The sequence below is a fragment of the Zingiber officinale genome, chromosome 6B (assembly GCF_018446385.1).
Source record: "Zingiber officinale cultivar Zhangliang chromosome 6B, Zo_v1.1, whole genome shotgun sequence".
NCBI classification, from domain to species: domain Eukaryota; kingdom Viridiplantae; phylum Streptophyta; class Magnoliopsida; order Zingiberales; family Zingiberaceae; genus Zingiber; species Zingiber officinale.
In genome coordinates, this window is record NC_055996.1 from 89,546,229 (window position 1) to 89,618,317 (window position 72,089).

A 72,089-nucleotide genomic window follows, 5' to 3' on the forward strand; every position below is an offset into this window, starting at 1 on the left:
GGTCAGGATATTTTGTGGTTAGTGTCATGCACCATTTGCATGATTGCATGCTGTGCGATAGTTTGCTCCATTATTGTTGAGCACATCGCCAGTTACATGGATCTGCACACACCACCACTCATGGGTTAGTGGTCGATTCTGGCAGAGTGTGTTGCAGCAGGGACTCTGTTAGGCACCGTTGGTCCGCTCATGGGTAGTGTGACACAACGTGTTATCCGGCAGGGATTCCTCCCCGTCATCGTGTACCGGGAGTTGAGAGCATTGCACTCCCCCATTTATGATTTGGGGTAGGAGGATAGGTGTACTCCGACAGCATCCCGTCCACTCGGTCACTCATCAGGAGTAGTGACGACAGAGTGCACGGTTGTCACAACCCTACCCACTCGGCCTCACTTTTGAGTGAGATGGTTGACTGGCGTCAGGGGTGACCAGGACGCATCATTGGCATCATATGCATGATGCATTTATTGCTTGTGTTTGTGTTTGATGCATTTATATGCTGCATATTGTTTGGATACCTATGTTTGACATGCATACAGGATTTCTATATCACTCGGACTGTTGTCCTTATACCCAGGTCCTGGTTAGTACAGTTTCTCTCCTGTTTACTTCAGATGCATTTTTATCCTTCTTATATCAGGAGACTGTACGCATGATTAGTGCTAGGTGTTATTTCCTTACTTTGTATATCAGTTGTACCTGCTGAGTATTGGACTCACCCCGCCTCCATTGTTGTTATTTTTCAGGTTGATGCTGTCAGGAGAGAGTTCTAGTTGCTAGTCCCCTGCAGACCACGAGGACTTATTGATCTTTTGGTTTTATTCTTTATTAGACTATGTTTTAAACTTGTTATGTTTTGGATTGTTTTACTTATGGATCTTGTATGGATTCTTATCGTTGATGGACTTTGTTGTGGGTTGGATATGTTTTACTCCATGCCTACCTGGACGGCAGAAGAGGTGAGTTTGTCGGATTTGAGCTTTACGAGTGTAGTGGAGTAGGGTTGATTTCGAGTCAGAGTATTATTCTTCCGTTTACTTGTTATATAAACTACGTGGAATGTTTGTGTATTGTATTTTATTTCTGCTATTATTCCAGCCGCATGTGGCTGAGGTATGTGGATATGTAGAAAGTTTCAGATTGTCCGCCGTACAGGGGAGATGCTGCCGAAATTTCTTCGGACATGAACTCCTCCGGGGCGTGACAAATTTAAAGTTATATAAGCAAATTTTGTATTTATTATCAAAATTTAATAATTTTGTCCCCAATTATTTGTGTATTCAAGAACATGAACTAGCCCACCAGCCCACTTGTATGGAGGTCTTTCTCAGGGCCCGCAAGAAGAAGGATGATACATTTGTCAATCCTCGATTCCATGTCATACACTAAAATTATTAACTTTATTATATTTAATTATTTTATCTTGATTAATTTTAGTAATTGTGATCATATTAAATATTAATCATATTATATTTTTCCACATATGATCAAATAACAAATAGAGTGACTTAAGCATATCTTAGCCACAGCAGGGGGAAGTCATAGCCTTTATATATATCCACTGAGACGCTTAATGAGATTTATTATAATGTTGTCGGTGGAAGGATAAAAAACTCCACCCTCTACGGTCTTGGCTCCCAGGTCAAAGTTACATTTGATCATTTGAGAACTCCTAGGGGTCATGATAGTTTCTCTTCTTCTATTGAGGTGTAGTATTTAAGATGGGAACAAAATCAAGAACTGCGCACTCAAATTGCCTCAATGGATGAAAGGATGAATCAGTGGATGACTACTGAGGAATAGAGGAGGGCTGCTAATGAGCAGAGGAGAGTCGAGGATGATCAGAGGAGAGTCGATCATGAGGCTCTCATGGTCCATATGCGAGCGGTCATGACTAATTTCATTCAGACCTAGACATCACATAATTTTAAGTCACAGGATACTCAAAACCCATCAAACCATGGTGAATAGTTATTTTTGAGATTTGTTTAACTAAAACTTAGTTTTTTATTTATCCCGGTAATATATATATATTTTGTTTTGTTTTGATATTCTAATATACTTATTTCTAACTCTTGTATTATTATACATTTCAGGAGTCCTAGCCTATTGACATATTGATGATGATGATCATCATCTGTTTATTTTTATCCCGGTATCAAAATTAGTTATATATGAACGCAAAATTTTTAATTATTCATAAATTTGATATAAATCTTCGTATTTGACTTTCTGGTTTTCTATTGCTATCTTATATATGGATGTATTCATGGATATTTGGATAGTTTAGTTTTTTTTATTATTGTGATTTATTTAGATTTTATTTGTTTTAAATGCCTATGATTGTTGGATATTTAGATATTTTCATAGTGTTTTCATAATTTAGTATGTTTGTTTATATAAATTTTAGTTTATTTGTGTTTGTGATACTAAATATGGATAGTAAGAAATGTATGTATGGATTATGAAGATGTATGAAATGTATTTTTATGTGTGGATTGTGTAAAATTTGATTGTATAGATGTAAATATATAAAATAGCGTTTATGATAGTTTCTTTTTATATATGGAAATTATAAATAAGGTAGATACTGAATATAAATGGTTTCTTAAATTTTTTCTTTTATCGATGAAATACCGATTACGTCGATATTTCGTCGGTAAATATCAAAACTTTTTACTGACATAAAACATATTTTCTGTCGGTAAAATTGATATTTACCGATGGAAAATATGTTTTCCGTTAGTAATATCAAATGGTATTATCAACGGAAACAGAGTTTCTATCGGTAAACTTTACTACGGAAATTTATTTTCCGTAGTAATTTTTATCGACAGAATGCTATATCCATCAGTAATCACCAATGGACCTTATATTCTGTCGGTAAAATTATTTCCGATGAATCAACTACTGACAAACTATTTTTCATCGTAATTCTATCTCTAAACTTCTTCATCGACGGAATTACAACGGAATATTCTGTCGGTAATGTTGATTTTTTTTGTACTGTCGGACATTTGCTGGTCGACTATAAGCTAATCTTATAATTTATCTCCCTTCACATAATTCGAAAACAGACGGAGGGACATCTGGAATAAGCATAATCACCTTTTATTCAACAAAGACAAGAATCAGAGATAATTTTTAGATTTAGACAGATTCAGTTTGAAGACAAACAACAGCAATAATAACATAAAAGGAGATTATTTCGCTGTTATTTCCTACTTCGGGAGGTGTAACTACTGTCACAGCATAATTATAGTTATTGGAGGTGGCAGTATCTCCAAGGAGTCGGATACTTCTTCCTCTTCTTTCTCTTCCTCCTCCTCGTCTGCGACAAAGTTATCGATGTAGGAAGCCCAATTGCTGCTCTCCCGAGAGGTAGTGCCTGAGCAAACCGAGCTGGCCTCCGACTGCTCAACTTCTGCAAGCTTCTCCATTAACTGATGGAAGGAGTTTGCTGTCTAGCTTCTCTCTACATATAGAGAGAGACGGCCGGCAATCCTAATTATATAAATACCATGAGTGTGCCTTTTCAACGACCATCAATTGGAACTTCTCAAACGGTAGAAGAAGAACAGCAATGAACAGGATGTCATATGATCAAATAAGAAGGAAGGGCATATATCTTGTATTTGTAGTCGTACGCACGTATAGAATTCTAATGAGTCAAACTCGTACATCGATCGTACAATTATACTGTATTTATATTTAAAGGCAAAAAAAATTTATATTGTCAAATGAGTATTATCTTTGTATAAATTGATTGAACTTATTAAAAAACACAAACTTAATTATTATTTTATATATATAATCTGTCATTGAGTCTCCTTTATATCCTTTGATTTTAATTTGTAGGACTTGTTCATCTACTTAGCTGTCGGTCCTTCCTTCATCGTAAATAACTACTATCTTGTTACTAGTAGACATTCATAGGAAAAACAAACTATATGCATTTAGAACTATCTTGTGCAATTTGTAGAGATAATGTTATGTCTAAGAACAACTTATTTGTCCATGCTCTCCCCTCATTAAACCATCATCATGATTGAATTGAATTCTCAAACTAAACCTCATTTATTCCATGACAATATTTATATAGTTTAAGTTGACTTAGAGTGATTTTGTCAAAGATTTCCCAATTTAATCCACTCCAAGTCAACTAGTTGAATGGTCATCCTCTTCCATTAATTGTCAGGTATTTAATTCTTGTTTGGCATTCAAACAAAATGGTGGCATTAACTTCGGAAAGGAAGAAAAAAACAACAAATATTTATCATCTCTAATAAAAGATACAAGTTAATCCTTTTTAGTGCTTAATTGTAACTAATTCCTTATGAGGAGAGGAACCCTATAGAAATATTATTCATGAATTATATCAAAAGAAAGAGAGAAAAATTTGTCTGTTACCACTAATTGATGAATCCTCATATCTCTTTTAATTAAAAGACAACAATAAATAGATGCTCACAAACCCTGATTTAAATCAAAGTTGTCTCATTAATTACTTTTTGTCAGTTCCCTTAAATACTCCAACAGGCCTCTTCTCATAAATTTAAGCCAAATTAAAGCTACAGACAAAAAAAATCCTTGATTAATTGCTACAAGCCACAAAAAACTATTTCACAACTTAATTAGTTGAATATATCAAATTGACTAAACATTTTGGTTAAAACTTAATCGAACTAGACCAAGTAGATTGAACCAAGGGACCCTGCACAATGTTGCCACCACCGCACGATCAAAGTGGAATCGAGAAGACAAGGTGACCATGTCATGATAGATGATGAATAGATTGATAAATTATCTCCTAGCTACGAACTAGTCAACTATCTTTAAGGACTCGAGTCCAACATCAAGTTTCGATCGAGGAACTAATATCAAAGTGAGAATCTTATGGTATATACACATGAAGTTTGAATACGGTGTATTTAATTTGTATGTGCAAATATTATGTATTTTTTCCATAAAAAATAAATAAATTCAAACAAATTACATGCATTGGGCTCCTCTCATTTAATGAGAAGTCAGGGACTCATTTAATGAGGGAGTTGGGAGACTCTCAATAGGAAAGTGAGCATGGCAACTCTACATCATGAGGGTTGGAGACTTTGAATTTTCTAGGGTTTGGACCAAATGTTGTCTGTCACACACACTGCCAAATAGATAAATAGATTATTCTACCTTAATTTAATTTTAACACTACAAATTTATCACCTAATTAAAATATTAATAAATGATAAAATTTTCAAAAAATTATTATTATATGCTAGTTATTAAATTCTATATGATAATTCATTTTGTTGTTTTGTGTATGTTATGCAAAGCTTGGAGTAGTTTAACTTACCTACTCTAAACTATTACATGTACTCTCTCCGACTACGACTACGCTAAGCAACTTTCAGGAACTCTCGACTCAAATTTGGGCACGAGGGATGGTCGAGGAGGGACAGAGTGGTGCACTAACTTGTTAGAGGATCTAGGAGGGGAGGAATTTGAAGTAGGATTCAAGGATCTCACTCATCTTTGATTTTAGACACATAAAATTATTTTCTATCTTACAAAATTCCAATGTCTCAATTCCATTTACCTCAACTAGAATAACAACAAAAAAGTTAATATCGCAAAATGATGAAGTATAGATGGATAAGAGATTAAATTCAAACAAAGTTTAAACAAAAAGGAGTTTTAAAATATAATTCCATGTGATAAACTGGATGAATAATTACGTGAAAAATGTAATTACCCTTTTTCACCATATACCTGGAATAATTTAAATGAGAAAAATGGACGCCCACAAAGGAGACCTCTCTTCTCTCTCCATCACTCTCTCTCAACCCTAATTACGCCACCCTCTCAATAAATGCAATTGCACCCTCTCAATACGCTGTGCAATAACTCCTCACCCCTCTTCCTCTCCTACCTTCCTCCATCTATCTTCTCCCTTTCCCCTCCTCCTTCTTCTTCTTCAGATCCCTCTCTCATGGCTTCTCTTCTACTGTTCTCTCCCTTTCTCTGAAACTTAACTGAGGAAGTTGGAGTAGAATCATCAGAAGAGCAACCAGTGGTGACTCTTATATAGACGTGTATTTCATCAGCTACGGGGTTTCCTCTTCTTCTTCTTTTTCTTCTTCTCCATGTGTATCTTCTTTAAGTTATTCTCTTGTAGTTAAGAGCTGTTGCACCTGTATATCTTTCTATCTCTGTTTCCTTGTTGAGATTTCTAGCTAGTAATTAGGGTTTAGTTGAGAGAAATATGCCTGTGGGGATCATGATACCTGCAAGACAGCAATCAGCAGCTTCCATGATGGGGAGGAACACAGGCACCAGTTTTGGCTCTTCCTCAGTCCTGTCCCTCAGCCAGGTATTTGGTTAATCAGTAACTTACTTTTTTTTTTATCTTAAAATTTTTGTTTCTTGATTATTGTAATTCAGTCATGATTTGCTTGTTTGCACTTTAATCTCAAAGAAGAAGGATATGATTGTTTGTGATTCATAGTGTTGTTTGATTTTTTTTTTTTTTTTTTTTTTCTGAAGCCGAACTTGCTGGAGGGAGGCCAGCAGATCCCTCTGCAGTACCAGCACGGTAGCAACCACCAGCTGTTGGAGATGGCGGCGGTGACCACCGCGGAGAGCGAGATGGCCCGGGCGGCCCGTGAGGACGTCGACTTCGAGAGCAAATCCGCCGGCAGCGAGAACATAGAGGGCGCCTCCGGCGACGACCAGGACCAGAACCAGCGGCCGCGGAAGAAACGCTACCACCGCCACACTCAGCATCAGATCCAAGAAATGGAGTCGTAATATTTATAAAATTAATCTCGTCTCTGTTGCTGTTTAATTTATTTCTAGGATTCATCAGATCTCTCTTAATCTGTTCTTCGGATCTCGATCTCTAATCTCAAAGAATTATCCTTGGACAATTAATTTCCTGATCTGGTTTCAGATTTTTCAAGGAATGCCCTCATCCAGACGACAAACAGAGAAAGGAGCTGAGCAGAGAACTTGGACTGGAGCCTCTTCAAATCAAATTCTGGTTCCAAAACAAGCGCACCCAAATGAAGGTATATAATTAATTAATTAATTTGTTTGTTTGAAGATTAATCTTTGATATATAATTAATTATTGTCTCGTCGATAGTTTAATCGTGGTTAATTTATGGATTTATAGAATCAACACGAGCGACATGAGAACAGCGAGCTGCGCGCCGAGAACGAGAAGTTGCGCGCCGAGAACATGAGGTACAAAGAAGCCCTCAGCAACGCCGCCTGCCCGAACTGCGGCGGCCCCGCCTCCCTCGGCGAGATGTCGCTCGACGAGCACCATCTCCGCATCGAAAACGCCCGCCTTCGCGAAGAAGTATATATATATTCGTAATTGGTCGAATCATTCATTGCATGGGTTGGGGAATCTATATAGATTTATATTCTTGAATGTTTGTGTGTTGGCAGATCGATAGAATATCCGGAATAGCGGCGAAATATGTAGGGAAGCCAATGGCGGCGACGGGGCCGTCGTACCCGCTGCTGTCTCCGACGTCGTCGCGGTCGCCGTTGGATTTGGGTTTCGGCGCCGGAGGCGGCGGCGGCAGTGAGGAAGTGTACGGAGGGGATCTGCTTCGGGGCGTGGCGGGGCAAGGCGAGATGGAGAAGCCGGTGGTGGTGGAGCTGGCCGTGGCGGCCATGGAGGAGCTCATCCGGATGGCACAGCTCAACGAGCCTCTGTGGGTGCCTCATGAAGATACCATCAACTCCGCCGGCGTCGGTGCTTCCGGGGAGACGCTGAACGAGGACGAGTACATGCGAGCGTTCCCCAGAGGCTTCGGCCCGAAGCAGTTCGGGCTCAAGACGGAGGCCTCGAGGGAGACGGCGGTGGTCATCATGAACCAGATGAACGTTGTGGAGATGCTCATGGATGTGGTAATCAATCAATCAACAACTCAATTATTAATTCATTATTCATATGAAATTTCAATCGATTTTTGTGAATATATTAATTTGGAGCAGAATCAATGGTCGAATGTGTTTCCGGGGATCGTGTCGAGAGCCTTCACGCTGGAAGTGTTATCCACTGGAGTTGCAGGCAATTACAATGGAGCTCTGCAATTGGTATGGCCATCAATATTGGCTTTGTGCGTCGTCCCAATTCGTCACTTATCTCTCCGATCCCTATAAATATGTTTCAGATGTCGGCGGAATTCCAAGTTCCTTCTCCACTCGTTCCGACGAGGGAGTTCCTCTTCGTTAGGTACTGCAAGCAGCATCCGGACGGGACTTGGGCCGTCGTGGACGTTTCCCTCGATAGCCTCCGGCCAGGCCCTGTGTTGAGGTGCCGGAGAAGACCCTCCGGCTGCTTGATCCAGGAAATGCCCAACGGCTACTCAAAGGTCACGTGGGTGGAGCATGTCGAGGTAGATGACCGGTCGGTGCACAACATCTACAAGCCGCTGGTCAACTCCGGCTTAGCTTTCGGCGCCAAGAGGTGGGTCTGCACTCTGGATCGCCAATGCGAGCGGCTTGCCAGCGTGATGGCCAGCAACATCCCCTCTGCCGATATCGGTGGTAATTATAATTATAATTAGAATTAGAATTAAATTGCTTGTTGAAGCTTCGTTAATGGCGCTAGCTAAATCGTTGCAAATTGCATGGCGGCCGGTGATCGCGTATTCGCGGATGAATATATATATATGCAGTGATAACGAGCGCAGAGGGACGAAAGAGCATGTTGAAGCTGGCGGAGAGGATGGTGATGAGTTTCTGCGGCGGCGTGAGCGCGTCGACGACGCATCAGTGGACGACGCTGTCGGGAAGCGGGGCGGAGGACGTGCGCGTGATGACGAGGAAGAGCGTGGACGATCCCGGCCGGCCGCCGGGCATCGTCCTCAACGCCGCTACCTCCTTCTGGCTCCCCGTCTCGCCCAAGCGCGTCTTCGACTTCCTTCGCGACGAAACCACTCGCAGCGAGGTGCGCAATCGGTCAACGCTGTGTATTAATGTTCCTTATTCTTCATGCGTCGATCGCTCATCGTACTCGTTGTGACCGGACTTGCAGTGGGATATACTCTCCAATGGCGGAGTCGTTCAGGAAATGGCTCACATCGCCAATGGCCAAGATCAAGGCAACTGCGTCTCTCTTCTCCGTGTCAATGTAATTCGCCTCACGATGCGCATCATATATCGATCGATCCAATTTAACCTACTCATTTTGTTTTTTGAATTGTTAAATGTCGATGAAGCAGAGCACGAACTCGAATCAGAGCAACATGCTGATACTTCAAGAGAGCTGCACCGACGCGACGGGCTCCTACGTCATCTACGCGCCCGTGGACGTCATGGCCATGAACGTGGTGTTGAACGGCGGCGACCCGGACTACGTGGCGCTCCTCCCCTCCGGCTTCGCCATCCTCCCCGACGGGCCTTCGTCGGCATCGCAAGCCGTGTCGGCCGGCGGCTCCCTTCTCACCGTCGCCTTCCAGATCCTCGTCGACTCCGTCCCGACCGCGAAGCTCTCCCTCGGCTCCGTGGCCACTGTCAACAGCCTCATCGCCTGCACCGTCGAGCGCATCAAGGCGTCCGTCGCAGGCGAAACCATTCCCCATTAACAACATCATCTGTGGCATGTACGTGCACATACAAACTTCACTTCGATCCAGCTCTCTATCTCTTATAGTTCATGCATGCGGATTTAGTGTTCGACGAAATGTGCAGCAGAAGGGGTGGTAGTGGAGATTGGGATGGAACTTGTGGGAGTCAAGAACGCACCTCATGCTTCCCTTGCCGTGTGGTACTGGTGGAATTAAGCATACAAAAATACGACGTCCGTTCGTTCATGCACCACTGTGCAAGGAGAGTTGGTTCGGGTATTGACTTTCCAATACATATCTTAATTATTCATTACCTCCTCTTGATTTTGCACTACTTCTACTTCTACTTCGACTTATTATCTTAATGTTTTCAATGTGTTTTGTAATGTTAATTTGCTTTGGATTCGAAGTGTACTCTGGCACCATGGAACAATGGAACAGGCATATGTACTTGCTCCTACTCTCTTTCCGGCATTTATTGTGTTAATTTGATTTCTCACTAGCCAAAATGTCAGCTACATATGTCTGTAACTGGTTTTATATATTCCATTCTGAAGAGTATTTTAGCTTCATGCATGTTTTTACGAAGTCTACTCCATTATTAATTCAAATGAAACTTTGGGAAAGCATGTAGATTTACAAAGCCTAACTATTTCGCTAGCTCTTCTTAACCCAATCTTCCAGCAGCACTGAAACCCAATCTTCAAATTTGTTATCACATGACTTTAACATCCCGAGTCATGAAAATAAGAAATGTAAAGTAAATGGTGTATAACCGTCGTTCAGCTGCTAATGACTATCTCCAATGGTTTTATAGTCATCGCCCGATTTTATCATACGCAACACTTAGCTAATTTTTGAATTTATTGCTGATCTCTATTTTGACCGTAATGCCTTTTAATTATTATTGATGTCACTGTAATTTCTCAAGAGTCATTCAAATCTTCACCTATTAATGCTAAGCACGCTTGGCCATACCTCGTAATGATGTTTTCTGTCTCATCATTAATGTCACCTGTAACAGAATGTCACGTGTCGCCTCTGCATGCCGCCGTCTATGTGATGTGATAGACGGTTGTTTGTGCTTAATGTGATGACTGTCTTTTTTGAATTCAGTGGTCATGATGAATCCTCATTTTCTAAAGCCCTCGATTGGACGGCTCAAAGCGATCATTATCCAAGTTTTTAAGCCCCCAACCTTTTCTTTTGATCCTATCGTCTTCTTCGTGTTCACCATCGTCTTCCTCTCTTCGTCCCTAGCCTTTGCTGGCGATTTCTTTTACAGTAAGCTCTTTCTTCTTATTGAATCCTTATTTTCCTTCCCTATCTTTGCTTTATGGTTGAATTTCCTCGTCCTCCACCGGCCGTCCCCGGGCTCTGGTATATCTCCACCAAGTATAAATTTAACGGCGATGAGGTCGACTAGATGCAGCTAACATATCGTTTCCCTGAGGGTTATAAGATTGTCATCCCATCCGCTTATGACCGTCCTCATATACCTTTTGATGGGGTTTTGTCCTTTTTTAAGGATTAGTTTCTAGTCGACCTGCGTTTTCCCATTCACCATTGTTTCTCCGAAGTTTATAAATATTTCCATATTTCTTTGCATCAACTAGTATCTAATTCTATTAGACTGCTGTGCGGGGTAGTCATACTATTCCGCCTACACAGTATCCCTTTTGGTATACCATATGTTTCACTATTTCTATTACCCTAAACTGTGAGAGTCGAACACCTTTCTATTTCAAGCCCGAGTGGGTGCCGTCTACTTCGATAAAATGTCTTCCTCAAATAAGTACTAGAGGGAGCATTATTTCTACGTCTTTTCGTTCGTCCAGAATTCCCGATCGACTGGCAGATAGAGTTGGTGAAGTCTCCTCCAGTCTGCTGGTATTGGGGCCGGTTGGACTACCTTCAAGTAGTCACAAGTCTGGTAGTCACGAGCTTGACTAGTTAGAAATACCACATACATCGGTTGTTATTAGAGGGGGGGTCCTGTATGTGTTTGGGCTAAGCCCTATTCGAACGTGGCTGCCCCTCCCCCTAGGTATATCCTTTTTCTTCCTGCAGTCTTTGAATCTAATTGATTTTCATCTTTTCTTGCAACCCAAATCATGTTGAAGGCACAGCTGAGCGGCAAGAGCAAGCTTGCCGACACAAAACTCAATGCCAAAGGCGTCGCCAAACTGGAGAGTCAAGGCTTGTTGTTGGTCGAGCACTCAAAAGAGTTGATCGGCGAAGTAGGCAGAAGCCAAGTGGCAGCTAATAACACCACGACCACAATTGGTGAGCTAGCCCCTAGTGGCAATCTATGGCGTCGATCACAGTGCCTTCAAAGTCGGCCACTTCAGGTGAGCCGCTAATCCAACGCCGCAAGAGGCACCAGGCAGAGGCTTCTTCCTGCTCAGCTACTTTAGCTATCCAGCCCTTTGTTCCTTCTAGTCAACCGTCCGAGCGGGGCGAAACTTCCTCTTCGGTAGTCCCTGAGAGGGAGACTACCTTACCTACCCCTCCATCCTCTAATCAGACATCCTCGTTGTTCGTTCTGCCAGCTGTGGCGATATGTGCATCTATGGTTGCCTTCTTGCCACCTCCGCCTACTAGCTCTTCCAACGAAGTATCCATAATTCGCTCCTCCCTTATGTCCAAGTCCAAGGGCCCGACCACTTCAGAGCCATTAGCCTTGAGCGGCTGACGAAGCATTAAGGCCGTCCTTCGCTTGCCTACTGACGAATGGCATCAGCCGAACGGTGCTAAGCCGCGCCCCCTAGACACCAAATAACCATCCAAGGTCCCTTTGCCCAAACGTGGGAAGATGTCAGGGCTAGAGCGGCGACCCTTCCGCCCAGGGAGCTAGCCGATGACTTTTCTTAGAAATTCAATGGGGTAAATTTTAATTAAGTCTTTTATTCGTGTTCCCTAATCATCACTAATTAGCTTTTCGGTCTTGTAGTTCTGGGTAGAGAGTTTGACTATCTATCAGTGGCTAGCATTTTTGGAGCATGAGAACCAACAGTTGCAAGCCCCGTCCGACCAATCAGAAACCTCCCGAGCTCTCCTTGAACAACTGACTAAAAAGGTGGCCCAACTGAAGAGAGACTTGGACCAGAGTTCCGAGCCATTGTTGGACTCCGAACGGGCGCTTGCCATAATGAAGAATAAGAATCACAAGCAAGACCTTCAACTTGACCAGCTAACAAAGTGGGCTCATAACTTTGAGTCGAAGATAAACTCTGCCAATGCCTTAAAAGCCGAGCAGGCTAGCCGAACGGCTGAGCAGGCGGCAAGCAAGCTCCAGCTCGAGGAGAAAGATGCTGAGCTTGCTACTCTAAAAGCTGAGTTGGGGGCGTCCTGGGTGACTTTCAATAGGTATCAAGAGGAGGAACCTGGTCGGTTGGAGTCTTTCAGAGTAAATTAAACTATCTCTGCTCTGACGCTTTCAATGAAATGTTTACCAACCGGACTCTCCGCCTTTTAGACTATGGCATCGACGACACTCTCCACTAGCTGAAGGACATCGACTACCGCTCACCCGATCTACCTAGTAAAATTATAAAGAGGGAGAAGTTCACCGAGTCACTTCTGGATGACGTGCTTGATTATCTGGCCTAGCTTCCTTTTCTACCTTATCATCAACTTTTTGTACACTCTTATCTATTTCTTGTAAAAATTTATAAGTATCAATGAAGACCTACCCGTTCAGCGCTTTATATTTCTCTGTTCTACCGTCTTGTAGTTTTTTAAACCATCCTTAGTGTAGGAGCCTTGGCCTTTTATATTCATTCACACAACAGGTAGAATGTGGGTCAGGCTTGCTTCTAGCATGATTGGATGGCCTATGATTCTCTGATACTCATCGTGAGAGCTTCACTCGCTTATAACACAGCCTAACGACTTGTGAGTATTCGACACTTAGCACGAGTGCTACGCTCACTTACAACATGGTCGAATTGCTCGTGAGTCTTTGACACGCCCGGTCTGAACCCCGTGACTACTAATCTTGAGGCGTAAGAGCATGCTCGCTTATAACTCGCTTGATCGAGTCGAGAGTCTTTGATAATTTGGCGTGAGTGGATACTCACTTATAACATGGCCGAGCGGCTCGTGAGTCTTTGATACTTTGTCGTGAGTGCATGCTCACTTATAACTCACCAGATCGGGTCGAGAGTCTTTAACACTTTAGCGCGAGTGCGTACTTGCTTATAATATGGCCAAGCAGCTCGTGAGTCTTTGACACGCTCAGTCTGAAATCCGTGGCTATTAATCTTGAGGCGCGACAACACGCTCGCTTATAACTCGGCCAATCTGGTCGAGAGTCTTTAACACTTTTACGTGAGTGTATGCTCACTTATAATATGGTCGAGTGGCTCATGAGTCTTTGACATGCTCAGTCTGAAACTCGTGGCTATTAATCTTGAGGCGCAAGAGCATGCTCGCTTATAACTTGCTTGATTGGGTTGAGAGTCTTTACACTTTGGCGCGAGTGCATGCTCACTTATAACATGGTCGAGAGGCTCGTGAGTCTTTGACACTGAGCGAATCTTGGTTTTAAACCTTCATGCATTCATAGAATAAATGGTTTTATAATTTGCACCAATTCTACTACACGCTTACTATCCTGCTCTGTTGGGGTTGCAAACATAGTCCCACATTGAAAACACATATGAAAGATCATGGGTTTATAAGAGAAAATATATCTCCATTGGAATGAGGCTTTTGGGTAGAGCTCAAGAGCAAAATCATGTGGGCTTAGGCCCAAAGTGGACAATATCATACCATTATGGAGATATCTAAATTCTTTTCGATCCTACAATTGGTATCAGAGCTTGGACTGCAGAAGGTTTAATCGCCGACTGTGCACAAGTGCTATGGTCTGATTGAACCATGTGGGCACAATATTGACTTCGAACAAAGAAAGTGGGGGCTCCTATGTTCAGATCAAGAGGACCAGACACCAGGCAGGAGGTCCTAGTTGCGGCTAGGCAAGGAAGTCCTAGTAGGTTGAGTGGATCGAGAGGCAGGAAGACCTGGTGGGTCGAGGATTGGACGTGGGAAGCCTGTGGTCCTTTATTTGAGGGGGGGATTATTGGGGTTGCAAGGTTGCAAACATAGTGTAACAACCCAAATTTCCTCATTTCGAGTTCTAATAGTGCTTGAAAATATTTAGAAATACTTTAAAAATATTCTAGAGAATTTTAAAAAATTTTAGAGTATTTTTATGTAATTTTCGGAGTTCGTTTGATATTTTTACCAAAAGAAACAAGTTGCAAAAAAATAAAGAGGTTGAGCCAAGGTTTGAACTGAAGACCTCTGGTTAAACAAAGCCTTAAGTGGTTTCGGATGACCAGGAACCCAGCAGGGCCGTGCTGATAAAATAGATAGCGGAAAATACTTTAAGAAGTAGTAGATAACAGAAATATCTAGGTATTAAAAGGGATAAGTTAAGGGAGGAATTGGGGTTTTATTTCCGTGACCTAAAGTTCCTCTCCTCTCTAACGTGCGACGTCGTTCACTGCTCGGGCGAAACCGGGAAAGAGGAATCTAGGGCTTCTCTCCGATGACCGGTCCAGGGTGATCTCCGAGGGCCTTCTCCACCATCGCGATCACCTTGTCGAGGAGAACACGTAGACGTGAAGAAGCTGCCGAGATTTCGAGTTTTCTCCGAAGCCCTAGAAGCGATTTCGGTTGTAAGTCCAAGAACAAGGTAAGTGCTTCTCACCTGCAGTAGGAGTAGCTCACGGATCCTTGTTCTTCTTGTTTCTTTGAAGCATGTTGTAAGGAGTAGTGTTTTGATGTTTGCTGCCGTGAGTCTCAAGGAAAGGAAATGTATGGTGTAGGTTAAGCATGTAGGTTGTTTTCTTCAGGCTTTGTAATTAGAAATTCATATTTCTGATGTAGATTTTTCTACTTGGGATCTTAACAGGTAGGATCGGTTCATGTAAGAGCCTTGTAGGTTTCGGATGCTACTACTAGGCAATGAACATAAGATAGCTTGGATAAATTTCGAGCATGTAGTTAATTTTCTTCCTTACTGCTAGCTTTCGGTTTTGTGTTATGAAATGAAGATGAACAACCTTTGGTTTTGGGAGCATTCAGTTAGATCCCTTAGTAGTGTAGTTAGACCTGCAGTCTTGATTTCTGTTGCTCTATAAAAGTATAAGCTTGAACAAGTTTTATATGGGTTTTGTTTAAAATTCCAGCAAGCTTCACATAGGCTTTAATTCCAACAAGTTTCAATTTTGTTTTGTGCTGTAAAAGGGGCACGAACAGCCCCTTTAGAGCTTATAGTGCAGATTTTGTTGAGCTTATAGTGCAGATTTTGTTAAGCTTACAGTGCAGATTTTGTTAAGTATTATAGTGCAGATTTTGTTAAGCTTAAAGTGCAGATTTTTGTTAAGTATTATGGTGCAGATTTTTGTTAAGTATCATAGTGCAGATTTTGTTCAGTATTACAGTTTCAGAATTGTTTAAGCGTGGCAGTTTTAGAATTTGTTTAAGTATTGCAGTTTCGTATAAGGCAGTCTTTTATTATAAGTATTAACAAGTAATAAGTATTTTATTTGAGAAGGCTAGTACCCGACTTCCGAGGTTGTCGTTAAACAAATCCAGGTGACCGGTTCCGAGGTCTCGGCCCTGGTAAGACCAAGGTCTTTACCCTTGTAGGACTGGTGGCTTGCTACCTCAGTTTCTATTAGGGAGCGCGCAATAGTACTAAGTCTGGGCCTAAGAGATTATTATTTTGAAGTATAAAAGTATAAGTTTTGGAACAAATGGAATAAGCTTCCCATAAGTTTAAAAATCAGCAAGCTTAGCTCTTTTATTCTTACATGTTCAGACTTTTTTATTGCTGTTAGATGAGCATGAGCAGCTTTACATGTTTAGCATTTCAGTCTGTTTTGATTTCCTTGCTATTAGATGAGCATGAGTAGTATTCCTTTTAAAGCAATCAGTTCTTAGATTTCTTCCTGTTCAGATGCATATTCGAGTTTTGTGAGTTAGATAGCGCTTACTAAGTATTCTGCTTATAGTTGCATTTTCCTCTTACTGCAGATAAAGGGAAAGGAAAGCTATAGTGAAAGAAGGCGACAAGGAGGTGTGGATGGATGTGTGATGTCTGGACTATGGAAGCCTTGAGATTTTGCTTAAGAATTCATTAAGATTTTGTATTTAGACTGTTGGGATTATTCTTTCATGTTGCTGGATTTGTTCATTGAATATTTTAAGTTTTAGAATTCTTCCTTTTATTTGCTATGCATATTAGTTTCGCTATCTGAGTTGTATTATTGTTGCATACATGTTCAGATTAATATATAGTTTTAGCATGTTCAGATTAACATATATAGTTTTAGTTGAGAACAAATAATTGAGTAGAATGTATTATATGAGTTATTTATATTTCCAGCTGTTACTTATTGTATCCTTTGAGTTTTTAAGAGTTTTAAGTATTGATATTTACATATGAGCAACACTAGTTAAGAAAATTTAATAGTATAGTAACGTCCCACCTTCACAGACTAGTAGAGAGGAGGGTGGGGTGTTACACATAGTCCCACATTGAAAATACATGGGAAAGATCATGAGTTTATAAAAGAAAAGATATCTCCATTGGAATGAAGCCTTTTGGGTAGATCCCAAGAGCAAAACCATGAGGGCTTAGGCCTAAAGTGGATAATATCATACCATTGTGGAGATATCTAAATTCTTTTCGATCCTATATACTCGACATGACTGTAGCTAGTTTGCGCTCCATGGCTGGTAAAGCTTCCTTCCGATCTAGTCTTATAGATAGTATGATCCCGAGTTGAACTTGTGTATCACTGTGTAAGGCCTCCCTATGGCACCTCTAGTTTGGTCACATCATTGACCAGCGTCACTCTTTTCCATACTAAGTTGCGACCTAGAACGATCTAGGAATAACTCATCTATTGTAGTTTTACTTCATCCTCTGTTGATACACCATCAACCGGACAACAGCTTTATCTCTGACTTTGTCTATCATATCTAGCTCCATAAGTCGTCGATCGGGATTATCCTAGTCGTATAGCCTTCGCCGATTAGATTCTATTTTATTCTCGACTGGGACCACTGCTTCTCCTCATTACACCAAGTGGAATGAAGTAATGCTGGTGCATGTCCTCTCGAGGAGTGGTGTGATAAGACTATAGTACGCTCGGTAGCTCATCCACTTAACTTCCTCCCATGTGGTCGAGTTGGGTCCTATGTCCTCTGAGGATTTCTCAGTTAGTGACTTTCATTTGGCTATTGCTTTGGGATAAGCTACTAAAGTGAAGGCATGTGTAATACCATAGCCGACACACTACTCTTTAAGTCTATGTCCTTGAAACTATCTGTTGGTGCGGTTAGCACTAACGGTCTAACCCAGGTTTTGATGAATGATAAAATAGGTTAAGTTAGTTGTGTTGTTGATCTAACACTCTGACCGAGTGTGCAGGAGAAGCCCAGACAGGTCGACGAGCTGACTGGATGTCTGGCACGAAGCCCATCTAGGTCAACGGGTCGACCTGATAGCTGGCACAAAGTCCAAACGGGTCGACGGGCTGACTGGACATTTGGCACGAAGTCCAGCTAGGTCGACGGGTTGACCGGATAGCTAGCACGAAGTCCAGACGGGTTGAAGGGCTGACCGGACGTCTGGCAGGTAAGTGAAGGTAAGTCACTGGAGGGGAGTGACTGTGAGGACGCGTTCCCCGGAAGGGAACTTAGGCGCCATCCGACTTAGAACCATTTCAGAACTCTAAGTTGAGATCGTGACTAGACTCCGGTCTCGGAAAGACGGAATCTAAGTCATACTCTTTCTATTTAAATTATGAACTATGCTAATAATCTGTTTTGCAGGAGATATGAGTGCCTCGGACTAACGTTTTTTTTTTGCAGGAAGGAAACTGCTGGAAAACAGGGTCCGGGCGCCCAGGAGGTACCCAGGCGCCTGGAGGTCCGAGCGCCCGGAGGCGAACTTTTATCATCTTCGCGTCATCGCCACATGGATGTTAGGATCGATGGTCGCGGCTAGAGAGGGGGGTGTGAATAGCCGACCCCAAATCTTCGTTTCTTTCTACAAGTTGATGTTAGCGCAGCGGAAAATAAAACAAAGAAACAAAGACAAGAAGATCAAACCTCAACACGCGTCGATGTAACGAGGTTCGAAGATATACTCCTACTCCTCGGCGTGTCCGTAAGGTGGACGAAGCCTATCAATCCGTCGGTGGATGAGTCCCCGGAGAACCGGCTAATATATATACTCCTTCTGGGTGGAGAAACCTCGCCACAATCTTTCTTGCACCAGCAAGAATAGGAGTACAAGAATACACAAGAAGAAGCAACAATATGAATGTAAAAACAAACAATCGTGCCTTCTCATCGGCTGTTGATGAAGCAGCAACTTCATGGGCCAAATACAGCAGCAACTGTTGGAGACCCCAGCCGAGGAAGCTCACGCGAAGCTTCAGCTAAGAAGAGCTCAGCAAAGCTCAGCAACAGCAAGCTCTTACAGAAGCAAGAGGTAGCAGCTGAGGAGAGGAAGAAGAAGAAGTATTGCTGTAGAAGCCCTCGATCTCCTTTTATAACCTGCACTGCAAAGAAGACAGCGAAGAAGACGGAGATAGTCGTTGTCACTCATAACGACTATACCTGGACCGATCAGGCTCCACCCTGATCGGTCCGAGGCCTCCCTAATCGGTCTTGGGGACCTATCAGGACCTATGCTGATCGGTCCTCAGACCGATCAGCACTCTTCACAGAGAACTCGCCCAACTCTCTGATCGTCTCCTGATCGGTCTGTGGACCGATCAGGGTGCATGTGGATCGGTCCACATACCGATCCCCTCCTTTTCTCTTTGCCTTCTGTTCGCTTTCTGATCGGTCTGCAGACCGATCAGATAACGTACAGTAGCATACTGTTTGGTTACTGATCGGTCACCAGACCGATCAGATAACCCAGTGTATCACTGGATCGATCCACTGATCGATCCAGCTCTTGGTTTTTGCCCAAACCAAGTCCCACGCCTTCCAAACCAATATCCGGTCAAACTTGACCTATTGGTATCTCATGCTTAGCATCTGGTCACTCCCTTGACCTGCTAAGACTCCCTACCAAGTGTCCGGTCAATCCCTTTGACCCACTTAGACTTTTCTCTTCGTGCCAAGTATCCGGTCACTCCCTTGACCTACTTGACCTTCACAACACCAGATGTCCGATCAGCCTTGATTCATCTGGATTTTTCCTTGCCCGGCTTCACTCACCAGGTCTTCCCAACTGCCTAGCTTCACTCACCAGGACTTTCTCCAACTGCCTGGCTTCACTCACCAGGACTTTCACTTTCACCTAGCTTCACTCACTAGGACTTTCACTTTCACCTAGCTTCACTCACTAGGATTTTCACCTGCCTTCACTCACCAGGACTTTCCGAACTGCCTGGCTTCACTCACCAGGACTTTTCCAATTGCCTTCACTAGGACTTTCACCTGGCTTCACTCACCAGGATTTTCCATCTGCCTTCCTGATCTAGAGAACGAGCTACCGAGCCCTCTTTGACCTAGTCCGAAGAACGAGCTACCGAGCCCTCTCCGTCTTTCACTTCCGGTCCAGAGAACGAGCTACCGAGCCCTCTCTGACCTAGTCCGGAGAACGAGCTACCGAGCCCTCTCCGTCTTTCACTTCCGGTCCAGAGAACGAGCTACCGAGCCCTCTCTGACCTAGTCCGAGCTATCGAGCCCTCTCCGACTTCCACTTGCCAAGTTCCCATACTTGGACTTCTCCGTGCCAAGTCTCCATACTTGGACTTTCTCCCGTGCCAAGCTCCCTGCTTGGACTTTTCCCGTGCCAAGTCAACTCACCTCGGGTCAACCAGGTCAACCTTGACCAAGGGTTGCACCCACAACCTCCCAAGTTTATGTTCTTGTCAAATATCAAGATACAACTTGAGTCAGGTCAACTCGAGTCAGGTCAACCAGGTCAACCTTGACCTAAGGTTGCACCAACAATCTCCCATCAAAATACAACTCTTCTGTTCTCGTCAAACATCAAAATACAACTCGAGTCAGGTCAACTCGAGTCGGGTCAACCAGGTCAACCTTGACCTAAGGTTGCACCAACAATGGTGTCTCCTGGTTGGGTCAGCTACGTCACACCAGGGCGCCCTGAAGGTTCCAGGCTCCCCAAACCTCCTATATGAGGAGGGTCAAGGCTAAAGCTCCAACAACAACTGACAATCAGATCTTCAGTGCTCCTGCGACGTTGCCAAAAGCTCACCGACAAGTTTCTTTTTCTTTCTATCTTAGTTTTCATAATTGTCGGCATTTTTTTTCTAATAATTCCTGTACTTTCGTTGTAATTCTCATTTCAAATTATTAGTGATTGCCCACCGAAAGCACCCTTGTGTGCGGGCCTTGGAGTAGGATGTTGGAGTGTATACTAAAATTCTAGCTTTTGTAAATATTTATTTTTAAAATAAAAGAATCACATTGGTCAATATCTGCATTTATTTGTTAAATGTAATTGTTCAATTAATTTATATAGTAGATAACATGGAGTGTGGTGTCACACTCAGAAGATCATGTTGTCAGTTCTTTATAAATTATAAATAGTTGCTCACGGCTAAGATGGAAAGGAACAAACCATCGGAATAGTCGTAGTGTAATTAAGTATTAGTTTATCTTGATTAATAAATTACACTGATACACTCTAAGTGTATTGAGTAGGACCTTTTAGGTAAGTTCTTTTTGTACTGACTTAATAAAAGAACTAGACCTTAGTTATTATGGAAGTGTGTGCTCTTAATCCTAATATAATAACAAGCACATATATTTAATATTTATTTCTTTGACTTATCAAAGGGTGAGGTTTAGCTCGATCAATCAATATGCCCGATAAGTTGGGAAATGATATTACTTATAGTGTGTGTTGTTGATTATAGAAGGAATCTGTGTCCTAGTTATCTAGGTTGAGAATGTCCCCAAGAGGAGCTCATAAGGATTGTCATGTTAAACCCTGCAGGTGGACTTAGTCCGACATGACAATGAAGTTGAGTGGTACTACTCTTGGAGCTAGATATTAATTAAGTAAGTTGTTAGTAACATACTTAATTAGTGGACATTCGTTATCTTAAACACAGAGAGACTAACACACTCATGATAAGGAGCCCATAATGTAATTTGGGATTGGTGCGGTAGTGCAGTAATAACTCTCTAGTGGAATGAGTTATTATCGATGAACTTGAGTTGTGTGTTCAGGGCGAACACGGGATACTCAAGCTCATCGGAAGGCCAAAACCAATTTCTCCTCTAGGTCCCTGTCGTAGCCTCATTAAAGCCTCAAGTCCATCCAAAGAAAGGTCTATCTTGGTGTCCAAGAAGGGGGCCGACCCAATGCTTGGTGACCAAGCAAGGGTCGACCACATCCACTTCTATAGGGGCCGACCCTATTGCTTGGTGACCAAGCATGTAGGGGCCAGCCAAGATTAATTCAAATAGAAGGGTTGTTTTGAATTTTTAAAATCTTCTCTTTGTAGAAAATTATAAGTTTTAAAAGAGAGATTTTAATTTTTAAAAACTTTCCTTATTTGAATTAGGCCACATGTTTTAATAAAGAGTTTTAAAAGTTTTAAAACTTTCCTTTTTTAACAATCCTCATGGTTTAAGAAAAAAAAGGAAGATAAGTTTTAAAATTTAAATTTTCTATCATCATGTTAAAAAAGGAAATTTTATAAGAGAAATTTAAATTTTAAAACATGGTTTTAATTTTTAGAACTTTCCTTTTTTTAACTCCTACTTTAGGAATGAGAGCTTGTAAAATTTTATAAGAGTTTTTTTTCTTATAAAATTTTATAAAAAAATAAAATTCCTTTCCTCTTATGGGGGTCGGCCACCCTTGCTTAGTGCCCAAGCAAGGTGGACGACCATGTTTAAATTATAAAATCATCAAATTTATTTTTGGTGATTGATTCAATCAAGAGGAAAGAAAAGGAAAATTAAAAGGGAAAAGGAAAAGCTAGAGGAAGATTTTAATTTTTGTAAAAATTCTTGCTTTATTTGCCTTGGGCAAGTATTATAAAAAAAGGAGTGAGGAGACTTCACGAGATATAATTCTTATTCTCTTGCTTGGAGAACCTCAAGTGGCCGACCCTCCCTCTCCCTTCTTTTTTCCCTTTTGCTCTCTTCTCCTTGATGGTGGTGGTGGCCGAATTTTTGAAGAAGAGGAAGAAGCTTTTGGGTGGTGTTCATCTTGGAGGATCGTCGCCCACACGACGTCCAAGGCGAGGCGAGGAATACGGCAGAAGATCTCGAGGTCATTAGCTTACAAAGAGAAGGTATAACTAGTAATTTTCTTCCGCATCATACTAGTTATTTTCTTTGTAAAAATTCTAAATACAAGAGGCAATTAGATCTAGTTTTTCGAATTAGTTTTTCGAGTTTGTGTTTTCTTCTTTTTCGAATTTGTGATTCGATTATTCTTTTTGATTAACCTAGAGTTATTTAAGGAAATTAAATATTAGTTTTCCTTAAAAGGCTTTGTCTAGGCGGTGGTGGTTGCTCCCATATCCAAGAAGGCCACGTGCCTCGCCATGCAGTCCTGGAAGCCAATTTTGGAAATTAATATTTAATGGAATTAATAACATAGGTGGATTTGAATCAATAGTGTTAAGTTCCGCTTGCGATTCAAATCTAAACCATTAAGAACAGATAAGTTAAATTTGGAATCAATGATGTTAAGTTTCGTCTGTGATTCCTAATTTAACTTCTAAAGAACACAATAAGTTATTTAAGGAAAGGTTCGACACTTGTACAAAAAAATTTTTATACAGAGGAACCGGCACGTTTTCCTAGGATTCACCAACATAGGAGTCGACACAGGCTCCGAACCAAGTAAAAATTACTTGTGTCATCTCTCTTTACTTTACTTTTTCCGCTGCGTACTCTCATTAATTTTTAAATCGATATTCACCCCCCCTCTATCGACTTTCATGATCCAATAAGTGATATTAGAGCAGGTACCGCTCTGATTTGGTGCAACCACCAATCATGCAAAGGGGGTGTTTTTTAAGAAAATTAGACATCGTTTGTCTTTAAAACTGCCTTTCATTTTTTTCCTCCAAAATTGTTTTTGAAAAATACATCATCATCTTTTCACCATTGTTTAGTATTAACAAAATATTATATTTTCAAAAATTCAAAATAATTTTTTTAATATTTTAATAATATTTTATTATTTTTTTCAAAAATAGTGAAATATTATATTTTTTCTCCAACACTACTAATCCAAGACCAAGTCTTGGGACTTTTTCTTTGTTTCTTTGTGTGCAAGACCAATGTCTCTTCAAGAAAGATGGAACCCCCACGAACCACCACCATATGATCAAGATTTCAACTACTAGAGGTGATTAATGGAATGCTTCTTAGGAAGCTTAGATTTCGATAATGTGCTAATATTGAGAAAACCTTCTCAGGACTCGGAACTGAACAAAAATGTAAGTAAAATGATTTGTGATGTTTTACCTAATAATATTTTATGCAGACTAGAAAAGTACAAGAATGCATATGAGCTTTGGACCCAGTTAATCAAACTTCACGAGGAGCCGTTGGAGTTAGACGATCAAGTCGAAATCGAATCCAAACTTGAGTTAGATCCAACAGAAAAGCCTACTGAATTAGGGGTTGCGCTCAAGGTTTGTAATTACCAAAATACCCCTGCTAATATTAGTTTAAAGAATATGCATGTTAATTTGGATATTTCTGAAAATATCTGTGCAAATAGTGTAGCTGACAATACTTGCAAAAATACCCCTAGGATATTTTCTGATAAAACAAATCTAATTAATTTAGAAAATGTCACGCCCCGGGGGGGTCCCTGTCCGAAGAAATTTCCTCCCCTGTACGGCGGACAATATGAAACATTACTACATACAAAATATACATCAGCCACACTCGGCTGGAATATATATACCATAGAAAATAGAAACAACACAATCACGCAGTTTAATATACTCTGCCTACTCGGCTGGACAAAAAAATAAAATAAGCACAGCGGAAAGAAAACGAAGAGAAAACCCACAAATTCGCAAGGTTATCAAAACATCACAAATACCAAGTCCACACAACAAGTATCAAAACATAGTTCTCACAACACCAAATCCAACGAATACGAAATGCAAGTAAAGAGAAACAGAACCAAAATCAATTTTCGAATATGACGCGGGACCCAGGACTGGCAGCCGACATCTCTCCAAGCATCCATGACTCATCTACCTGTTACCTGGCGAAAAAAAACCATTGTGCGGAGTGGTGAGTATTGGAACTCAGCGGGTAAAGAAAAGATAGTGCATGAACATAATCAACCAATAAAGAATACCCAATAGGAATACAGTCTCATAAGAGAATAGCAGATACAAAAATAAAATCATGATAAAGGTTCATACCTGGAACGATATCCTAGGCTAGATATAGAAAGTCAGAAATTGTACTAATCTGCTACAGTACTGCTCATAACTACAGAGGTAATGGGTAAGGTATATAAACATTTCCAATTACTAAACCAAGGTTTAACCACCTACAACGTGAGCATATCTTAACATAAGACAGCAGGTCAGCATAAATGAACAACAGCAAGAAGCAACGACAACATAAATATACCACAGCAGCATAAGTAAACAATAACAACATAAGTAAACAGGAGCAGCCAAAGCATGCATAATAACAGCGTATGCATGGATGGTCACCCCGCCCACCTCTCTGCATCATGACCCCTGTATGGTCGAGAGGCTGAATCAATGACAACTGTACCACCCAAAGGCCGCCACTCCCGCGAGTGACCGGATGGACAGGTGCTGAGTAGCTAACTAGCTACACAGCGAAGGGGGTCCTTGCTGCTCGCAACTCCAGCTACCACCAACTGCAAGTGGCCGAGTGCAGCACGACAGGACAAGCGGCATCAACTCCAGCTACCACTCTCTCGAGTGGCCGAGGATGCGGCATGCATGTAATGACATGATGCGAACAATGCAACAGTCATCATATATATAAGCAGAAACAGGTATGCTACATGAAGCCAACATGCTCAATATCGTACATAAATAAGCAACAGTCAAAACATACAAACATGGTATCTAGTATCTGCTACTGATCATGGACACAACGAGACTATATGGATATAAAAATGAGTAACTCAAAGATTTTGAGTGGAAGTATCAAGCACAGAAAAGTAAGAGTGGAGTCAAGGTAAACAGTCCTTATCCAAAAAAATTCATGCACTAAGGTCAAAGTACTAAAAGAATCAAAGTAAGAAATATCCGCCTTAAATGTAGGCCGAGCTAAACAATCTTCACGTCGAAGTGCTCGTCTCGAATTACAGCCCTGTAAATCACATAAGGTACAGTTTAACTAATTTGCATAAACCACAACTAGCTAATCCCAAACCCAATTTAATAGGCTGCAGTAAAACACAATTTCTCACAGCACCTACACTCAAGTTAAAACCAACCTAACCCGATCTATTCTGCGTTTCAAAAGAAATAAAAAAAAATTACATCCTATAGTACCACCAATCCAGATCTTAGCATGAGAAACCTGTACAAATCCATTAACACCACAGGAAACAACATCACAAATCCAACTTCACTATCTTGCTATGTAACTAAAGGAAAGAAGACCAAAATCATCACAAGGAACGGAAACCACTTCGAATTCGCACCTTCCCAGAATTGTACAGCATTCCAGAAATAACAGAGAGATCCAACACAAGGAACATAACACATCAGAAATTCAATCAATATATAAAAATCGGATGCAACACTGAAGTTGCACCAAGACCATCCAAGCTGACAAAATTGACAGCATCAAGAGGGAAGCAAAGTAGCATTTGAATCCAGAATTCAACATGAAAAGAATGTTATCGAATTCGAGCTATAATCACAAATTGGTCAAGAAACCTGAAGAAGAATATCATTGGAAACTAATCTAGACTACCAAGAACCTGGATTCCAAGCTCAAATTGACAAGAAAAAAAAAACTCAATCACAACTCATTCTACCAATCATACCTCATTCAAGCATTTAAGCGAACAAGTGTCACACAGTAAACTCGAAACATCAATCTTCACGTAAGAAATGGAATCCATACTCAATAACAACCCATCGGACACCAGAAGAACCACGAGAAGAACCCTCCGGGAAAGAATCGAACTCATCAAAACAGATTACACTGGAAAGAATCCATAAGCAATGCGAACCAAGCAAGATCATCAACGAAACCTCTAGCCGAATTAAGAACAACGCGAAAAGAAATCGATCCATAAAACACTCCATCAATCGGACTTTGTTGGCAAGTTTATCAACCTACCTAGCTACCTATCCATTACCTCACCGATCCCATATCATTATAGAGGATGTACTTGCTCACCAGTTAGGGCACGACATGAAGAGAAGAGGATCGGCGACAGAAACTGAAAGAAACCAATTTCTTATTATTTCTTTTAATAACTGACAGAAACTGACAGAAACTCATATTATTTCTTTTAATAACTACATCGTTACTGAAAGAAACTGAATATCCATCTAAAAATAGTTTAGAAACTGAAATTAAATTCTTTCTAAAACTGGGTACATAAAGACAATTTCTTAAAACCAAATTTTTATTTCTACTAAAAGATAAGTAGACGTCTCCCACTGCAACAGCTGCCACCTTAGTAGCATTGCCCATGTAGACGGTAATCTCCCCTTCAGATAGTCATCGGGTTTCCTGGAACCCCTGCAAGGAATTGCAGACATGATCAGTGGCTCCCGTATCTACACACCAGGTGCTGGTAGATAACACCGCTAAACATGTTTCAACAACTAGAGCATGAGATATACCTTTGTTGTTTTCCTTCCTACGAGGACAGCCCGCCTTCCAATGTCCAGCCTGCTTGTAGATGAAGCATTTACCTTTCAGCTTCTTCACTCCTGATCTTGGTCCAGTACCATGAGGTCTATTCACTTTCTTTACCGAACCTACTTGTTTCTTCTTCTTCTTGCCTTTCAGTTTAGAAGTAGAACCATTTTCGGTAAAGTGAATTTGAGAATTGTGACGAAATAATCCTTCAGCTGCATGAAGTTCTGTCAACAATTCCACTAAAGTATATTCCCTTTTATTCATGTTATAATTTAGGCGGAATTGATCAAAACTTCTGGGTAGTGTCTGGAGAATAATATCGACCTGGGTTTCCCCATCGATTTCACCTCCAAGGATTTCTATTTCCTTTAAGTAAGCCATCATTTTGAGGATATGTTCCCTTACAGTTGTACCCTCAGACATGGTGGCTGTCATTAAATTCCTCATAGCCTCCTACCTAGCAGCCCGACTCTGATGTACAAAGAGTTCCTTGAGATTGAGCATCATTTCATAAGAAGTGGGTATAGCCTCATGCTGGTGTTGCAGTACATTCGACATGGAAGCCAAAATGTAACACCGTGCCATCTCAGCTGCCTTATCCCATTCCTTATGATTTTCAATCTCCTCTTGATTAGAATCACTATTAGGCACTGGAGGACATTCGTCATGCAGTACATACTTATAGCTTTCAGCAGTTAGGGCAATGTCCAGGTTCCTTTTCCAATCTATGTAATTAGGTCCAGAAGTCTATTTTGTTGAAGTATGATGGACAGTGGGTTGAAAGTCATCCTAAGAATCACAAATAACTTTTGGTCGAACTCTAAATTTAGAATAATATTGATTCCTCAAACAATACTATTTTAAATTAACCAATACCTCATAACACCGTGAATTTTGTATGCCACGTTAGTGTGGACGATACAAATTCAACATTTGTAAAGGAGGTTTTAACCCATTAATTTTATTATCTTGTCAACCTAACTTTTGGAAAATAAAATTAATAGTTGGTATTATTCGTCACACAAATAATAGTAGTGACTCAGTTGGGAGGATACTATTAGATGTGTCTAAGTGTATACCATTACTCGACACTAAGTCCATTAATAAGATTATGCCTTCCGTTGGGGAAATCACACGCCCTTAATTAATTTCCTATAGTCATCCAAAATGGAAGTCTGCTAGTGATCCACAAACAAGCTCATCCGTTATGAAGGAAGGCACTCAGAGCCAACGCAAGCTTGTTTGATCACTTACAAACCGAATGGAGACCGTGGGATTTATTTAAAATCCTCTCCCACTTAGTTATTTATAAATGAGGAATTTTAACTATCTACTAAACTAACACATACACATAACACAATATAAAAGCAATAAATAGAAAATTTAATTTTAACTATTATGGCTTTTATCTCTAGTTATTCTCCGTGTGTTGTCATCCCAAGCTGCTGCCATATTTGGCCACCGCCACCGGGTCTAGCTGCGCATCCATCTTGTTCTAGTTGCACCTCTGGTCCTAGAAGGTTCCACGCTTGCAAGATTCGATCCGCGACATAAATAGAATTTTACATTTTTGATCCTATATTCCATAAAAGGAATGTACATGTATCTAGATCAAAAATAAAATCCTAATAAAACTAAATACAGTTCCTGCTGTATTTTAATACAATCATGCACACACATATAAATGCCCTTGACATGTCCAAGGGTCCAATCACACACATAATAACTAAAAGCCATAATAGTTGGATCCTGCATCCACAAAGTTAGCACATCCTACTATTAACCTGCCTAAATTATGTATGACATGTGCATAATTAAACTAAATACCAAATACACAGAGGCAAAACCCTAGCTTTGATACCAATTATTGGTTGCTACTCGAAAAACCTATAGGTTCCACTGTACAAAAATTTTGTACAAAGGTCTGAACCTTTTCCTAGCTACCATGTGTTCTTTTAAATTAAATTTTGGATCACCTGCGGAACTTAACACGTTTGATCCAAAACTTAATCTATTTGTTCTTTTAGGTTTTGACTTGGATCTCCTGCGGAACTTAACACGTTCGACCCAAGTCTCCTTAAGTTATTAATTCCATTAAATATTAATTTCCATAATTGGTTCCCAGTACTGACGTGGCGAGGCACATGGCCTTCTTGGATATGGGAGCAACCACCACCGACTAGACAAAACCTTTTATAGAAAGATAATATTTAATTTCCTAAAATAACTTTAGGTTAACCAAAGAGAACAATCAAATCACAAGGAAAAGAAAAAACAAAAGAACACAACATCGAAAAACATATTCGAAATTCTAGAACGTAAGCCTCTTGTATTTGGTATTATTTCCATAAATAACTAGCATGATGCGGAAAGAAAAATTACTAGTTATACCTTGTAGAAAAACCTCTTGATCTTCTACCGTATTCCTCTTCTAACCTCGGACGTTGTGTGGGCAACGATCTTCCGAGACGAGAAACCACCAATCACCTTCTTCTCCTCCTAGCTAGGTTCGGCCAACAAAGAGAAAGCTTCACCAAGGAAGAAAATCAAAACACTAACCAAGCTCCAAGAGATGCTAGCTTTCTCTCCTTCTTCTTCTCCGAGTAGTATCCGGCCACCACAAGAGCTCCAATGGAAGATAAGGGTTCGGCCACCACAAGAGGAAGAGAGGGAGAGGATGGCCGGCCACACCAAGGAACAAAAGAGGGAGAGAAATAATTGATGTTATGTCTTGTGAAGGCACCCTCACCCCTTCTTTTATATTCCTTGGCCTAGGCAAATTAGGAAATTTAATTACAATAAAATTTCCTTAATTCCCTTGACATGATTTAATTGAGAAAAATAAAATAATATTTCCCCAATTAATCAATGGCCGGCCACATCAATGAAGGAAAAAATTAGACAAATTTTAATCAACAATTAAAACTTCCTAATTTGTTTTCAGAAATTTTAAAAATAAAATTTCTCTTTAAAAATCTCTTCATGGTTGATAAAAGGAAATTTCTATAATTTTAATTTTATCAACATGTGAATAATTTTAAAGAGAAAATAAAATATCTCACCAATCTACAAATAAGGAAAGAGATCTAATCTCTTCTTTTAATCTTTTGATCTTTTACAAGAGATATTTTAATTTTAATTCTCTTTAATAAATTATTTCTTCCACATAATAAAAATTAAAATTAAAATCCTTTTAAATCTAATTTGGCACTAGCTTGGGTTCAGCTAGCCACCACCATGGGGTATAGAAGATGGGTGGTGGGTATAGAACTCATAAATAAGAGGCTACGATAGGGACTGAGAGGAAGTTTTGGTCTCCGATAAAATTAGCATCCCGTGTTCGCCAACACACAACTTAATTTTATCAATGATAATTCATTCCACTAGAGAACTATCATCGAACTACCGCACCAATCCCAAATTACATTTTGGACTCCTTATTATGAGTGTGTTAGTCTCCTGTGTTTAAGATATCGAATGCCCACTAATTAAGTGAGTTACGACAACTCATCTAATTAATATCTAAGTCCAAGAGTAGTACCACTCAACCTTATTATCATGCTTGACTAAGTCCACTGCAGGGTTTAACATGATATTATGAGCTCCTCTCGAGGACATTATCAACCTAGTATCTCTAGGACACGGTTCCTTCTATAATCAACAACACACACTATAAGTGATATCATTTCCAACTTATCGGGTTTATTGATTCATCGAACTAAATCTCACCCATTGATAAATTAAAGAAATAAATATCAAACATATGTGCTTGTTATTATATTAGGATTAAGAGCACACACTTCCATAATAACTGAGATCTTTGTTCCTTTACAAAGTCAGTATAAAAGAAACGACCTCTAATGGTCCTACTCAATACACTCTGAGTGTACTAGTGTAATTATATAGTCAAGATAAACTAATACCTAATTACACTACGACCTTCTAATGGTTTGTTCCTTTCCATTTTAGTCGTGAGCTACTGTTTATAATTTATAAGGTACTGATAACATCATCTTCTGCATGTGACACCACATACTATGTTATCTACAATATAAATTATATGAACAACTACAAACAAATGTAGACAATTTGACTAAATGTGATTCTTTATTCATAATGAATGTTTACAAAGCTTAGGCTTTCAGTATATACTCCAACACGAGGATGATAAATAGTTTTAAACTTAGGTCTGTTTAATTAAGGCCTAAGTTCTTTTCTCAATCAACTCCTAATTAAAATAGGTATTCTAAACAGGCTTTCTTATAGCTCATTAATTGATCCCCTTAAAAGGTGTCATAAGAGCTCCGATCAAATCCCAGAGAATTTCTAAAAATTCCTAAAAAGTCTGTTAAGGTTATTCGTCCAATAACCTCTATTATTTAATTGTCGGATTTTACATTCTCCCCCACTAATAAAAATTTGGTCCCCAAATTTCCTGTTCCACTACAAACAACATACACATATACTACTCCAACCAAATCTCATGAACAACCCTTCAACCATAAGAGGTGACTCTGTAGGTTATGAGTTCACCACGCTTCCGCTGCGTCACTCTGATATCTCTTTAACTGTGGATAAAATCCATGGATAGATCCTCAAAAGACTATATATTACCACACCTAATCTCTTAATATCCATTAATCAAAAGTCATTCTCAATAATAATCAAACCCAATAGCCTCCTGAACAATGATAGAGTAAAAGTAAAGCATCCAACCTTCAACTAAAATCACCAACTCCATAAATATCAAGGCATTATACTCTAAGTTATTATCAATATCAAAGACTAAATAATAGACCATCAAGTCTAATATCCACTAATAGATCATCAAAAGATAACATATCACCATATCTGATCTAACCAATGACTGACACCACAAATCATACGTGGTATACATGCATGGTACAAACAACTAAACAAGCATACATGGTATAAACAACTAACCGAGTACTAACACAAGTGTATGATGATGGTATACCACATACCTCCTATAGCTTGGAGATTCTTGCCGCTGCCTGGTCCCACAACTCGAGAGTCACATCGAGGGATCAACTTGCAAAGGGAAAACAAGACAACCGAAATCGTAAATCGAAACAAAATCGAAATCCCAAAAACACAAAACCCAGCATTTGACTCGAACCATGCTTTGATACCAGAACTAGAGAATCAAAGTAAGAAGTACCCGCCTTAAATGTAGGCCGAGCTAAACAATCTTCACGTCGAAATGCTCGTCTCGAATTACAGCCCTGTAAATCACATAAGGTACAGTTTAACTAATTTGCATAAACCACAACTAGCTAATCCCAAACCCAATTTAATAGGCTGCAGTAAAACACGATTTCTCACAGCACCTACACTCAAGTTAAAACCAACCTAACCCGATCTATTTTGCGTTTCAAAAGAAATAAAAAAAATTACATCCTATAGTACCACCAATCCAGATCTTAGCATGAGAAACCTGTACAAATCCATTAACACCACAGGAAACAACATCACAAATCCAACTTCACTATCTTGCTATGTAACTAAAGGAAAGAAGACCAAAATCATCACAAGGAACGGAAACCACTTCGAATTCACACCTTCCCGGAATTGTACAGCATTCCAGAAATAACAGAGAGATCCAACACAAGGAACATAACACATCAGAAATTCAATCAATATGTAAAAATCGGATGCAACACTGAAGTTGCACCAAGACCATCCAAGCTGACAAAATTGACAGCATCAAGAGGGAAGCAAAGTAGCATTTGAATCCAGAATTCAACATGAAAAGAATGTTATCGAATTCGAGCTATAATCCCAAATTGGTCAAGAAACCTGAAGAAGAATATCATTGGAAACTAATCTAGACTACCAAGAACCTGGATTCCAAGCTCAAATTGACAAGAAAAAAAAAACTCAATCACAACTCATTCTACCAATCATACCTAATTCAAGCATTTAAGCGAACAAGTGTCACACAGTAAACTCGAAACATCAATCTTCACGTAAGAAATGGAATCCATACTCAATAACAACCCATCGGACACCAGAAGAACCACGAGAAGAACCCTCCGGGAAAGAATCGAACTCATCAAAACAGATTACACTGGAAAGAATCCATAAGCAATGCGAACCAAGCAAGATCATCAACGAAACCTCTAGCCGAATCAAGAACAACGCGAAAAGAAATCGATCCATAAAACACTCCATCAATCGAACTTTGTTGGCAAGTTTATCAACCTACCTAGCTACCTATCCATTACCTCACCGATCCCATATCATTATCGAGGATGTACTTGCTCACCAGTTAGGGCACGGCATGAAGAGAAGAGGATCGGCGACAGTGGCTCGAGGTGCTCATGCGAGGGAGAAGGACCGCTGATGTGCTGTCCGCGTGAGGAGGAAAAATCGGCGGTTGGGGCTCGTCATGACCGGCGCTGATGCGGCGTCTTTGGTGCTGGCGGAAGGAGGAAAGGCTGGTGGCGTCCGGGGGTGCCCGCGCAAGGGAGGACGAAGAAGGCAGGAGTTCGACAGAGGAAGAGGTTCGGCGGCGCGAGGAGAGGGCGCGGGACGAAGGTGGAATCGGGAGAGGGAGTCCGGGCGACGGTGCTTGCTAGGGCACGAGGATGATAAATAGTTTTAAACTTAGGTCTGTTTAATTAAGGCCTAAGTTCTTTTCTCAATCAACTCCTAATTAAAATAGGTATTCTAAACAGGCTTTCTTATAGCCCATTAATTGATCCCCTTAAAAGGTGTCATAAGAGCTCCAATCAAATCCCAGAAAATTTCTAAAAATTCCTAAAAATTCTGTTAAGGTTATTCGTCCAATAACCTCTATTATTTAATTGTCGAATTTTACAGAAAATTCAGAAAATTTGAAAATAATTAATAATGTTGGATCGAGAAGCGCTAGAGGGGGGTGAATAGCGCTCGTGGCTATTTCGTTCGATTCGTAAAACTATCGGAGTTAAAACACGCAGCGGAATAAAGAAAAACAAACAGAAAGAACACGAGGATTTACTTCGTTCGGAGCCTAGATCGACTTCTACTCGAAGGCCCGCGATCCTTGATCGCTTTCCGTGGGCAACAACTATAAGCTCGATAAGGTTTATAAGTATAACAATTTATAGCTTAATTTAAACCAGAAATCTTATACCGACAACAATGGATGAAAAAGCGAAGCTCCGGGTCGTCAGTGTCAAGTCGCAGCACTTCCGGGTCGTCGATTTAGCAGCACGCAGCAAGAGGATCACTTGGAATAAGTTGTCCTGAGCTGCTGGTCGAGACCCCCTTAAAAAGGGTGTTCAAGGCGCCTTCATTAAGCTCCAAGGCGCCTCCAACCCAAGGTTTTATCCCGATTAATCTGCTGTCGATCAAGCTTTGACCGCTGCTCATTATCCACCTCAAGGCACCTCCAACGCCACTCCAAGGCGCCTCCAAGCCATGGTCCAAGGCGCCTTCAGTCCCCATGAAGGCGCCTCCAGCTCCTCTGGACAACTGGCCTCGGTTTGCACCCGAGGCACCTCCAAGCTCCATAGAGACGCCTCAGACACTGTTCATCCGAGGTGTGAGTTGCTCATTTGTCCCTACAAAGCATGTTAGTTCACCAAACACACACATACCCTGCAAGACAAAGTTAGCATACATAAAATATAGTAAATCAAGTGATTGACAGTCATCGAACTGTCCGGGTCTGACTTCGGATTTTCGACCGGAAACCCTAGGTCGACCCGACGCCTACTGTTCCCTCTACGGGGAACGCGTCCTCACCTACTCCACTCAGGAGATTTACCTGATGCTAGTTCGATCCTCCAGATCGACTGGACTTTTGCTCGATGCTCGATGCTCCCGGACTTTCTGCTGGACTTCCGCTTCCCGGCTGGTCCAGTCTTTCACCTGGTTCGCGACACCAGGATTTTCCACCTAGGGTTACCCCCTAGGACTTTTGCCTGAAGCCCTCGACCCGCCAAGACTTTTCGCATAGGGCTACCACCCCCTATGACCTAGGGTTACCACCCCCTAGGGTTTTCCACCTGCCTAACCCCAGCTAGGACTTTTGCCTAAGAAACCTTAGGACTTTCTTGCAAACTTGTTCAACATATTAGAAACCAAAACACCTTAACTTTGAACCCTTTGACATAATAAAAACATAGGTTCGATCGTCGGATGCTTCCCGCACCAATAATCTTCCCCTTTTTTATTATGGCAATACGGTTCAAAGTTAAGTAAAAAAAATATGGCAGTAAGTACAGAAACTTAAACATGAGCATAAATAACAAAAAAAACTTTATGCTTCCCCTTTGATTATGTTTAAGTTTACTCTTTACTTAACTTTTCTCTCTCCCCCTTTGACATAAATAAAAAAGAATACTAGGAAAAGAGAAAAACAAATATTTGATTTTAAACTCCCCCTGAAGGGTAGCACATATTTTTCGAAAAGAAATCAAATTAGCTATATTTTTAGCTTTTAAAATGATTGGGTTGAAAAAATACTTTGCCAGATAGCTAAGTTTAGAAAATAATTTTATTTTAAGGAAAACTTGATTAAGCTTGAGAAATACTTCAGTTAAGGATAGATAACATAGTCAAAATATTTTCAAAAGTATTTTAACTTGATTTTTCAAAGAAAACTTATTCAAATTTGAAGTAGTTTTGAAAGACCATTTAATACTAAGTTAAATTTGACGTTACTTGATAATTAGTTTGACTCCGCTCACTCCCCCTTAATTAATGCAAACATGACTCCCTAGGGTCCTAGAGTCCATGCATGTATAGAATATAATAGGCCTTTTATATTTTTCCTAATTTTTCATCTCACCTATTCTAGGTTTTCAGGTATGTTCAGCTTATTAGTGAGATAAAGTTAACTTTGTCAAAAAAAAATATTGAGAATATAAGTTCGAATTTCAAATGAGTAAATATTAAACTTTTGAGAATATATTAAAAATTAACATATGCAATCATAATTTGATAATATGACTTGAGAATTAAAGATATTTTAAATCCCTTTAAACTGATTAAGATTTTGAGGTTAATTGAATAATATTTTGAAAATAATTAACCATTTTAAGTAATTTTGAAATTAATTTTTCAAAGGTTTTGAAATTAATTTGAAATGATTTTTAAATGGTTTTCAAAGAAATTTTTCAACAAATTTTGAATTTTTAAAGGATTTTTGAAATAATTTTTAAAAGATTTTTCAAATAATTTTGAAATTGATTTATAAAATATTATTAAATAATTTTGAAAATAATTTTTAAAAGATTTTTAAATAATTTTGAGAATAAGTTTTAAAATATTTTTAAATAATTTTTCAAATAATTTTGAAATTGATTTTTAAAAGATTTTTAAATAATTTTGAAAATAAGTTTTAAAAGATTTTTAAAAGATTTTTCAAATAATTTTGAAATTAATTTTTAAAAGATTTTTAAAATTATTTTAAAAGATTTTCAAATAATTTTTAAAATATTTTTAAATATTTTTGAAAATAAGTTTTAAAAGATTTTAAAATGATTTTAAAAAGATTTTTCAAATAATTTTGAAATTAAGTTTTAAAAGATTTTTAAACTGATTTTAAAAGATTTTTCAAATAATTTTGAAATTGATTTTTAAATAATTTTGAAAATAAGTTTTAAAATATTTTTAAAAGATTTTTCAAATAATTTTGAAATTGATTTTTAAATGATTTTTAAAAGATTTTTAAATAATTTTGAAAATAAGTTTTAAAAGATTTTTCAAATAATTTTGAAATTGATTTTTAAAAGATTTTAAAATTATTTTGAAAATAAGTTTTAAAAGATGTTTAAAATGATTTTTAAAATATTTTTCAAATAATTTTGAAAATAAGTTTTAAATGATTTTTAAAAGAATTTTTAAAATATTTTTCAAATAATTTTAAAATTAAGTTTTAAAAGAAGTTTAAAATGATTTTTAAAAGATGTTTAAAATGATTTTTAAAAGATGTTTAAAATGATTTTTAAAATATTTTAAAATAACTTTTTAAAATAATTTTAAAAGAATTTTAAATGATTTTTTAAAATATTTTTCAAATAATTTTGAAATTAAGTTTTAAAAGATTTTAAAAATAATTTTTAAATGATTTTTCAAATAATTTTGAAATTAAGTTTTAAAATATTTTTCAAATAATTTTGAAATTAAGTTTTGAAAGATTTTTAAATAATTTTTAAAATATTTTTCAAGTAATTTTGAAATTAGGTTTAAAAATATTTTTAAAAGGTTTTTCAAATAATTTTGAAATTAAGTTTTAAAAGATTTTTAAAATATTTTTCAAATAATTTTGAAATTAAGTTTTAAAAGATTTTTAAAATATTTTTCAAATAATTTTGAAATTAAGTTTTAAAAGATTTTTAAAATGTTTTTAAAACGATTTTTAAAATGCTTTTAAAAGATTTTTCAAATAATTTTGAAATTAAGTTTTAAAAGTTTTTAAAATGATTTAAAAAAAAATTCAAATAATTTTGAAATTATGTTTTAAAATATTTTTAAATAATTTTTAAAAGATTTTTCAAATAATTTTGAAATTAAGTTTTAAAAGATTTTAAATGATTTCAAAAAAGATTTTTCAAATAATTTTGAAATTAAGTTTTAAAAGATTTTAAATGATTTCAAAAAAGATTTTTCAAATAATTTTGAAATTAAGTTTTAAAAGGTTTTTAAAATGATTTTTAAAAGATTTTTCAAATAATTTTGAAATTAAGTTTTAAAAGATTTTTAAAATGATTTTAAAAATATTTTTCAAATAAGTTTTAAAAGATTTTTAATATGATTTTTAAAAGATTTTTCAAATAATTTTGAAATTAAGTTTTAAAAGATTTTTAAAATAATTTTTAAAGAACATTTAAGAGATTTTCAAATAATTTTTAAAGAACTTTTAAAAGATTTTTGAAATAATTTTTAAAGAATTTTAAAATATTTAATTGATTTTCAAAAGATTTTTCAAATAATTTTTTAAAGATTTTGTAAATAATTTCGAAATTAAGTTTTAAATAATTTTTAAAAGATTTTGTAAATAATTTTGAAATTAAGTTTTAAAAGATTTTTAAATAATTTTTAAAAGATTTTTCAAATAATTTTGAAATTAAGTTTTAAAATGATTTTTAAATTATTTTTCAAATAATTTTGAGTTAATTTCATTTGAAAAAAATAATATTAATTATGAATTTAATTTGAATTTGAATTAATTATATTTATGAATTTAATTTTGAATTTGAATTAATTTTAATTACGAATTTAATTTTGAATTTGAATTTCAAATTTGATTCTCTTTTAAATTTATATTCCTTAGTCATCTCACCCGATCTAAATTTTCAATCAGGTAATTCTACAATTTTTGTGAGATGAATTATGTTCAATTTTATGGTTATGTTTAACTTTGTGTTAGATTCAGGTTTAACTTTGGGTTCAACAAGTAGACGTTCTTTGGATAAACTTCTGGGTTATGGTGAGTCACAAGGACATCATTAAAGTAACTATGCCTTCGAGGTTTTCCAAATAGTCCTACCCATTGAACTTAGTACAAAACCTTGGTCTAACTAGTTAGGATCCATAAAGGGTAGTTTCAGTCAGTTCCACTTAGCCAAATGCACCAGGTCGAAGCCATATCTTCCTAGACATGCATAGACTAAGCTTCCTTAACGTACTATCATCCAATACTTCACCAGTACCGTGGGTCAAGTTAAACTTAGCCCTTTTTATTCTAGCCCTAATTACCCTGCCGGGTATGTTGTGTTTGGTTACCCTGCTGGGTAGATTCCTTTTGGAGGTGACAGCTATTCTGGAGCCTTCATTATTGATTTTCCTTTTAGCTTGTTTTTAAAGTTTTAATTATATTCCTTTAATTTTATTTGTTAAGATAATTTTTATTTATTTATTAAGATGAATTTAATTAATTATTTATTAAGATAATTTTTATTTATTTATTAATTAAAATAATTTTCTTTTTACTCCCCCTGGATCATAGCCTCGATAAGGTCTATCAAGGTAATAGACTTGATCCTTGGGGATCCAATATTGACCAAGTCCAACTTGATTGACCAAGTTGGACTTAGGTACCCATGCTTGGACTACCTTTCTATTATTTCTATTTACTAATGATAAATATGATTTGTATTTTCTTTTAGTTTTAAATCCAAGTCCGGATTTCTTGTAAACGGCTCGCTGTTTTCCAAGAATCAGATCCAGATTCTTGGAACCCAAGGTGAACCGTTCCAACGTGTCCTTGAGTTCTTTAACTTGAGTTTTCAAATTGGAATTTTCTTCCTCAAGTTGTTGGACTTGAGTTGAACTTCCAATTTGAACAGACTCAGTTAAGGGACTCGAGTTAGTCACTTCTTTAAGGGTTGTTACCTCCTTTAGAAGTGACTTGACCCGGACGTTAGATTTGGCCAACTTCTGAAGCAAGTAAGGAATTAAGTTTTCCGAATCATCTAGGTTAATACTAGACATTATAGAACTTACAATGGGTTTGGGTCCTTCGGAAACAGATACGATCCGTGGCTTCGCTCGGACTCGGTGTCTGATTAGTTCTCGATTTCGGATTCAAACTCGGACTCGGTTTCGACAACATGTGCTAGTACTGGTAGAGCGAGGAGGCTTGCTTGTTCTTCTTCATCGGATTCAGATTCGTCTGATGACTCGGACCATGTTGCCTTTAACACTTTCTTCGTCTTGCTTGTACCTGTAAATGACGCAACACCTTTCTCGGCCGGAGTAGTATTAGTCTGCTCAAATAATTCGTTAATTAAAACATGCTTACCTACTTTCGTATCAGAAATACCTTCGTGAAGCTCAATCAACTTCTCCCATAACTCCTTCGCACTTGAGAACTTTCCAACTCGATCAAGCTCTGAATTTGTTAGTCCGCACTGTAGGGTGTAGGTTGCTTTGGCATTGGCCTCTACTTTCTTGATTAGGATAGGATCCCAGTTCTCGCATGGTGTTGGTTTGTCGGTTCCGTCAGTTGGTAGTTCGAATCCAGTCTTGACCATCATCCATATGTCGAACTGGGCCTGGGGAAAAGACTCCATTCGACACTTCTAATAGCCGAAGTCTTCGCCGGAGATGAGCGGGGGACGAGCAGTGTTGTAGCCTTCTTGATGGGCCATTTGAGAAATGGATCTTGCACACAAAGAAACAAGAAAGCTTGTTCCAAGACTTGGTCTTGGATTAGTAGTGCAGAATAAAGATAGAAATAACAATTTACAAATTTTGAGAGAAAAAATAATAAAATAATAAAAAATATTATTAAAATAATAATAATAAATTATTATTTCAAAATTTGCTAAATGCGATATTTCATTAATCCCAATCAGTTGTGAAAATATGAAAATGAATTTTTTTTAAAACAGTTTTGGAGGGAAAAAATGAAAGGCGTAAGGTTTTATTTTTAGCCTAAACAGACGAAAAAGTCACAAAAAAAAATGCTCGAACGGTGGTTTCACCTATTCGAAGCGACCCCGCTCTGATACCAATTGTTGGATCGAGAAGCGCTAGAGGGAGGGGTGAATAGCGCTCGTGGCTATTTCGTTCGATTCGTAAAACTATCGGAGTTAAAACACGCAGCGGAATAAAGAAAAACAAACAGAAAGAACACGAGGATTTACTTCGTTCGGAGCCTAGATCAACTTCTACTCGAAGGCCCGCGATCCTTGATCGCTTTCCGTGGGCAACAACTATAAGCTCGATAAAGTTTATAAGTATAACAATTTACAGCTTAATTTAAACCAGAAATCTTATACCGACAACAATGGATGAAAAAGCGAAGCTCCGGGTCGTCGGTGTTAAGTCGCAGCACTTCCGGGTCGTCGATTTAGCAGCACGCAGCAAGAGGATCACTTGGAATAAGTTGTCCTGAGCTGCTGGTCGAGACCCCCTTAAAAAGGGTGTTCAAGGCGCCTTCATTAAGCTCCAAGGCGCCTCCAACCCAAGGTTTTATCCTGATTAATTTGCTGTCGATCAAGCTTTGACCGCTGCTCATTATCCACCTCAAGGCGCCTCCAACGCCACTCCAAGGCGCCTCCAAGCCGGGGTCCAAGGCGCCTTCAGTCCCCATGAAGGCGTCTCCAGCTCCTCTGGACAGCTGGCCTCGGTTTGCACCCGAGGCGCCTCCAAGCTCCATGGAGGCGCCTCGGACACTGTTCATCCGAGGTGTGAGTTGCTCATTTGTCCCTACAAAGCATGTTAGTTCACCAAACACACACATACCCTGTAAGACAAAGTTAGCATACATAAAATATAGTAAATCAAGTGATTGACAGTCATCGGACTGTCCGGGTCTGACTTCGGATTTTCGACTGGAAACCCTAGGTCTACCCGACGCCTACTGTTCCCTCTACGGGGAATGCGTCCTCACCTACTCCACTCAGGAGATTTACCTGATGCTAGTTCGATCCTCCAGATCGACTGGACTTTTGCTCGGTGCTCGATGCTTCCAGACTTTCTGCTGGACTTCCGCTTCCCGGCTGGTCCAGTCTTTCACCTGGTTCGCGACACCAGGACTTTCCACCTAGGGTTACCCCCCTAGGACTTTTGTCTGAAGCCCTCGACCCGCCAAGACTTTCCGCATAGGGTTACCACCCCCTATGACTTAGGGTTACCACCCCCTAGGGTTTTCCACCTGCCTAACCCCAGCTAGGACTTTTGCCTAAGAAACCTTAGGACTTTCCTGCAAACTTGTTCAACATATTAGAAACCAAAACACCTTAACTTTGAACCCTTTGACATAATAAAAACATAGGTTCGATCGTCGGATGCTTCCCGCACCAACAATTAATCCTAAAAATTCAAATTTAAACCTAAACAAATCTGAAAATTCAAATAACAATGATGATAAGGTCAATATTGATCTGGATAAAATTAATAAATTATTTAATAATCTAGATAATATCAATCTGAAAAATCCTATCCAAACCCAAGATAATTTAATTAACAAAAAATTAAGTTTTAAAGATAATACTTATCTAATAAATTCAATTAATCATATCAACTAGAAAATATAAGGATAAAATTAAAGCTAAATTTAACAGACTTAAAACTAAATGTTAAAGTTAACATATTAAACAAAGATAATTTAGAAAATTCAAAATTAACAATTAATGAAAGGATAAAAGATAAACCTTTAAGGAAATACAATTTAATTAATTCAAATTTAAAAATTAATAAAAACTTAAACATTAACAATAATCTATTAAAGAAAGATAATTCAATTAATTTAATAAAATTAAAATTGAAAGAAAATTTAAATATTAAATATACTCGTTTAAAGAAAGATAATTTAACCAATTTAATTAATTCAAAATTAAAAACTTAAATTTAAATTACAAATTAAACATTAAATCTTAACTGAAACTAACTTCAATCATACAAAAATTTTAAAAGGAAAGCCAATAATTCATAGGGAGGCTCCAGAATAGCTGGCACCTCCAAAACTAACCTACCCGACAGGGTAATCCAAACAAACATACCCGGCAGGGTAATTAGAACTAGTTAAAAAGAGACCGAGTTTAACTTGACCCACGGTAATTGTGAAGTTTTGTATGATAGTACGTTAGGGAAGCTTAGTCTATGCATGTCTAGGAAGATATGACTTCGACTTGGTGCATTTGGCTAAGTGGAACTAGCCGAAGCTACCCCTTATGGATCCTAACTAGTTAGACCAAGGTTTTGTACTAAGTTCCGTGGATAGGACTATTTGGAAAACCTCGAAGGCATGGTTACTCTAATGATATCCAGGTGACTCACCATAACCCAGAAGTTTATCCAAAAATGACTATTTATTGAGCCCAAAGCTAAATCTGAATCTAACACAAAGTTAAACCAAAATCAATAATTGAATCTAATTCATCTCACAAAATCATAGGATCCCATGATTGATAATTTAGATCGGGTGAGATGATTAAATGATCAAATTAAAATAAAAATAAAAATTTAAATCAAATTAAATTAAATTAAATTTCGAATTAAAATTTAATTTAAAAATTTATTTTTTAAATTTAAACTTATATCTTTTTTTTATCTTTAAAAATTAATTTTAAACTTAAAAATTCTTTTAAAAAATCATTTTAAAAATTTTAAAAATCCTTTTAATTTTTTTAAAAAAATCATTTTAAAAATCCTTTTAAAACATTCTTTCAAAAATCACTTAAAGATCATATTAAAAATCCTTTTAAAAATCTTTTAAAACCATTTTAAAAATCCTTTTAATTTTTTTTAAAAATCATTTTAAAATCAATTTATAAATCCTTTTAAAAATTCTTTTAAAAATCATTTAAAATCAGTTTAAAAATTCTTTTAAAAATCCTTTTTAAAATCATTTTAAAAATCATTTTTAAAAATTCTTTTAAAAATCATTTAAAATCTTTTTAAAAATCCTTTTAAAAAATTCTTTTAAAAATCATTTAAAATTATTTTAAAAATCCTTTTAAAAATTATTTTAAAAAATCATTAAAAATCATTTTAAAAAATTATTTTAAAAATAATTTTAAAAACTTAAAAAAAAAACATTTTAAAACTTCTTTTAAAAATTCTTTCAAAAACTTTTCAAAATCATTTTAAAAAATTAATTTAAAAATAATTTTAAAAACCTTTTTTAAAAAAATCATTTTAAAAATTCTTTCAAAAACTTTCCAAAATCATTTTAAAAAATTCTTTTAAAAACTTTTAAAAAATCATTTTAAAAATTCTTTTAAAAACAGTTCAAAATCATTTTAAAAATCATTGTAAAAATTATTTTAAAAACTTTAAAATCATTTTAAAAAATTATTTAAAAAAATATTTTAAAACCTATAAAAATCATTTTAATAAATTATTTTAAAAACTTTTAAAAAATCATTTTAAAAATTCTTTCAAAAACTTTTCAAAATCATTTTAAAAAATTATTTTAAAAATTATTTAAAAAAGTTTTTAAAAATCATTTTAAAAATTCTTTTAAAAATTATTTTAAAAACTTTAAAATCATTTTTTTAAAAAAATCTTTAAAAAAAATTATTTTAAAACCTTTAAAAATCATTTTAGAAAATTATTATAAAATTTTTTAAAAAATTATTTTAAAAATAATAGTTTAAAAACTACTTTAAAAATTATTCTTTTAAAAATCATTTATATAAAAAAAAACTTTAGAAATCATGTTATTTTTTTTAAAAAAAAAACTATGACATTTAAGTTAAGTAAAAAACTTTAAAAGTAAATTTAAAACTTAAGTTAAAACTTAATATTAAAATTTTAAAGTTAATTTAAGTTTAAGACTTAAAATTTAAAATTAATTTAAAATTATTTTAAAATTAATTTAAAATTTACAATTAAAATTAAACTTAAATCGTTTTCAAAAATTATATTAAAAAACCTTTTTAACTTAAAAAAAATTATTTTTAACTTAAATTATTCAAAAAAAAATTTTTTAATTTAAAACACATTTCAAGTAAACTTAAAGTTAAATAAAATAAAATTAAATAATTAAATTCAAATTACATTGAAATATGTTAAACTAAACCTTAATGATGTTATTAACAAATAATTAAAATTTGATTAACTTAAGATTATAAACTTAATTAAATACTTAATAAGTGAATAATTGAATAATTGAAGTAAGAACTTCAAAAATTAACTTTAACTTACAGTAAATAGTTATTTAATTCTTAACCTTAATTTAACTCAATAAATCTTAATTTTAACGTTAATCAAAATCTTAATTTCACTATAATTAAATTATAATTTATCATTATTAACGATTGATTCAAATTGAACCTTAACTATGTTTAATAACTTTAATAAATTTAACTTCGAATTAATGCTAACTTTAAACTAAGTTAATCCTACTTAAAAGGAAGTAAATGAATAGTTAAAATTTTAACTAGCACTTTCATTAAATCAACTCAATCAATTAATACGAAATTTAAATTATTTTAATAAGTATTAAATTATTGAATCAAGTAAAATTTAATCGATAAATTATTGATAATGATTAATTATTATTGAATTAATAACAAGTTATCTTATTTAACCTTAAACTAAAGTTTAAGGAGCTGAATCTAAAATTAATTAATTTTAGAATAATTGATTAATTAAACTTAAATAAACAATTATACCAAGTATATAGAGATACTTATGTAAATAAAAAGGTATTAAGGCTTTGAATATTAATATACCCAAACTTTAGTGTTAACTTAAGGGGGAGAAATAAATTAAGGAGAGTGATAAGTCAAGGGGAGTATCAAATTCAGGGAGAGGAATTAATTAAATATCTATTTTTCCTTTATTAAAAATAACTTAATTTGTTTTTGAAAAATGTTGAAGAAGTACCTCAAGTTCAAACCTAGTTTGAAAATTAAATACAAATTAATTTTGAAATTTGACTTGAAAATTTTACGTTTGCCTTTATAAAACTTATAATGTTTTAAACTTGCAAAAAAACTTCTTTTTGAAAATTTGATCAATTCTACAACACTTATCTTTAAATTTTTTTTACAAAACTATTTTTCAAAATTATCTTACTAAAGTTGGATTTACTTAAAAAATTATGTCAGATTCAGGAGGAGAATTAATTGATTTCATACTTATTTTTCCTTTATTCTAAAATTAGTTTTGTGAAAATATTTTCTTAAAAATATTTTCAATGTGTTTGAAAAATCTAACTTATTTTTGCAAATCTAATTTGGTAAACCTATATTTGAAAACTAACTCTTATAAAAACTAAGTTATTTTTAAAAGACTTAGATCTTAAAAAAATATTTTTTTAAAATTAGTTTTAAAAAATTGAATTTGAAAATCAAATTTTACAAACTTAGTCTTGAAAATTGGATCTAACTTAGTCTTGAAAATTGGATTCAGCTTAAAGTTTTACTTAACTTTACTATCAATCTGGATTTTTGCAAAATGAGTTTTATAAATTACTATCAACCTGGTTTCGAAAATCTTACTTTTATAAAATTATCTTTGTAACACTTATGTTTGAAAAATATGTTTCAAAACTTAGCTATTTTTTTTCATAACTTAGCTATTTTGAAAAGATTCAAAGATATTTTTAAAGCAAAATCTTTAATTATCTAAACTCCCCCAAGTTAATCTAACTTATGCTTGTATTTTTTTTGTATTTATGATTACTTGATCCATGCTTGTATTTGATGAATGCCAAAGGGGGAGGGTTAGGTGGTTAAGTTAGTTAAAATAAATCGAAGATAAAAACTAACTTGAAAACCTGTTAATACTTGTTTTACTTGCATTTTACACTAACTTAACCAAGTTGTCATTCATTAAAAAGGGGGAGATTGTTGGTGCGGTTTGCACTAACGGTCTAACTCAGGTTTTGATGAATGACAAAATAGGTTAAGTTAGTTTTGTTGTTGATCTAACACTCTGACCGAGTGTGCAGGAGAAGCCCAGACAGGTCGACGGGCTGACCGGATGTCTGGCACGAAGCCCAGCTAGGTCAACGGGTCGACCGGATAGCTGGCATGAAGTCCAAACGGGCCGATGGGCTGACCGGACGTTTGGCATGAAGTCCATCTAGGTTGACGGGCTGACCGGATAGCTGGCGCGAAGTCTAGACGGGTCGAAGGGCTGACTGGACGTCTGGCAGGTAAGTGAAGGTAAGTCACTGGAGGGGAGTGGCTATGAGGGCGCGTTCCCCAGAAGGGAACTTAGGCGCCGATCTGACTTAGAACCATTTCGGAACTCTAAGTCGAGATCGTGACTAGACTCCGATCTCGAAAAGACGGAATCTAAGTCATACTCTTGCTATTTGAATTATGAACTGTGCTAATAATCTGTTTTGCAGGAGATATGAGTGCCTCGGACTAATATTTTTTTTACAGGAAGGAAACTACTGGAAAACAGGGTCCGGGCGCCCGGGAGGTACCCAGGCGCTCGGAGGTCTGGGCGCCCTGGAGGTACCCGAGCGCCCGGAGGTGAACTTTTATCATCTTCGCATCATCGCCACATGGAGCCTCCTGGTTGGGTCAGCTATGTCACACCAGGGCGCCCTGAAGGTTCCAGGCATCCCGAACCTCTTATATAAGGAGGGTCAAGGCTGAAGCTCCAACAACAACTGACAATCAGATCTTTAGTGCTCCTACGACACTGCCACAAGCTCACCGACAAGTTTCTTTTTCTTTCTATCTTAGTTTTCATAATTGTCGGCATTTTTTTCTAATAATTCCTGTACTTTTGTTGTAATTCTCATTTCGAATTATTGGTGATTACCCACCGAAAGCACCGTTGTGTGCAGGCCTTGGAGTAGGAGTCAATACAGGCTCCGAACCAAGTAAAAATTACTTGTGTCATCTCTCTTTACTTTACTTTTTCCGTTGCGTACTCTCGTTAATTTTTAAATCGATATTCACCCCCCTCTATCGACTTTCATGATCCAACACTATCTTCCATTGTCAGAGACTAACTTATGAGGGGCGTCAAACCGACATATAATATTTTGCCACAAAAATTTGATAACTATTGTTAGGTTATCTTAACGAGTGGTTCAACTTCTACCCATTTAGAAAAATAGTCCACCACCACCAGCAGAAATATTCTTTGACCAGTCACCATGGGGAAAGATCTTATAATGTCCATGCCTCACTGGTCGAACAAACATGACACTATGGATGCCTTCAGTTCTTCCGTCGGCCGGTGTGGTATGTTCTAATATTTATGGCAAGAGAGGCAGGTGGACACTATCCCAAAGGCATCCGCTTGCAAGGTAGGCTAGAAGTACCCTGTTAGGAGTATTTTTCTTGCCAATGAACGATCACCCGGATGATTGCCATAGGAGCTTTGATGAACTTCTTGTAAGATATATTGAATGTCTTCCGCTCTGACACACTTGAGTAGTGACCTCAAGAAGGCTCTTTTGTACAAGTGGTCTCCAATTAGTGTGAGCCATCCGACCCTCTTCTTGATTACCTGAGCCTGCTCCTGATCTGCTGGTGTATTACCTGACCGAAGGAACTCGATCAAAGGTGTCCTCTAGTCACTCGAGGTCCCTCCTTCAACCGGCCTCTCGATATGAGCCACCAACGGTACATACTCGGTTGGTCCATCCAGCACTACATGGGTTAAGGAACTTGTTAATTTTGCCAGTTCGTCTCCATATTGATTCTCCGACCGGGAGAGTTTTTAGATAATTACTTCTTGAAATCCGACCTTCAACTTTTTGAATGCCTCAGCGTGCTACCTTAGCCTTGCATTACTTATTTCAAAAGTCCCCGATAGCTGTTGTGCTGCCAACTAAGAGTTCAAGTAGATAAGGACTCGGGTGGCTCTTACGTGCCGAGCTGCTTGTAGCTCAGCGATCAACGCTTCGTACTCTGCCTCATTGTTTGTGGCCAGATAGTCCAGCTAAACGGATAGTTGTACTCGATCTTCATATGGTGATATCAGAAGTATGCCCACGTCGCTGCCCTACCTGGTAGATGATCTGTCCACATAGATTTTCCAAGTTACCTCCGACTCGGTATTTTGTACCTCCGTCACAAAATCGGTTAAGGCTTGTGCCTTGATAACTGATCTAGGCTAGTACTGTATATCAAATTTACTCAACTCCATAGTCCACTTGATGAGTCGGCTGTATGTTTCAGGGTTAAGGAGGACCCGCCTTAAGGTGCTGTTAGTCATCACAACTATTGGATACGCTAAAAAGTACAGGCGTAACCTCCGAGCAGCGAGGACCAGCCCGTACGTCAACTTCTTGAGACCGGTGTAGTGGCATTTGACATCTTTTAATATATGACCTAAAAAATACACCAGATATTATTCAGCGCCATTATGTCGCACCAACACTGAGCCAACCACCCGCTCTGTGGATGACAAGTACATCCAGAGTGGCTCACCAGCGATGGGTTTTGCTAATACAGGTAGGTTAGATAACTCTTGAGCTCCTCTAGTTTTTTATCGCACTCAACGTCTCATTGAAATTTTGTAGCTCGGCGCAGAAACTTGAAGAGTGGGTGTCTTCGATCAGATGATTTGGAGATAAACCTTGACAATGCTGTGATTCACTCGGTCAGTCGCTAAGCCTCCTTGAGGTTGCGAGGAGGAGGCATGTCTTGGAGCACCTTCACTTGGATTCGCCTCGATCCCTTGCTCAGTCATGATGTAATCGAGGAAGTGTCCGCTCCTTGCGCCAAACAGGTACTTGTTTGGATTGAGCTTGATTCCATACCTCCTCAGCATTCAGTAGGTCTCTTCAATATCTGCACAGAGATCATTGGCTTAGAGAGATTTTATCATAATGTTGTCGACGTATACCTCCGTATTGCGATCGATCTGCCCTCACAACACCTTATTCATCAGTCTTAGGTAGATGGCTCCCGCGTTCTTCAATCCAAATAGCATCACATTATAATAGAAGGTCCTATCGACCGTAATAAAACTGACATTCTCCTAATCTTCTTTAGCAAGTGGGACCTCGTGGTAGTCCTGGTACGCATCCAACATGGAGATCAGCTCACAACCCACTGTCAAGTCCACTATCTGATCAATGCGCAATAGTGGATAATAATCCTTTGGGCAGCCTTGTTCAAGTCTTGAAAGTCAATGCAGACCCGTCATTTATTGCTTAACTTGGAGACTAGCACCACATTAGCTAGCCAACTCGAAAATTATACTTCGCGTATGTGGCTGGCCTCCAACATCTTTTCTACTTCTGCTCGGATTATCTGATTTTGCTTCGAACTGAAGTCTCTTCTCTTTTGTTTCGCAAGCCTTGCATTCGGTCGGACATGCAACTCATACTGGGCGATGGTCAGTAAGATGCCCGGGAGCTCATGTGTCACCCATTCGAACACATCGTGATTCTGCCTTAGATAAGCAACGAGCTCCTTCTTTTGTTCCTGCCTAGGTCGGCTGCAATGAAGTTGTGGCTTCCGGTCGGCTAGGGTACACTTGGACTTCTTCTTTCTCATCATAGACCAGTGCAGGAGGCTCTTCTAGAATTGCATTTACCTTAAGTCGTGGGGCCCTCCGCGTGGTTTGTGACTCTACTTTTACCATCTCGACATAGCACCATCGAGTTGCCAGTTGGTCGTCCTTGACTTCTCTGACCAAGCTATCCACATGGAACTTGATCTTTTGGTAGAACGTGGACACAACGGCTCGGAACTCGTTCAATGCCGGTTGACCCAAAATAACATTGTAGGTAGATGGGGTGTTCACCACAATAAAGTTCGTCGTTCTCATCCTTTTGAGCAGCTCCTCTCTGAGGGATATGACCAGCCGAGCCTGGCCGATCAGGAATACCTCATTACCCATGAATCCGTATAAGGGAGTCATCATAGACTACAGTTTATTCTGATTGATTTACAGTTGATCGAAAGCTTTTCTAAAAATGATATTCACCGAATTCCCTGTATCTACAAAAGTACAATAAATATTGTAATTAATGATTACCGCTTTGATGATCAGGGGGTTGTCGTGTGGAACCTCCACTCTCTCCAAGTTTTGAGAACCGAAACTGATCTCTGGTCCTTCTGTCGCTGCTTTATTGCATTCGACGAGTGGATTTCTAACCGTCAAGCGTGCGATTTCTGAGCCTGGTTGGAGTCGCCGCCTGTCGGTCCTCCTGCAATCATCCCAATGTCGCCCCTAGCGGTGTTGCTTCAATTTTCTTCCTCCCCAGATGACAGACATTCCCGCTCGCCAGATGCTCGGGTAGGCCTTCGATAGTCTCCATATTGATGCATCTGTCAGTGCTCTTTGGTCACTGGCCTCCTCTCTTCACACCGCCCTCCCACTTGTTGGTGATGGTGTCTATTATGCCAGGGGGATTAGCGGTAGAATCTCGATGAAGTCGGTCGGTGGGGCTTTAGTTTGTAACTATATCAATCTCTAGTATTGTGGATGGTTGTCCGATGATAGGAGCAGAAAAGTGGGGTCCATGACCAGGTCTCTGTGGGCCTCCCCCATTCGGCCTCCATATGTTGGACCGCATGAGTTTGGGGCTCTTGGTGTTGTTGCACTGCTCCCGCTCGGGTCCCCCTTGCTTATTGATGCGCATGGGCCAATCGGTTATTCAGGGCAGCGGTTGTCTCAGGGATTACTTCCTTCCTCCGAGCCGCCTAGGTTTCTTCGACATTGATATACTTGATCGCCTGCCCGAGTAGGTGATAGAAGTCTCTAGGAGGTCTCCGGATGAGTAACTGAAAGAACTCGCCCTTTACAAGTCCTTGGGAGAAAGAGCTTATCAAGATCTCTGGTGTGGCTGTTGGAACTTCCATGGCCACTTAGTTAAACCTTTTGATATAGGCCCGTAGTGCTTCCTTAGGCCCTTGCTTGACCGCAAATAAGTTGACATTTGTCTTCTGATGGTGATGACTGCTCATAAAGTGTTGTAAAAATGCTGATCGAAAATCTTTAAAGCTTCAGATGGATCTGATCAGCAGCCTCTTGAACCACCTATGCACTAATCTGGAGAGTATGGTGAGGAATAAACAACACTTGACTCTAGTAGTGTACTGGTGGAACATTGCCACATTATTAAATATGATGAGGTGATCTTTCGGGTCAGTTGCCCCCGTGTATTCCCATATCATCAAAGGCCTATAATGGTGTGACAATTGGTCGTCGAGGATCTCCTAGGAGAACTGTCGGTTAATCTGCTCGGGAGAGGTATCAAGCCAAGGTTCTTTACCTTTTCGCTCATCCCAGATGGGTGTGTCATTTGATGAGGAGCTAGGTGTTCGTTCGGCTTGGCCTTGCTCTTCTGATGGTGTGCAAAACAACACACAGTGATAAGGGATGGCCATGTTCGGTGCATCTCAAGAGACGCCGGTCGACTTGTTGCTTTGCTTCTGATCGGCTTAATCTTCCTCTTAGGCTTTGGGTTCAGCGTGCTGACCTATTCCTGATGTTGTGGGGTTGTCCGCTCGGTGGTTGGCTGCTATTTGCCGCTGCTCTATCATCTTCGCCATTCGGACTTGTATCAACAACTCCAAGTCTTCTTGCGTTAGTGTTACCATAGTAAGTCATCCAGCATCCTTCATCTTCACACTTCGGATTTAGGTAAAACTTCACACAAATGGCACCAAATGTGATCCTGTCCAAAAATAGAGATGATGGCAAACTAGGGATGTAGCTGAAAAGTTGATGAAGTGAAGACTCCACACAAGCCTGCAATGTAAAGTTGTTAGTGCAGGGCCGAGAAGGGGTTCCCGATGATGGCCCTCTGATGCTCAAATTAGTTTCTGGTGAGTAGAAAAATGGAGAACTTTAGCAAGAGCATGTAGAAAATGAAGTTATGCATACCTTCGCCTGTAGATGGGAATCTCCTTTTATAGTATCACTGTAGTGTTCATGCATGTATCTCAAAATGTAGGCATGTTTCCCTTGGCATTCTAGGAAAAGATAAGTCAAAAAGTATATCTGACACCATTTCTTAAGCAGTCATGCAACTTTCTGATATGGCAGCCTAGAATCTTCTAAAGTACGATTTGCTTGTTAGATATACTCTACTGTCGATGGCATAAACTCCCAAAAGGATATGATGAGATAGTTAGTAGGTCCACATGCGGTCAACCGACCATTGCTTGGCCGGATAATCCTCGTTCGAGCGTAATGCCATAAACTATTGTCCCACTTTTCCGTTCGGTTGTACTGTCGGCAGAGGACTGCTCTTTGTCCGACAGGACATGTCTCCCACTCGGGGCAGTGATCCGGGGGAGTTATTGCTTGGCTATCAGCCTTGATAGTGAATTTTCCAAGAGCGGTAATTTGGACACGGTTTGGGTCGACCGGGTGGTCACGCCTGACCGGACGGACAAGGCACCGTTCGACTCAATTGGTCTGTTTCTCGGGTCGGGGTCTTTGACTGCTTTGACTCTGACCTCAACATCCTCCACTTTTCTTCTACTTTGGGCCACTGGTGGGGCCCCCTTTCATCACCGTATCATCCATAATGACCTTAAAATGACCCAAAGTGAACTTGAACACTGATGGAAATGTATAGGTGTCGTGCCGACTCTAGCACATCAACATCTCCCTTCGAGTTTGCGACCTTTGCTAGCTCCTTCGATCATGAGCACATAGGTGGGAGGTAAATATGGAGGAATCTAAAATGTTAGGGGTATGATACAGAGAGTAAATCGAGAGTTTCCATGTGTGCTGAGAAGGTCAATAGTCTTATTGAGGTGGAGGTCAAAGTCCAGATGGGTCAACCCGACTGCATCTAGTCGGACTATCTAAGATAGGAACATTAGTCATTCAATTCAGATAAACCAAGACGCTCAGCTCACCCAACACATTGCTCCGCGCAGTCAATCAAGCTCCTCTGACTCCTCCAAACGGACTACCTGACTCTTGGGCTCAACTTTCCCTACTTATTGCACCGCTCAATCAATCAAGTTCCTCAGACTCCTCCAAATGGTCTATTCGACTTCTAGGGCTCAATTCCCCCGACTCACTACTCCTCTTAGTCAATCAAGCTCCCCCGACTCTTCCAAACGGTCTACCCGACTCTTGGAGCTCATCTCTCCCAACTCACTGCTTGCCTCAGTTAGTCAAGCTCTTTCAAATCCTCCAAATAGTCTACTCTATTATTGGGAATAAGCCCCCCCAACGCATTGCCATGCTCAACTCCATTTTGCCCCACCGACCCAATGCCCTCCTCAACTCTATTCAGCCTTGCCAACTGGACGCTCCCACTCACAGGACTCCTAGCTTTTTTTTTTTCGAGCTCTCTAATCTGATTCTTCCTTTTCTTAGCGGGTCAAACTCTCTAACCTAACTAATTCTATGTCTCATGATCATATGTCAACACTTTGAGGGACACATCACGTGAGATAATGCGTGGGGTGTCAAAGCAAGTGTAGCAGTATGATTGTACAGATACGAGATATGGGTGATGTGACTATACTAATAAATGAAGATATGACAATATGACGTTTTTCCTACTATGACACGATGTCCAATTAATAAGGAGAGAATATCATTTCAATAGTGTTATAAAAGGAGCTCACATCCATAAGCTAAGGTACGTATACGTGTGCACACACAAACATACATACATCTACCAATCATCTTCTTCATTTTTCTCTGTTGGAGACTAACTTGAGCATTAGAGTGGTTGAGCCGGAGCACCTCCTGACCTCCTTGGTAACACTCTTTTTCCCTCTTTCTAGCTTTGTGAGTTCTCCCGGACATCAACCTCCTTGGCATTCAATAACTTGGTCAACACTGAAGACAACTCACCAGTGGTTCACCCGTCGATAATCTCAGGTAGGAAAAAAATAGTGTCTTTTATAGGAACACTAAAATTATGAACTGAGATATTAAAATGGATGACACTGGAAGATCCACCGTCATCACCATGACACAAGAAGACTTCAACCATCTTATAGTAGCTAAAGTGTAAGAGGCATTGCAGAAGTAGCAAATGTTAAATCCTTCACCTTTAAAGATACCTTCGACCCCAGCGAAAGTATCTTAGATTCCCCATTGGAGGCCACTACGACCGACTGAGATCCCTCATGCTCCAATCTTGACTCCTAGGTGAACATTCATGAGACATGAGCAGTCACTTGAGTCTTCGGCGGGAGAAACACTGCTCTAAGACCTCTCTAAGGTAAAGGGCCTACCACGGCTAAAGTGAAAGGCTTCCAAGGTACCCCTTTTTCTAAAAGTGTCCTCGAAGATAAGTTGCTATGATATTTTTAACAGCCATAGTCCATTGAATACTAGAGCAGCCAACCTCGAAGATCATATATGTAAATTTGAAAATGCAGCCTTGTTGCATCAATATACTGATGACATCAAGTGCCAAATATTCCTGACAATTCTCTCTGGCTAGGCTTAAAAATTGATTCTCTGCCTTCTCCATTCAGTCTTTCAACATTTTCAAGACCACGTTCTTGCATCACTTTGCCAGTAGTTGAAGGTACCACAAGACCCCACTTAACTTATTTACTCTCAAACAAAAGGCAAAAGAAATCTTGAAGGAATATATTCAGTGATTCAATCGAGTCGCCTTGGACATACCTTTAGCTACTTTGAAAGTGTTGGTGAGTACTTTCTCATAGGGGTTAATAGAATGGGGCTTCTTTTGGTCTCTGGTGAAGAAGCCCCCGATAGATTTTTACTGATTGCTAGGCCTTACGGTCAAGTATGTCAATGTAGAAGAAATCCAATTCACAAGAAGGAAAGAAGTTCATGCTCTGACTTCCGCATTTACTCAGTCAAAGCACAAAGCTCCCTCGACCCTTTTACAAAGTTGAAAATCACGCCCAATCACCAACAGTTAGGCCAAAGAGGAGAAAAGATTGTACAGGTTGTAGATGTTAGAGTGTATACTAAAAGCCTAGCTTTTGGTATAAATATTTATCTAGAAATAAGAATCACATTGGTCAAAAGTCTACATTTATGATAAATGTAGTTGCTCAATTAATTTATATTGTAGATAACATGGTGTGTGGTGTCACACACAGAAGATCATGTTATTGGTTCCTTATAAATTATAAACAGTAGCTCACGACCAAGATGGAAAGGAACAAACCATTGGAAGGTCGTAGTGTAATTAGGTATTAGTATATCTTAACTATATAATTACACTAGTACACTTAGAGTGTATTGAGTAGGACCATTTGAGGTCGTTCTTTTTATACTGACTTTATAAAGGAACAAAGACCTCAGTTATTATGGAAGTGTGTGCTCTTAATCCTAATATAATAACAAGCACATATATTTGATATTTATTTCTTTAATTTATCAATGGGTGAGATTTAGTTCGATGAATCAATAAGCCCGATAAATTGGGAAATGATATCACTTATAGTGTGTGTTGTTGATTATAGAAGGAACCGTGTCCTAGTAATCTAGGTTGAGAATGTCCCCAAGAGGAGCTCATAAGGATTGTCATGTTAAACCCTGCAGGTGGACTTAGTCCGACATGACGATGAAGTTGAGTGGTACTACTCTTGGAGCTAGATATTAATTAAGTGAGTTGTCAGTAACTTACTTAATTAGTGGACATTTGTTATCTTAAACACAGGGAGACTAACACACTCATAATAAGAAGGAGCCCAAAATGTAATTTGGGATTGGTGCGGTAGTTCAATAATAGTTCTCTAGTGGAATGAATTATTATTGATAAAATTAAGTTGTGTGTTTGGGGCGAACACGGGATGCTTAATTTTATCAGGAGACCAAAACCAATTCCTCCTCTCGGTCCCTATCGTAGCCTCTAGTATATAGAGATTTATACCCACCGCATACCCACCTTCTTACCCATCCAATGGGGCCGGCCAAGCTAGCTTGGAACCCAAGCTAGGGCCGGCCAAGACCAAGAGGATGAGGCCGGCCAAAGCTTGGGTCCCAAGCTTAGGTGGCCGACCACTAGAATATTAAAAAGGATTTTTATTAAAATGATTTCTTATGTGGATATCATGTTTTTAAAAGAGAGTTTAAAAATTAAAAATTTCCTTTTATAGCTTTCTACAAAAGATTAAGAGAAGAGATTAATCTCTTTCCTTATTTGTAGTTTAAAAGGATGGTTTTAATTTTTGGTAAAAACTTTCCTTATTTGTAAATCATCTACATGTTTAAAGAGAGTTTAAAATTTGAAATCTTTCCTTATTTGTTGATTAAAGGAGGATTTTAAATTTTAAGAAAACTTTCCTTTTAAACATGTTCATGATTTAAAGAAAGTTTAAAAATTAAATATTCTCTTTATAAGTTTCTACAAGAGATTAAGAAAAGATTTGATATCTTTCCTTATTTGTAGATTAAAGAGATTTTAATTTTTAGAGATAACTTTCTTTTTATCCACATGTTTAAAAGAAAGATTTTAATTTATTAAATTTCCTTTTTATAAACCAATCATGAAGGGATAAAAATTATTGAGAAATTTTTATAAAATTCCGGAAGCAAATAAGGAAGTTTTAATTGGTGTTTAAAATTTTATTTGCTTGGAGTTTTTTTCTTGTGGCCGGCCATTATAAAATTGAGAAAGGAAATTATTTTTAATTAAATAAATTTTCCTTTTCAATGGCAAAAGAATTAAGGAAGTTTTTATTAAAATTTCCTTATTTGCCAAGATCAAGGATTATAAAAGAGGGGGTAGAGGAGGCTTCATGGCTAATGAATCTATTCTATTTTTCTCTCCCTCTTTTCTTCTTCTTGTGGCCGGCCCTAGCCTTTCTCCTTTCTTCTCTTTTGGTGGCCGAACCATACATCTCTTGGAGCTCTTGTTGGTGGCCGGACCTAGGAAGGAGAAGAAGAAGAGGAGGAAGCCTCATCTTGAAGATCCTTTGGAGCATTGGTGGTGATCAAGTTCTTCTTCCTTGGAGGTGGTTCTTCTTGTGGCCGAACCTTGCTTGGAGAAGAAGAAGGTGCGTGGTGGTTCTCGTCTCGGAAGATCGTCGCCCACACGACGTCCGGGATAAGAAGAGGAATACGGTAGAAGATCAAGAGGTTTTTCTAAAAGGTATAACTAGTAATTTTTCTTTCCGCATCATACTAGTTATTTTTGGAAATAATACTAAATACAAGAGGCTTACGTTCTAGTGTTTCGAATATGGTTTTTCGAAATTGTGTTCTTTTGTTTCTTTCTTTTCCTTGTGATTTGATTGTTCTCTTTGGTTAACCTAAAGTTATTTTAGGAAATTAAATATTAGCTTTCCATAAAAGGTTTTGTCTAGTCGGTGGTGGTTGCTCCCATATCCAAGAAGGCCATGTGCCTCGCCACGTCAGTACTGGGAACCAATTATGGAAATTAATATTTAATGGAATTAATAACTTAAGGTGACTTGGGTCGAACGTGTTAAGTTCCGCAGGAGATCCAAGTCAAAACCTAAAAGAACAAATAGATTAAGTTTTGGATCAAACGTGTTAAGTTCCGCAGGCGATCCAAAATTTAATTTAAAAGAACACATGGTAGCTAGGAAAAGGTTCAGACCTTTGTACAAAATTTTTGTACAGTGGAACCTCTAGGTTTTCCGAGTAGCAACCAACAGTAGAGACTGCCCCAACCCCAAACTCTGAGTTTGGTCAATGGCTTCCCAAGATAATAGGTGTTTTTGTGCCTACCACCAATTGAGGGACCATTCTACCCAAGAATGCCAAGAGTATGTTAGGGAATTGCAATGAGTGGCTGAACGACGTTCGCCACCTAGAAGATCATCCATTGAGCCCTCTCGGCACTCCCCTCCTCAGACCACTCGACATGATGAACCCATTGGCCAATCGGATCGGCGAGCATGCTTGCCATCTGACAAACCTCAAGATTTGTCCCGATCCCACCGAGAGATTGATTGAGAAAAAGATAAAGGCAAAGCCACACAGAAAGGAGATATAAATATGATCTATGAAGACCCAACGGATGAAGATTCAAACTAAGCCAAAAAGGTTCATGGTTGGAGACTGGAGAATTGTGGAGTTAGCACCAATTGTGAAAGAAGAGATGACCCTTAGATCAGTTTTGAGCCTCAAGATCTTGAAGGAGTGGAAGCCTCACATGTGAATGCCTTGGTGATCCACTCTCCTATAGTCAATTAGAATATGAAGAGAGTGTTTGTGGATATGGATGGTTTAGCCAATATTATCTTCAAGAAGGCCTTCAATCAAATGTAAATTAATGAAGAAGAACTTTGACCCATAGCTACCTCCCTATTCAGATTCACCGGATATGAAGTGCAACAACTCGGCCAAATTAGCCTCTCCCTATCCATAGGAGAAGAGTCTTTGCAAGGGAATCGACATACCCACTTTATCATAGTGGGCAATGCCCTGCTTATAACATCATCTTAGGAAGATCAGCGCTGAGCGCAATCTAAGCAGTGGTCTTCACTTTTCATCAAAAGATGAAGTTCTCCATGGAAGATCCAGTTTGTGAGGTGAAAGGAGATTAATCAGCAGCCAAAAGGTGCTATGTAGATATAGTCAAGACAGACTCACGCAAGACTCGGAGAACTAATGTTCAAGTTGTTTAAGATGTGCCAGTATCCCTATCGGTAGAAGGGTAAAAAGAAATACAAATTCATTCTGACCGACCAGATAGGACTACCTGAGTCACTGCTAATCTCCACTCAGGTCTTAAACGAGAGTTGATTTCTTATCTCTTGTGCAATCAGGATGTCTTCACCTGGTCGGCTAAAGAAATCATAGGCATATCTTCAACTATGATGGTGAACCAGCTCAACATGCTTCCCAATGCTTGGCTAGTCAGGCAAAAGAAGAGGTATTTTAGGCCCAATTAAAATAAAATAATTCGATCAAATCAACAAATTACTAGAGGTTAGGCACATTCAGGAGGTTCAATTCTCAATTTGACTGGCCAATGTGGGTATGGTGTCCAAGTCGGGAGGTAAATGACAGGAATACATAGACTTTTGGGACCTCAACAAGGTATGCCCGAAGGATTGTTATCCTCTCTCTCATATTGACTAGCTAGTGAATTTAACTTTTGGGTGTGAACTCATCTGTATGTTGGATATGTACTAAGGCTATCACCAAATTCCTATAGCTCTTGAAGATCAAGAAACTGTCAGTTTTGTTACCTCATATGAGACCTTTTGCTAACATGTTATGTCGTTTAAACTAACAATGCAAAGACAATTTACTAATAGCTAATGGATCGGATCTTCAAGCATCAAGCCGAGAGGAACATTGAAGTATATGTAGATGACATCCCGATCAAGACTGCCCAGGCCGAGAGTTTAATCTTGGATGTTGAAGAAACTTGTAGTACACTGGAACATTATGGACTCAAGTTGAAACCTAGAAAGTGCTTAGTTGGTGTCAAAATTGAGTGGTGCTTGGGTATATAGTGATCAAGTAGGGAATCAAAGCTAATCCAGAGAAGATTCAAACACTTTTGGATATGTCCCTTCCTCGCAATCTTAGGGAAGTATAGAGATTGGTCGGCTGTATTACAACACTCTTTGGGTGTGTTTGGTTCAGAGTTATCCTTGATAACCTTGGTTATCCATCCAGGGTTATCAATGAAAATCCTGTTTGATTTAGGTAATCGATGATTCCTTAGTAATGTTTCATGCCCAATACGTCAACAAAAGGAGCATGCAACTTGGAATTGGAAAACCTCAAAAAACTGAGATTTTTCTTGATTCCAGGGTTAACAAATTTTTTTTACCAAAAATACCCTCTGATAAGAAAAAATATGAAAAAAAAATAAAAATGTAAATAAAAAAATAAAAACATACAAAATAAAAAAACTTTAAAAAGAAAACAAAGACGTAAAAAAATAAAAAAAATGTAAAAAGAAAATATAAAATTTTAAAAAACATAAAAAAAGGTAAAAAAAAGTACATAAAACATAGAAAACCGTAAAAAAGAAAAGTAAAAGAAATAAAAAAAAGTAAAAAAACATAAAAAATAAAAAATAAAAAATAAAAAATAAAAAAAAAGGAAAACAATGAAAAAGTAAAAAAGAAACGTAAAAAAAAAAGAAAAACATGAAAAAAAAGTAAAAAAATATAAATATGGTTGATTTTGTGAGGGTAATACAGTAAAATATTAAACTAGGTTATTCATTAAAATCTTCAAACAAATAAGTTTTTTTACATTACCTAGGTTGAACCAAACAATATTTGGTTATATTTTATTTCTCATAATTTTGGTTATGCGATTACCAGGTAATCACATAACCAAGGTTATACATGATAACGTGAACCAAACGTATCCTTTGGGTTTATTTCCCGATTGCCCGACCGGAGCTGGCCATTCTTTGAAATACAGTGGAAAGCTTCCAAATTCGAGTAGGAATAGAATTATGATAACGCCTTTGCTGATCTCAAAGAATATTTGTCCTGTCTGCCACTCCTCTCCAAGTCGGTGCCAGGAGAGATGCTTTATGCCATTCTTTAAAGTATTATGGAAAGGTTACCAAATTTGTGTGGGACAAGAATTGTAATAAAGACTTTGCTAATCTCAAAAAATATTTGTCCCGCCTGCCACTTCTCTCCAAGCCAGTGTTGAGAGAGACACTTTCAGTATACTTGTTAGCAAACGAAGGAGCAATTGGCTCGACACCCTATTTACTTTTCCAATTATTTGTTAAAATATGCTGAGAGTAGGTACACCACCATGGGGAAGCTAGCCTTAGCGCTAGTCCTGATGGCTCGCTAACTGAGGCCTTATTTTTTATCTCACTCGATCACGATCCTCACCAACATTACTCTAGGCCTAGTGTTGACAAATCCTGAGGCCTCGAGGAGACTAATTAATCAAATGGAGTTGAATGAATATGACATTCAATATCAGCCTCAGATGACTATCAAAGCTCAAGCCTTGAAGGAGTTTTTAACTGAAGCTCTAGGTCAAGAGTTAGAAGGAACTTGGAAGATTTTTATAGATGGATCATCCAATCGACAATGCAGTAGTGTCGATATACTGCTAATTTTGTCTCAAGAGGATGTTGTCTAATTCTCCATTCGATTGAATTTTCGAGTATCCAATAATGAAGTCGAGTATAAAGTCTTGCTCTCTGGCTTTCAAGGGGATAAACCGAGTCAGAGCCTCCCAAGTCATCATCCACTCATACTCTCAGTTGGTCGCCTACCAATTGATGAAAATTTTGAGATAAAAAATTATCAGCTAAGATCTTACATTGAATCCTTTGAGATATTCAAAACTAATTTCCAAGAAGTTATTCTTCTTAGATCCCCTGTCAGAGAATCAAAACGCGAATGAGTTAGCCAAGATGGTGAGCGCTCTTGTTACCCGAACTCTAGATGACTTAGTCACTCAAAATTTATTGATTGCTCAAATTGATCAAGTACCGAGCCAAGATGATTGTGCCAGCTGGAGAACTCCTCTCATTGCCTTCCTCATGTAAGGTCGCCCTCTTCTCAAGTGTCTTGACCTAGAAGATAAAGATTATATCATGTAAGAAATTCATCAAGGTATCAACGGGAATCATATTGAAGGTCAAACGCTTGCTAAGAAGATATTATTGACCGGTTATTTTTTGTCAACTTTGCAAGCTGACATTGCTTGATTCGTCACAACCTGCATCCATTATCAAAAGCACTAACACCTCCCCCATCACCCAATTGAATTCCTGAATACTTCTACCATCTCTTGTCCCTTTAATCAATGGGAAATGAATATTGTGGGCTATTTCCCAATCACATCCAATAAAAAGAAATTTCTCCTTCTAGCAATGGACTACTTTTTCAAATAAGTAGACGCAGAAGCTCTGGCTCGGATAATGGAAGATTTCATCATCAAATTTTTATGGAAGAACCTCATTTGCCGATATGGTCTACCTCACAAACTTATTTTTGATAATGGGAAGCAATCAAGGCTGCAGACTCAAAGAGTGGTGTGAGGGCTTCGACATCTAGCTGGCCTTCACTTCAGTTACCTACTCCCAAAGCAATGGTCAGGCTGAAGTCATCAATCTGGAGATAGTCTAAGGGCTAAAAATTAAGCTTGACCATATAAGAGACATTGGGTTGAAGAACCATTAAGCATTCTTTAGTCTTACTGAACCACTTCCTAAGAAAGCATAGGTATGATGTCATTTCATCTTCTTTATGGCAGAAAAGTTATTGTCCCAGTTGAGGTCGGTGAAGAGTCCACTCAGTGAAGTGCCTACGACTAAGGTAATCTCGATCGATGAATTCTCGAGCTAGATCTAATCAACAAAATTAGAGAAATGGTAGCTTCTTGGTTCATATTATGCCGACAGAGATGTGTCAGACTTACAATAAGAGAGTTATCCCTCATGCCTTTTAAGTTGGTGACTTAGTATGCAAGAAGGTCAATCTTGTCAAAGATGTCAGCAAGCTGGAGTCGCAATGAGGAAGACCCTATTGGGTTATTCACAAGTTATAGTCAGGTGCTTACTATTTATAAGACCCTAAAGGGAAGGACTGAGATCGACTGTGGAGCTCTAATCATTTACATCCCTATCAGATCAAAGGAACTTGAGCATTATTCGTGTACTTTTTCACTAAGTACAAATGCTCACTGCTCTATACGTATCACTTTTTATCAATGGAAAAAACTCTAGACAACATCTCTCAAGAGTTTATTCCCCTTGGTCTTGGACTAGTGGTGTCCATCAATAATTGCCCTCCTTAAGGTCTAATCTTTTCCAATTCAGATATAGTCGTGGATCGATCTATCCTCTCTCTGATTCCATGAGTATTCGGGAGTCATGAGATGAACCTTTTATTCTCTCCCGACTTGAACATAGTCGTGGATTGAGCAAATGTCCTTCTCGAGAACAAATGTCCTTTAGGTCGGGTGTAGTTGAATTCTCATTGACTACTCAACTAGAAGTAGTCCTAGCAATTATGCTTTACGACGGGCACGAAACTCTTAGCCTCGCTCTAGTGACTTAGTCTTCATTGACTCGCCTTACAACAAACACGGAACTCTTAGTCTTGTGCTAGCAACTCGACCTTCATCAACTCAACTTACGACAAACACGAAACTCCTAGACCGCCCTAGTGACTCGGCCCTACGACAGACCTAGATTCCTAGCACCAATTTCTCGGTTATGGTACTCTTTATTAGCACCTCAGTCAGATCTTTGCCACTGACTCTTCAATCGAATGTTCATCATTGACTCATCAATTGGATCTTTACCGACTCTTCACTCATACCTTCACAATCTATTCCTCAGCTGGGTTTTCATCCCCACCTTAATTAGATGACATGATTAGTTACAAATATCTCGCCCAAACATTTAGTACTCAACCTCAAAATGATAAAGGCCGAGCATACCCTCACGTAGTCGAAGATATGCAAACCTTCGTCCACATATCATACATGAGTGACATCGAACATATTTTTTAAAGTAAAAAGTTTGTCATTACACTTCCAAAATTTTGAATACACTAGTTCAAGACTACAAGAAAAAGAGAAGGAAACAAAACTACTCTAGGTCAGCCACATCCTCCTTGTGGAGGTCTCGCAGATTTTCCTCAGATTGATAACAGGTGGGGGTGAGTCGACAGATAAGCGCCTGACCTTGCTAGTTGCTTCACGATCCCATCTGCTCCTTTTAGAGCATTTTGAGGGTACAATGGCTGAGTAGATCGAAAAATTCCTATGAGTCAGAAACTCCTTTTCCTTGACCTCCCAATGCTCCCATTTCCAGGCCAAATACCCTTGGAGCTTTGCCTCCTTGCTCTCTAGTTGGTCCCTTTAGGCCTCCAGCATAACTTGTATTGCTATCTTTGAAACCTCCTAGGCCATGGACCTGGCCTTAGTAGCCTCCACTTTAGCTTTGGCAGTCTCCAGCTCCGCCTTCAGAGTCTCAGACTCGGTCTTCCTCGACTATGAATCAGCTCTTGCTATCTCCAACTCAGCCTTCCGAGCTTCAGACTCGATCTTTAACTCCTCTAATATGGCAAGGGCCTTCCATCATCGTTTCTTCTCCGACTTCAATTTTTTATTACGGGCTTCAAAATCATCCAACCGATCTTGGAGGGGCTTCATCTTAGCCTCCGTCTTGTCCTGATCAAACCGCATCAGGCGTATCTCTACTACTTGGGAGGTGATCACACACTTAAGTTGCTCCACCTCTGCCTGCACCAATTTAGGTACTTGGTTAGGAGGGGCTGGCTGAGCTTCCAACTCGATCAGTCGAGCCCACACTTCTCAATGGGATCTGTAGAACTCGGGGAATCGCCTAGTAAACATCATCAACTCTGCTCATAGCTGTAACATGGATTATATACATTAAATACAGTAACCATAAGAATAACATTACCACGACAAGGCGAAATCAAACTCTTACCCCGGTGGAGTTCAACACCATTGAATCAGCTAGGGACTTGAAGGATTTTTTGCTTTGACTCTGCCTTAGTGTTGGATCACATCTCAGAAAGTGGATCATGTAGAGAAATTTTAATGCCAAACTCGAAAGCTTGAGGGGCCTCCAGTCCTTAAGGCACATCCTGGATAGCAGGGAGCGAGCCCTCACCTACCACTTGATGTGAGTCTAACACGGGTTGACCAACAAATTCTACTTGAAGGTCACCCAAGGAAGGGGTTAAGGAGGTTAGATTGGGAAGTGGGTGTGAAGGACTCGCTTAGGCCTAGGCACGATTCCCCTAGGGAGGATAAATTGACATTGAGACAGTAATCAACAAGATCAGTTCAGTTGGAGTCCTCAGTGTTACGCAACACAAGTGTACGGTTGCGTCGTCAGTAATAAAAAGATATCAAATCTACAGGGACTGGTTATAACCACTAAATATATCTTAAAGTGAATTAACTAACCAATCAAACAAAAGATTATATGATCTAAGAAACAACTAAAGAATAGAAGTAAAAAGGGTTAAATGCAGGAACTTAGTTTTGCGAAGGTTCTAGGAGTTTTGGTTTCTTTGTGATATTCATCAATGTAATACAATCTACCAATCCTTATCCTCAATTGTAATGTATTTGTAAGAAGTCACCGGTTATTTCCTGCAGAGAAACACCGGTCAAGGACTCTCATCTAAACTTTAAGCAATCAAATATTTATGATTCCTATGAAGTCCGTTAGCGGGGCAACCCTGTCACGACGCCCCTCGGGTATACAACATAGAAACGCTTCACTAATCAACTCACATTAAGATATAGAATTAAGTACATCAATCTATCCTACTTCTTTATAGGTTCTTGCTTCACCCCTCAAGGTGATCCCCTAAATTTTCATTAGTAGGGCAACCCTGTCACGACGCCCCTCGGGTATATAATTTAGAGAATTCCTCTACAAGATTCCACAAGAAATACAAACAACCAATCAAGAATGGTAATTAGGTACAAAACACAACAATCCATGCAAGATTGAATTGATACAAAACATAACAACATCACTGAATCAAGAAGATGGCAAATCCTTGAATCTTACATCAATTTACATCACAAATACTTCATTCATCCTAGAACAATAAGATATACACCATAGAACACAAGAAAAGAACCGAAGACAAGAAGATCGTAAACATTTCGATCTCAATTAAGAAGATAGAATGGAAACACTTATCTAAAGATGACGAGTGATCTTCGGAACCAATCCATGCTATCAGAGTCGAATCTTGGACGGAAACGCCTCTTGATCGCTGGAAACCACGTCCAAGATGTGGAAGGAAGTCTCAAGAATCGCTCTCCCCCAAAGGGAGAACCTCCCCTTTTCAAAGAGGAAGAAGCCCTTTATATAGAAGAGGGTATTTGGGCGCCACACTGCCTTGCCAATTTCCTTCTCGGCCAAGGTCACACAGTCGTGTGACTCTCACATGGTCGTGCCAAGCTTTTTCCTGGCCGACTTGCATGGCAGTGTAGATCCACACGGCCTAGCCAGTCTTCGTCTCTAGAAATGTCACACGGTTGTGTGGCACACACGACCATGCCATTCTTTGGCTCTAGAAAGGTTGCACGTCCGTGTAACCCTACACGCTCGTATACTGGTTGGCTCAAAAGGTGGCACGGTCGTGTGGCACTCACACGACCATGTCATTCTCCTTTGCTGCTGATGCTACATGGCCCTGTCATCCCCACACGGCCAAGGCCATTTTACTTTAGCATGGTCGTGTGGCAGACATAGCAAGTGTCGTTTCCCTTCGTTTGATTGTAGAATTGGCTACAAGCATCAATTCTTCTCCAAATTTGACTCCTGAAAGCATAAAATGCACAAGAGCATATCTCCGAATAAAAAAAAAGTAATTATGCTAAAAGTAAAGCAAAGAGCATGAAAGTGCATAGATAAAGCATGTATAAAACATAAGATTGTGTGTCAAAACATGCTAAACAAGTGTATAAAGTCTACGCACATCACACCCCCACACTTAAAATTTTGCTTGTCATCAAGCAAAATGCTGCAATCTAAATTCATGTATTCAATAATGCATCATAATCCTTAATGCACTTTCCTAACTCTATCTAAAAGTTTCATTAATAAGCATGATCATAGAAATACCCCAAGTATGACTTAAGCTTAAGTCTCTTGTGCATAGTGCAAGTAAATGATCCAAACCCTTCAAGTTTCAATCTTCGTCTTAGTCAAGTCATCATCCAATTGAGTTCCTAATGTTTCCGGTGATAGGCACTTACCTGCCACACATTTGGTTTATATTCCTCAATCAACCCAAGGTCTTAAAGACGTGCTCGAAATCAGAGAACTATAGTAGTCATTTCCCCAGTAACCTAACTCGGTCTCAAAGGGGTGACTTGCTAATTTTCACTCACGATAACTATTTTTTATATCCCTTTTTCAACACTTTTTTTCTTCATTCCACTTTTTTTCTCATTCACTATTTTCATACATTAAGTGATTGCATTGTGCAACACTTAAACACATAAGTTCATAAGCACAAAAGTTGAGATATTTTGATTTTTCCAAATGAGCTTACAAGATTCGAGCCTCACCCAGTAACCAAAATGAAGTTTGATAAATCACCATGGAAACCAAATACTAAACAAATAGGATGAATCATGATTATTTCAATGATATCAACTATTCAAGCTCAAGTTAAGTGAAGTGAAGGTAAGATCCTTAAGGTTAAGCCAAAACTAAAACTTATTTCCATATGATACTTAGCTCACATCATGCTACTTAAGATAGAGCAAAGAGGTACACTAAACATACTAGCATCATTTACAACATCATGAATCAAGATAAAAATGTGCTAACAATTTTGTTTTTGGACAAGTAAGCATAAAAGTGAGTGATATGGGTTAGGTTTAGTGGGTCCCCGGCGAAAAGGGGAAAAAAGATAGCATAATCAAGCAGGTATGAATATCGGCTAGGATAACAGGCTTAATGAAATATAGGCCAATATTGGCCGGAATGACAGGCTTAAGAAAATATAGGCCAATATTGACCGGGATGACAGATTTAATAAAATATAGGTCAATATCGGCCGGGATAACATGCATAATAAAATATAGGTCCATATAAGTCGGGATAACATGCTTAAGGAAATATAGGTCAATATCGGCCGGGATAACATACTTAAGGAAACATAGGCCAATATCAGCCGGGATAACATGCCTAATAAAATATAGGCCAATATCGGCCAGGATAACATGCCTAATAAAATATAGGCCCATATCGGTCGGGATAACAGGACTAAGAAAATATAGGCTAATATCGGTTTGGGTAACATGCTTAAGGAAGCATATGCCAATACCGACCGAGATAACAGACTTAAGAAAATATAGGCCAATATCGGTCGGAGTAACATGCTTAAGGAAGTATATGCCAATACCAGCCGGGATAACATGCTTAAGGAAATATATGCCAATATCGGCCAGGATAACGGACTTAAGGAAATATAGACCAATATCGGCTAGGATAACAGTCTTAAGAGAGTATAAGTAGATATCGGCTAGGGTAACAAATATTTCGAGAATATTTATAAATATATTTGTAGTATATGATTGTATAACAGGTTTGCTAATTTGGCGGGAAGAATGTTTCTAAACTCTTCTACAGGTGCTAGACGACAAAGAAGGTACATCTGGGGTACGAAAAAGATTCCTTAGAAAGTTATTTTCTGCATGTACATGGCTTACATCACATTTATTTAGAAATAAGAATCACATTGGTCAAATGTCTACATTTATGCTAAGTGTAGTTGTCCATTTAATTTATATTGTAGATAACATGGTGTGAGGAGACACACATAAGTTCATGTTATCAGTTCCTTATAAATTATAAACAGATGCTCACAACCAAGATGGAATGGGAGAAATCATTGGAGTGGTTGTAGTGTAATTAGGTATTAGTTTATCTTGACTAATAAACTACACTAGTACACTATGAGTGTATTGAGCAGGACCATTTGAGGTAGTTTCCTTTTATACTGACTATATTAAAGAATAAAACCTTTGTTATTATGGAAGTGCGTACTCTTAATCATGATATAATAACAAGTACGTATATTTAATATTTATTTCTTTAATTTATCAAAGGGTGTGATTTAGCTCGTTAAATCAATAGGCCCGATAAGTTGGGAAATGATATTATTTATATGGTGTGTTGTTGATTATAGAGTGCAACTGTGTCCTAATAATCTAGGTTGATGATGTCCCCTTGAGGAGCTCATAAGGATTGTCATGTAAACTCTATAGGTAGACTTAGTCCAACATGACAATAAGGTTGAGTGGTACTACTTTTGGAACTAGATATTAATTAAGTGAGTTATCAGTAACTCATTTAATTAGTGGGCATTCAATATCTTAAATACAGGGAGACTAACGTACTGATAATAAGAAGGAGTCCATATTGTAATATGGGATTGGTGCGGTAGTGCAATAATAACTCTTTAGTGGAATGAGATATTATTAATGAACTTGAGTTGGGTGTTCAGGGCGAACACGGGAAGCTCAAGCTTATCAGGAGACCAAAACCAATTCCTCCTCTAGGTCCCTATTGTAGCATCTTATTTATAAAGTCTTATATCCACCAAAACCCAACTTCTTACCCACTTCTTGGTGGCCAGCCAAGCCTAGCTTAGAGCCCAAGCTAGGGCCGACCAAATCAAACTAAGAAGGGAGACAAGTTGTGGCCGGCCCTAGCTTGGAGCCCAAGCAAGGGTGGTCGGCCACATTAAGATTAAAAGGAGGTTTTAAATTTTAAATCTTTCCTTATGTGGAAGTCATGGTTTTAAAAGAGAGTTTTAAAATTTTAAATCTTTCCTTTTATAGCTTTCTACAAAGGATTAAGAGAAAGGTTTGATATCTTTCCTTATTTGTAGTTAAAAGGAAGATTTTAATTTTTGATAAAACTTTCCTTTTTTGCAACCATCCACATGTTTTAAAAGAAATATTTTAATTTATATAATTTTCCTTTTACAACCAATAAGGGATTTAAAGAAAGAAATTTTTTAATTAAAATTTCTTACCGAAAATAAATAAGGAAGTTTTAATTTTATGTTTAAAACTTTCCTTGTTTAAAGCAATAGATATGGTCGGCCATGACAAGAAGAAAAGGAAGTTTTAATTTTTTTTGTTTTAAAACTTTCCTTTTTAGTCATTGGCAAGGAATATAAGGAAGTTTTAATTATGTTTAAAACTTTCCTTATTTGCCAAGACCAAGGAATATAAAAGAGAAGGAGGGGGTGTCTCACCCTACAACACTTCTATTATTCTTCCTCTCTTATTCCTTGTGGTCAGCCCTTCCTCTTTCCCTTTCTTCTTTTTTGTGGCTGGCGGCATCTACCTCTTGGAGCTTCATTGGTGGCCGGATTTCACTTGAAGAAGAAGAAGAGAAAGGTGGCATTGCTTCCTAGCATCCCTTGGAGATTGGTTGGTGGCCGAGACTCATCATCCTTTGAAGGTTGTTGGTGGTCGAAACTTGGAAGCAAGAAGAGAAGGCTTGGGTGGATTTCATCTTGGTAGATCATCGCCCACACGACGTCCAAGAGAAGGAGAGGAATACAATAGAAGATCAAGAGGTCTATAAGCTACAAAAGGTATAACTAGTTATTAGTTTCCGCACCATAACTAGTTCATCTTTTGTATAGATCTTGGAAAACCAAACACAAGAGGTTATCGGTTTTAGTTATCACTTTTGTTATCGATTTTCGTTTTGATTTCATGTTTCGATATTGTGCTTCTATTGATGTCTCTATAGTTAAACCTAGTTTACTGTAAGAAGTTAAATATCTGATTTCTTTATGAGGTTTTGTCTAGGAAGTGGTGGATGATCCCATACCCAAGAAGGCTTAGTGCCTCGCCATGTTTAACATGGAAGTCGATCTTTGAAATAGATATTTGATAACTTCTGTAATATGATTTAACTTAGGAAGATCTCATCGGTTGAACTTGGAGTAAGAATGTTAAGTTTTGTTCCCAATCCAAGTTTAACTTCTAAAGGGGAAGTTTGGATTAATAATGTTAAGCATCGTTTGTAATCTAAATTTAACTTTAGTAGAGCACATGGGTAGCTAGGATAGTTCTATGCTTGTACAAATTTTTGTACAGGGGAACTAGGACGGTATTTCGATTAGCAACCAACAGAACAGATAGAGACCAGGGATTCTCCTCGGATGAGGCACCTGTGCGGGATGAACAAAAGGGAAAAGCGCCTAAGGAAGATGGCTCGCCCAAGTGGGTCAATCAATAATTTTCGGAGGGAATCCTAAGTGACCCCCTATCGAAGCACTATACCCCATTAACAATTAGAGAGTATAACGGAACAACCGACCCCGACGACCACTTGGCTAAGTTTGACAACGCAACCACCTTCATCAGTACATGGACGGGGTGAAATGCAGAGTCTTCCTTACTACTCTATCTGGATCAGCACAATGGTGGTTCAAACGGTTGTCGAATAGCTCTATCTACAACTTCAAGGATTTCTGAGAGACATTTCTACACCACTTTGCTAGTAGCCGCCGCCACCAGAAGACTAGCATAAATCTATTCTCGCTAAAGCAAGGGCCCTGAGAGGCCCTAAGGGCCTATATCTAGCACTTTAATCAGGTGGCGATGGATATTTCGGTGGTCTCCTTAGATGTACTGGTAAACGCCTTCACTCAAGGGCTCACCGAGGGAGAGTTCTTCCGATCACTTATTCGGTGACCGCCTAAGGACTTTGGGCATCTCCAAAAGAAGGCCAATGAGTACATTAATGTGGAAGAAACTCAGGCGACAAGGAAGAAAGAGATGACCACCGATCTCGCAGCAGCATTCGAGCGACATCAATCAAGCAGTCATCAACCGCCAAAAGGGCCCCGGACGGGAG

General features: G+C 38.4%; 1 protein-coding gene and 1 long non-coding RNA gene across 4 annotated transcripts; one reads left to right on the top strand and one right to left on the bottom strand.

Moving 5' to 3' along the window:
• The first annotated feature begins 5,895 nt into the window (after window positions 1-5,895).
• LOC121993060 (homeobox-leucine zipper protein ROC2-like) lies at window positions 5,896-10,152 on the top strand. 3 transcript variants are annotated; one of them, XM_042547730.1, is made up of 11 exons: window positions 5,896-6,364; window positions 6,538-6,797; window positions 6,944-7,061; window positions 7,168-7,356; window positions 7,449-7,916; window positions 8,004-8,105; window positions 8,183-8,558; window positions 8,690-8,961; window positions 9,049-9,144; window positions 9,236-9,616; window positions 9,705-10,152. In XM_042547730.1, the coding sequence occupies exons 1-10, from the start codon at window positions 6,257-6,259 to the stop codon at window positions 9,596-9,598; spliced, it is 2,352 nt and encodes a 783-aa protein (XP_042403664.1). In that variant the 5' UTR covers window positions 5,896-6,256; the 3' UTR covers window positions 9,599-9,616; window positions 9,705-10,152. The 3 variants fall into 3 exon arrangements, with proteins under 3 accessions (XP_042403664.1, XP_042403662.1, XP_042403663.1); XM_042547728.1 differs by having other exon boundaries at window positions 7,449-8,105; XM_042547729.1 differs by having other exon boundaries at window positions 7,449-8,105; window positions 9,708-10,152.
• Window positions 10,153-24,786: 14,634 nt separating this feature from the next.
• Window positions 24,787-34,100, bottom strand: LOC121993061. Its single transcript, XR_006115060.1, has 3 exons — window positions 33,750-34,100; window positions 32,446-32,706; window positions 24,787-24,848 (listed from the first exon to the last, which is right to left on the bottom strand). It is a non-coding gene; the product is annotated as an uncharacterized LOC121993061 (long non-coding RNA).
• Between the last annotated feature and the right edge of the window lie 37,989 nt (window positions 34,101-72,089).

Excerpts from the sequence above, each read along its gene's own strand:
- LOC121993060 (XM_042547728.1), top strand. The coding sequence starts at position 6,257 with ATGCCTGTGGGGATCATGATACCTGCAAGACAGCAATCAGCAGCTTCC. Across the intron at positions 6,365-6,537 it reads CAGTCCTGTCCCTCAGCCAG|CCGAACTTGCTGGAGGGAGG; the intron begins GTATTTGGTTAA and ends TTTTTTCTGAAG. Across the intron at positions 6,798-6,943 it reads CAGATCCAAGAAATGGAGTC|ATTTTTCAAGGAATGCCCTC; the intron begins GTAATATTTATA and ends ATCTGGTTTCAG.